The 71123-nt window shown below is 47.2% G+C and overlaps 5 protein-coding genes across 5 annotated transcripts in view; 2 read left to right on the forward strand and 3 right to left on the reverse strand.

Moving 5' to 3' along the window:
• Positions 1-14329: 14329 nt before the first annotated feature.
• On the forward strand, positions 14330-18502 carry LOC119389238 (phosphate-regulating neutral endopeptidase PHEX). Its single transcript, XM_037656441.1, has 2 exons — positions 14330-14590; positions 16505-18502. The coding sequence occupies exons 1-2, from the start codon at positions 14330-14332 to the stop codon at positions 18500-18502; spliced, it is 2259 nt and encodes a 752-aa protein (XP_037512369.1).
• A 1811-nt stretch (positions 18503-20313) lies between these two features.
• On the reverse strand, positions 20314-24965 carry LOC119389566 (nischarin). The gene is made up of 3 exons (XM_037656883.2): positions 24780-24965; positions 22261-22534; positions 20314-20565 (listed from the first exon to the last, which is right to left on the reverse strand). Exons 2-3 carry the CDS (start codon positions 22514-22516, stop codon positions 20402-20404), a joined length of 420 nt encoding a protein of 139 aa, XP_037512811.1. The 5' UTR covers positions 22517-22534; positions 24780-24965; the 3' UTR covers positions 20314-20401.
• A 7919-nt stretch (positions 24966-32884) lies between these two features.
• Positions 32885-40733, reverse strand: LOC119389567 (uncharacterized). The gene is made up of 3 exons (XM_037656884.2): positions 40652-40733; positions 34250-34649; positions 32885-33235 (listed from the first exon to the last, which is right to left on the reverse strand). Exons 2-3 carry the CDS (start codon positions 34614-34616, stop codon positions 33066-33068), a joined length of 537 nt encoding a protein of 178 aa, XP_037512812.1. The 5' UTR covers positions 34617-34649; positions 40652-40733; the 3' UTR covers positions 32885-33065.
• A 6165-nt stretch (positions 40734-46898) lies between these two features.
• On the reverse strand, positions 46899-50934 carry LOC119389568 (uncharacterized). The gene is made up of 3 exons (XM_037656885.2): positions 50825-50934; positions 49033-49402; positions 46899-47208 (listed from the first exon to the last, which is right to left on the reverse strand). Exons 2-3 carry the CDS (start codon positions 49370-49372, stop codon positions 47081-47083), a joined length of 468 nt encoding a protein of 155 aa, XP_037512813.1. The 5' UTR covers positions 49373-49402; positions 50825-50934; the 3' UTR covers positions 46899-47080.
• A 15257-nt stretch (positions 50935-66191) lies between these two features.
• The window catches only part of LOC119389239 (cuticle collagen 34), a 15686-nt gene continuing 10754 nt past the window's right edge, over positions 66192-71123 (forward strand). Inside the window, exons 1-4 of the mRNA XM_049415064.1 lie at positions 66192-66333; positions 68643-69092; positions 69878-69940; positions 70129-70236. Coding sequence (XP_049271021.1) covers positions 68657-69092; positions 69878-69940; positions 70129-70236 — 607 coding nt within the window. The 5' untranslated portion in view covers positions 66192-66333; positions 68643-68656. The remainder of the gene's footprint in view (positions 66334-68642; positions 69093-69877; positions 69941-70128; positions 70237-71123) is intronic.

Genomic DNA, 71123 nt, shown 5'->3' on the forward strand with positions numbered 1-71123 from the left:
ATCGCAGCTAACTTTGGCAGGGAAAGCTTCACCTTAATACTACCGCCAGAGCAGCGCGACCTTTATATTTGCCGCTACAACCCAGGTTTAACCTTTCGGAAAATGCTCCACGCAGTGTTACAGGCCCAGAACAGCTCTAGTATTACAAATTTAACCCTTCACTGCTGATTTGCAACAAACTCCGACTAACACTGGCGTAGCCAGGGAGGGGGGTGGGGATGGAAAGGTTCAACCCCCCGAAATTTTTCAATTTTTGCATGTGTATACAGGGTGTTTTTCTTTTTTTGGTGGGGGGGGGGGGAATTAAGATTTTTTAATAAAAAATTCTATGCTAAAGCACCTATCGTTTTCGCACACGAACTCCAATACTTTGCCGCAACTAAAAGGACGCTGTTGTGACTAATTAACAAAAACTCAACTTTTTAATTATTGACTTGAGGGCAGGTGCATATATTACAAATTTGTAGTGCGTGCTAATTTATGGCATACCCGTTTTTTAGAAATCGCAAAAGTTGCGCGCAAGGCGTGCACGAAGCGCGATCGTTCTACCACGTCAGACTGGAACCACATGTGCTGGAACTATCCGTCACAATAATGGAGTGACGAAATTTGAATGAAAGCGCGCCGCGGCTGTATGTTTGTGTGAAAATCTGCAAGTCATCTCACTCGTGCCCGCGCATCGCCTTACTTTCGCGCGTAGTGTTTGGTGCTTGTACGTTTCTCGAACTGTGCGCAAGAAAACCGCAGTATCAACCTTTTCTTTGTCCGGGAGGAGGAGAAAATAACTTTATTCCGAGTCCTGCGGGAAGCATAAGATTTAGGGGCTGCCACTGCGGCCCTTCTTGTTGCATACAGACGAAATAGTTTTTCGCGCTTCTTTATAGTTTAAGAAAAAGAGATAAGCACCACCCATCGCACGCAAACATTAAGCTGTCTACTTGTGTGTTTCAGAATGCTTGCCGATTTTGCTGACCAGATTCTACCTCGGCGCCCCTTCATTCAAATTTCGTCACTTCACTGTCACCTGTCGTTCCGGTGTTCCGCCGCGCTTTGCGCGCGCCAGGCGCGATGAGTTTCGATTTCGCCCTTGAAATTTGATGATGAATTTCTTGAACTACGCGCAACATTTGTGATTTCAAAAAAAAAAAAAAAAAGATGGGTGTGCCATAAATTACCATGCACTACAACTTCTTAATATAAACAACTGCACTCAAGTCAATAATTAGTTTATTAACGAGTTTTTGTTAATTAGCCACGTCAACGTCATTTTAGCTGCGGGAAGTATTTCTGCCTCGACGTAGAGTTCATATGGGAAAACGACGGGAGCCTGGCTGCCATAAAATTTTTACAAAAAATATGTACTATTGTCTAAAAAGAAAAACGGCCTGTATATACACGCTCACATACAAACGCACGCACGTACATAAAATATGGTTGAACCCTCGCCCCCCCCCCCCCCCCCCCCGTAACAAAATTTTGGCTACGCTACTGCCGATTAATGTAGTCCTCGGGTCGTATTTCTGGGAATAGGAGGAAGGTTTTGCTCGCCAAGTGGTAAAGCAGTGTCGCCTCTATTAACAGCGAAGATGTTGTAGCTCGCGGTAGTTTGCGCGGTGTTGCAAGAAACTCCACAGGGGGGTATGCGCGGACAAACCCCACTACCGAGTACAGCAGGTGCGAGCATTAAAGGGGCCTGCAACACTTTTTGCGCATGGTCAGAAAACGCTGCCGATCGGTAGTCGAGGCTCCTGAGAATACGCGAGCCAAACATAGTGCAGAAGAACGTGCAGCGTGAGGCCTGGAATTTACAATTCTCAATGTCGGCTAGAAATCGCTCCCGCTTCTCTCTACAAATGATACCATATTACGTGCCCAAATTACTGCGCCATATACCCAAGTCCACCGCCGTTGGCTGATTTGAGCATCGTGTGCTGTAAAGTTACCGTGGCCGCCGCGGGATGCCGCCACGTGCCCGCGCGCGCTCTCGCGATCACACTGAAGGTAAGCCGCGCGCTCTAAGAAAATAATTCGGCAGATCCCACGCACCGTGGGAATCGATGTTATGCGAAGCATGCGCGGTATGGTGACTGTGGCGAAACGTTAAGGCCCGAACACACGTACGCGTTGCAGTGCGTCAACGCGTGACTTTTTGACGCGGCGCCGCGCCCTCTCACTATGGGGAGAGAGGGCGCGGCGCCGCGTCAAAACGTCACGCGTTGACGCGCTGCAACGCGTACGTGTGTATGGGCTTTCACGGAATGGCGCTACAGAAATGTGGAAGTGGCATACGCACACTCATATGTTGAAGAGTCGCATATGTATTATATAACCAGTTGTTGCGTAACGTTGCGTAACGATGCCAACAGCAACATGGGTGTTACCATCACCAGACGCGGTAAGCTGGTATGTAATGCTTATATTCTTCAATACATGATAGCGCGAATCCGAACAGCACAAAGAAGAAACACAAATGCACAGCACAGGCGTTTCTCGCAACTAAGCTTCATTCAGCAAAGTTCCCCTGGATACACACAGCCGAGTGGCACACGCAGGCGCACAGCACGTACGTTACAGTCACAGTTGCATTTGTTATAGTTGCGTTACAGTTGTTATGCTTATACTTATCTGTTTTGACGGGAACGCACGCAAGTTTCACGAACCCATGTGTATGTGTAGAAGGGGTTCTTGACAGTTCTCGAACAAGGGCCTCATCACCGTGATGAGTCAGCACCAGCAGCTGGACCGTACTTGTGAATCGGATCCGTTCGTGATCGCGGCTACGAGGGGTCTAAGTGTAGTGAAGTGCGAGGTATAACACAGCTGGTGGAAATCCTGGATGCCTCTTACGATGAAATGATCTATGATGCCTCCCGCCTTGCACGTGGCAGCAATGTCTTTTGATGCCCTGTCCACGTTCAAGCCCTCTTTCACGCAGTATAAAGACCAGGCGTTGCGGGGTCTTGATAAATCAATGTTGCAGTCACCGGTAATGATGAGAGGCCTGGTTCTCTCGGCAGATTTATTGTAGGAAGCATTGACCCCGGTTTTTGCGTAATCCACGTGGTCCACGTTGCGGACCACCTGAACGAGTGCATGGTAGTTGAGCGTCTTCCAGAGATGTTCTGTCTTCAGCTTCCTCACTTTCCTTGTGTCCGCCACGGTAGTGTAGCGGTTACGGTGCTCGGCTGCTGACCCGAAGGTCGCGGGTTCGATCCCGGCCGCGGCGGTCGAATTCTGATGGATTCAAAATGCTAGATGCCCGTGTACTGTGCGATCTCGCTGCACGTTAAAGAATACCAGATAGTCAAAATTAAAGCCCCAATAATTATTATTATTATCACTTTGCTTGCGTGTCAATGTGTGTGTTCGCGTTTACTGTGCTGGTTGAGACTATGTATCACCTGTGGCACATACCCGCAGAACATAAACTCTGGTATGCGGGTATATGCCAAACGTTACTGAGAGAAAGGGTTTCATGACGTACGCGACAGGTATTTTGCGTTATTCATGTTATTACCAGTGACTCGTATTCCCCATACACTGATCCCCTGTTATGCCAATTTCGGTATATTGGAAGTAATGGAGACGACCAGGACAGCGCTCAGACGTAGGCGGCTAGATAGATAGATAGATACGTAGATAGAAACGCCCAAAGTGCCTGAGGTTATCTAAGAAATGCTTCGCATATAAAAAAGAAAGCCAGCTGGTGAAACAGCAAAGGTGGTGGCGTTCCCTTCGCCAGGCTAACGCATTTTTCGGTTTTGAGATATGTTGTATCACTGCTCTTTTTTGAACCCTCTGTGTTGGAACTTGGTATTATAGCTTTATTGCATCTTTACCATACCACTCTTATAAGAGATTTACAAAGAAGTCTTAGCTTAAGATGCTCCGATGTGTTGTATCACTGCTATTTATTGAACACTCTTTGTTAAGCTTTCAGGTGGCAGTATAGCCACCACCTTTTATAACCACAAAGCATCACGTGACAGTGGTGTGACTGTGGTAACGCGCATGCCATTTGTTGGGCGAACTGTTGCCTTCTTCCTTTTTAGTGGAAATCGTTTGTAGTGCGAATTACCCTATTTCTGTGGCACACGCGCGTTTATGCATGGTGATGATAGTTTTCTGATAAGCCTCACAGGCAGGGTTGCCACTGACTTTCGATTAAATGTCGCCAAACGACGAGCAAAAAGTCGCCAAAAGTCGCCATTTTTTTTACAAATTTCGCCAAAAAAGTCGCCATTCTAGATATGTGCGGCATACCTAGTAATAAAAGTTTCCACTCACGTGTGGCCCCGTAGAATACAGTACCATCCAAGACCATGAAATTATATTGACGTTTCTCAATGCCAGTCGTATCGCCCGCTTCACCGTGGGAGTGCATGGTGCTCCTTCTCCGACTAGCCACAAAATGTGCGTGGTGGCGCAAGGGTGAATGAATGAAATGTTCATGATACCCTTCCATCCCTGTCCGCCTGTTTTGAAGGTAAGAGTGTGGTAAACCTTCGGCGAAAACCGTGAAAGCGTTCTTTGCAGACAGCGTACCCTTATATGAATTAAGAGGATTAAAAGGTTTACTGATGATAACACTGCAGAATTCTTACAGGAACCGATCATTAGTGAGTGTTAGACCTTTTCAGTGTGAACCAATATGATATGGGATGCCACCGACCCTTTCTTATAGTCACTTATATCTACACGCGTCAATCCGATGCGTTATTAATGAACAGGTAGATAATGTAAAATGTTATATAGCAATTGTTTTCATTGCACACGCTCACCGAGAACAGTGGAAAACGCCTCAGTAAATATTTTTTATTGCAAAAATAACCGCGTTTCCCCCTCCCATCCCTATTCCAAAACAATCTTTACGGGCTGAATTGGGGGTACTGAAATAGTGAATAAATCGCCAAGCTATTCAGAACAGTTGGAGCTTTGGCGGAACAAATGGTCGGAAGACGCGGCCAACCCGTCGTCTAGCCCTTTCAGAAACGAAACTTTAGAGAAGCTTAAATCCCCTAAAGCCATAAACTTATAGTCAAACAATGCCGCCTCGAGGTATGCAAGGCAGTCCGCTGACTAACATGTTGCCAGAATGTCGCTAGGGGACGCTGCAGTACCTCCTGCATCTAGATGAATTGAGGAGACACACACGAGTTACAGGACGGACATAGTGAATGACCCGTAATGTGCACATTCTACTCGTGGGTCTAAGACCAAGAAAAATACGGAGAATGTTGCCGCTCATTCGTTGGGAAGACACTCAGCTTAGGATGTATAACTCAGTGGAGACCTAAACCGAAAATCGCCAAAAATTCGCCATGTCGCCATTCATTATTTTAGGTCGCCACGGGCCTCTCAAATTCGCCAATTTGGCGAAAAGTAGCCACCATTGGCAACCCTGCTCACAGGTTTCTGTGGCACATACCCGTTTGTTGGGCTAACTGTTGCCTTCGTTTGTGGTGGACCAGTGGTGAGTAGTGGGATTTACCCAGTGTCTGTGGCGCATACCGGTTTACGATGCCCACAAGCGTCACCGCGGATCCCGGACATGAAAAGCTCGACCAAGAACAGCCTCGCTATTAAAGAAGAAAAGAGAGTGCTCGAGGTCATGACGCGCGCTGACGAAGGGACGCACCTTTTTGCCCCCTTGTGACTCCCCTCCCTGCGTAGCTTTCAGCACGCTCGCTGGCACGAAAGGAGAGAGAAAGCGCTTGAAGCGCGAGGCAAATCCATGTGACTCCTTTCGTACTTGACGGGGCCTAAAACTTTTTGCGGCAGTCGATTCGCGAGGCAATAAGCTCTTTCAACGAAGCCATGCGACCATTAGTTGGAAAAGTGTTGCAAGTGCCCTTTAAATGAAAACTCTGCTCGGCGAAGTGGAGCACGTAAAAGAGAAAGAAAGAGAGAACAAGAGAGAAAAAAATAGAGAAACAAGAAAGGCCACCCAGCTGCGCTCTTCAAGCTTGGCACCGCTAGTGCGGTGCCAAGCTTGAAGAGCGCATTGACCGCTAGTGCGGTGCCAAGGCAACGGGGGCACGAGCTGCTAGTGTAAGTATCCGTATAAATTTTGTGGAAGAAAGCCAAATTTGGATACGAACCATGTCTATACGAGTCGTATCCAAATTTGGATACGAACCACGTCTGTAAGTGTCATTGCCTGGGCTCTGTGTAATTTTATGTGAGGAGGGGGTAGATCCTCCTGCCAAGGTAGAACTGCTGCGAAATTTTATGGTACGTGGTTGGCCGATCTCTATTCTCCAACGTCGTGCGAGTAACGTGCTTTTATTCTAACGTACAAACGGTGGAAGTAGAGGCGGGAAAGGGTAACTGGCGAAAAAAGAAGAGAAAGATATGTTGTACTTTGCGTGAGCGGAGTGATACATAAGTTGTTCGACCGATGTATTAATTGTTCCGTTCTCAAGTCAACAACCTACGTTATCGAAAAGTTGGTCGTTCAAATCGAAGGGGAGGGTGGCGGGTCACATTAATCGTCGCGTACCTGCGCCTGTAATAAAGAAAGTACGCGGTGCGCGCGTTTAAAAGCGAACGGGCGTGCGCGTCGTTGCTCAAAAGACTTCACACTTGGTGTCCGGGTTGAGAAACGTGCCCGACGAACACTGGAAGGCCTCCGAAAAGCGGCGCACGTGGCGCAGCACGTGCGAGCACGGGTCTACCTCGACGTTCTCGCCGTCAACGATGCGTTGTTCGCCGCAGCGAAGGAAGCACCACGCGATGAAGAACACCTGCATCTCGCTGTACTGCTCCAAGCTGCCGTGGAGAAGTGTGAAGCCGTTGCTGCCGTTGGTTTGGATGACGTCCGCCAGCGCTTCGAGCGAGGCCAGCTCCGTGAGCACGGTAGCGTCTGCGTGGGCCACGCCCTGCAACGACCGGTTGACGCATCCACGTGCATTCCTGGAAGATAGATCGATATTAAGCAGAAGCCTTACATGCCTCATCAAAGATAGATCGATATTAAGCAGAAGCCTTACAAGCCTCATCAAACGCGAAAAGTGACCGTCGGCGCACGAGTGATGCAAAAGATCATATGACGTCACCCTACGACGTCGCAGGTCGCCAGAATTTGTGGCGTCATATGATGAAGTCATCACAAGACGTCGTCGCTTGGTCAAAGATGGACCGATCACGGATGCAGTGCAAAACCAGGTGAGGTGCACAAAGCTTTCTGAGGGGAGCGGGGGAGGATCAACTCATCGATTGAGAAGAAAATGGTGGCTTCCGCCTTTGAGTTCTCTTGTAGGCGAATGCGTAGGAGCCCTGTGAGTTTTTTCCCAATGCAACTAAGTGACACCTGGAAGAACATCAGGTAAAAGGGGAACGGGTTGGTAAGTGGCGGGAATGCAGGAAAAAAGAAGCAGAGCTATCAAAAGGATGAATTATATCAGATGACGCGATCTAACAATAGACAGATAAAATGGTCGATGGGTGTGTAGGTATGTAGAGCGACACGGATAATTAAGCGTACAAAGCGGCAATCAACATGTGAGGCAATAAACTCCGATAATGAGGTCATTCGATGATTACCTGAAGTCTTGCGGGGCGCCCCACTGAAAATGCGCTCGAACGTTGCACAACAGGACAAGTACAGTGAGCAAGCTTAGAGGATTTCAAAAATTGCGCTCCAGCGGGAGAAAAGACCTATCGGAGTACTCTGTGGGAATATATGACGTCATGGCGTCATATATTCGGAGGCTACCGGACATCAGCGAAAAAAAAAAAAAATGCGCAGCTTGCGCTAGTGGCGCAAGGCTGGAACCATCCGCAGAGCTAGTGTTCGACCTAGCTAAGTGTTGCTATAGTCTTGCCGAGCTTTTGCTGAGAGGCTAAGTTTTTGCTATTAAAACTAAGTATGCCTAGACTTGGCTACACATGTCACGTGACTACCTGTTACGTGATGTGATTTTAGTCACGTGACTACCTGTTAAGCGGCTTTTTGTGGGAACATGTCACGTGGCCAGCTGTTACGTGGTTTATGGCTGGGACATGTCACTTGAATAGCTATTACGCGACGTTGCGTGATTTTAGACGTGTGACAAAATGTTACGTGATTTTTAGTCACGTGAATAGATGTTGCGTAATGTTACGTGATCTTTAGTCACGTGAGTAGTTACATGATGTTACATTATTCTAGTCACGTGGCTAGTTACATACGTGATTTTAGCCACGTGAGTGTGACGTGGTTTTAGTCGCGTGACTGGATATTGCGTGATGTTACATGATTTTTGTCACATGACTAGATGTTACGTGATTTTAGTCACGTGACTAGTTATTACGCGATGCTTCGCACTAATGGTGCCAAGCCTGAAGGGAGTGCAAAGCTGGGCGCCCCTATTTGTTTCTCTTTATTTTTGTATTTCTTTCTTCTTCTCTTCCTTTTTTTTCATATCTCTGTTTATTCTATGTCTTTTTGTCTGTGTTTATTTCTATTTTTTTCTTTCTCCCTCTATGCATTTCTTTGTCTTTCTGGCTCTTTCTTTCTCCTTCTTGCCCTTCTTTCGTTCCTTTCTAAGTTATCGCTTCTTTTTTCGTTCTATCTCTTACTCTCTTTCTCTCTGTCTTTTTCTCTTTCTTTCTCTCTCTCTCTATGCTATGTTTTACTCTTTATCCTCCTCCTTTCTCTCCTTGTTACCCTCACTTCCTTTCCCGCCACCTTAGTATACTATCCTATACAAGTCTATGCTATGCTCTGCTAGCGTGCCTGGATAGCCGAGTGGTTAGGACGCTCGCCTTCGGATCGTGCGTACACGGGTTCGAATCCCACCGCACCAGAATTTTTCTCCGCAATGATTTTCTCTTTCTTTATAGCTTTCTTTCTGTCTCTCTCTCTCTCTCTGTACTCGCTCTCTCCTCTCATCCATCATGGTTATTACAGGCCACGCAGGAGAAATCGGCGCACATGTTTTGGGCGCAAAGTAGAAGTTTAAAAGGACGAGGCGAACGCAGCGCAACAAAAAACCTAAATAGCTCCGCCCTTAAAAAGGCCAATCCGCCTTTTTCACGATGCCACGGCACATGCGCCCTTATCCTAACGGAAAAGTCGCGAAAAGCCTTTTTATCTCTGAGGCTTTCGTTCTGGCGATGCCAGTTTTCCCGGCCCACACCGAAACCCTATCAAAACAGCCGAGGGCAGCACAGGAAAATGTTGAAGGCGGATTGTTAAGGTATTTCAAGAATGCTGCAGAAGAAATCCTGTACACACGCGGCCACCTTGAAAGGCCTACTCACTGAAGGTACGCTTCCGTGTCCGAGTCGTTGTGGGCGTGCCGCTGGTAGTGGTGGAGCAATACGACGGCGGACGCGAGCGCCACTTGACTGCCGAGTCCGCCATATTTGAGCGCCGGCGTGAGCTCCACGTCGTACAGAGGGAAGGTTAACGCGAACGGCGAAAGAACGAAGTCTTCGTTGTCCCAGTCGATGCTGAAGAAGCCGTAGCGGAGGATGTCACTGACATCCAGCTCGCCTTTCAAAAAAGCACGCGAGCGCCACGCCTGAGCCATGTTGCGCCAGTTGGGCACGAAGTGCGTCGCGTTCATGTCGGGAAAACCGGGCGCCGGTTTGTGGTAGTCCATGTAAAGCTTGTGGTCCAGTACACCGAAGACTGGTTCCACGGAGGACCAGCGCGCCGCAATGTCCACGTTCCGCGAGAACGGCTGCCTGTCGGCGATGCGTTTGGTGAATCCGCGGCGCACCGCGTACACGAGTGTCCTGGCGTCTTCGCGGACGCGGGAGAAGGGAAGCGCGTCGGTGAACCCGGCGAAGACCAGGTCTCCCATGCTCTTGTAGCTGAGGACCAGGCACAGCTTTCGAAACTCGAGACCCTGCTCTCTGGTCTGCTTGCCGTAGTTATTGTGCAGCAGCTCAATGTTTGCGGAGAGAGCGGCGTACTGCGCCGCCTGCCACGAGACGCATCGGTGCATCTTTCGCTCCCCAAGACGCCCCCAGAGGGCGAAGAAGTGCGTGACGAAGCGCTTGTTGTCGGTGAGGAACCGCACGTTCGCCGGCACCGTCCGGCCGAACCTCTGCGAGAGCGCGTGCAGCCAATCAGCGGCCCTAGGGAACAAGTCCTCGTTTGTTAACCAGTCGTACGGGCCCTTCTGCAGGAAGTCGCTGAGCGGAGCGACGGCGAAGTCGGCTTCCAGGACTTCCTCGAAGACGATGTTGTCGCTGGTGGATCGGCCGGTGTAGTGCCTGTACAGCGTGTCGAAGTAGGACCTTCGCCCGTCTCCCGTGAGCTGGTTGCTGGCGCGCTGAATGCCGTAGAACGAGTTCGCCACCGTGATGACAACGACTGGGCGGCCCGCGTCGTTCGTCAGTTGGAAGTGCAGAAACGCAGGCCAGTTTAGCTCGACGTCCAGGTAGAGCATAGTGTCGATCACGTTCGGATTCGCGGCCCGCTCGGGCCACAGGACTCCGGCCTCGGCGAGGTACCGTTTGACGACCTCAATCTCGTCCTGCTCGCCCTTTTTGACGCGGTCACAGGTGGCGAGCAGCGCTGCTGCCTGCTGCGGAGCGTTCTGGTGGTTGGCAGGCACCTCCGTGGACTTGGCCGTATGCATCAGCACTTCGAGGGCTTTCTTGTAGTAGAGCGCGCGCACCGACAGGGTACTGCTGAGTTTCCAGCCGTCGCAGACGAAGCGGCCGAAGCTGTCGCACGGATTCACAGAGCTGCAGGGATAAAGCAACCGTTATGTATACTGTATACTCCAACAAGGAAGCATGCGAAATAAATGCTGCGAGTAGACACTTCCGCACAGTTAGGTTACGCAATATGGCCGGCCTCTTGTGCTCACGGCACCATTGAGCCGACGTACATATCTCTATTTCAGCAACTCAATTGAGAGATGTTTCATATTTCGTGCGCATACGTGCAGGTATGTACAGCTCGTGGGTGCGTCTCGGATCACATCACAAAAGTTCGCATCTCATCAACGCATAAAAGATGCTAGGAGCGCGTTAGAGGCAAGTAGAAGTATCTCCTTTTACACATGCACTCGTCTGCGTATTTGTCGATATCAAAAATACAGCTGCACCTGAAACAATATCACCTGTTCATGGAGGACTTGAGGAGCTTGGCAAATGCTATACAAGCGTCGGTCGAGCAGTGAATAGATCTCGAGCGCCACTGGAGGCTGGCGAAATATGCGGCCAGGGTACCGGCACTCCCCAATATCGCCAGCAGCAGCCAAAGGGGGCACTGTCGCAGGTGCGACGACGCCCTCTCTCTCAATGTAGGTCCGGTGGCGGCAGTCAACAAAGGAGGTGACACGTATATGTCCACCTGAAAGACCGCGCATGTGCTGATCGGCGTAAAGGAGAAAAAAAAAACGCCAGGCCTACGCGGAACACGCACCACAGTCACAGCGAAAGCTGGAGAGGGGCCTTTCTAGATCTTGTTGTAAACTCTCTTGGGGCAACTACCGCAAGCACAGTTGCAAAGTGCCCACTACGCCACGCCACAAATTATCAGCTAGCAGGAGAGTACCCACTGTGCCGTTATTCATCATTCTGCGGAGAAGCGAGGTACCCGCTACACAGACGGGCGCCAGCCCGCTCGGAGTGTCAGCTCGCGGCCTGGCGCCCGTATGATTTGAAACCATTTTAGGTTATCTCCGAACGCCCACGTCTTCAGAGGTCTTCTTCGGTTGAAAAGCACCGCCGGGACTTCTCCTGGAGCCGAGCGAGCGCCGCGTTCGCAGGTATCGCCGACAACATGCCGCGGCCGCTTGTGTTGGGGGTCGCCATTTTGTCTCGCGAAAGCGCTGGTCCGCTGCCCACGCTCCGCTGGGCAGAGGATACGAGGAGGCGAGTGGTTCGCTCCGTAAAGACGCTGGCGTCTCCGCTCGTCCGCTGGCCCGCTGAGCCGCTTAGCTATTACTCTGTTTTCGCTAGCGAAGGGCGGGGGGGGGGGGGGGGGAGGCGTGCAGGGGCGGAGTGGGGGGGGGGGGTGTTGAAGCCTCTTGATCCTGAGAAAGTACCGCTATTGGTTGTACACGCCGCCGCGCGGCCTTCTCACCCCCTCCGTGTCCTCGCCGTTTTGAGCCGGTTTTTCTGCATGCACGGCGATTGATCTCCCTGCGGTTTCCTTGGAAACGCGTGGATCTTGCGTTTTGATTGTGTTTTTCATTCACGCCATTTTTAGCCTCGGGATGACGAACGGACGTAACTTCTTCCCTCCCTTGTCACCCCCCCCCCTTCCCCGCGTAGCTATCAGCGCGCTCGCTGGTACGAGAGGAGAGAGAGAGAGCGCTTAACGCATGCGGCAAATCCCTGTAACACCGCTGGTACATTACGGATTCTAAACTTTTTTGCGGTAGTCGATTTGTGAGGCAATAAACTCCTTTAATGAAGTAAAGTGTTGGAAAGCCCCTTTATATTAATCCTATAATTTTCGTTCCATTGCACGCTGTGCACGGGAAATGGGTCCTCACCACGCGACATGCAAATAGTAATTTAACATGCGGCCAGACGGTTGCCAATGGACGCAGCTACTAGCGCGGCTAGCGGGTCACACTTCGCAACGTAAAGAACGAACACACCTTTGCGACGGCTGCTGTCTTTGCCATCAGGCGCGCTTGCGAGAAAGCCGCTGATGCTGCCGATCGAGGTGGTGTAGCTGTAGAGACCCACGTAGCCCTCGGCGATATGAGACAGCGAGCTTTTTTGGAACGCAACCATCGGCTCGGCAAACGAGATCGAGCACAAGTGCATCGCGCGAAGCATGTCGCGCGCATTCTTGCTTCTCAAGGATGGCTCATACCCACTGCGGAGGGGGGGGGGGGTTGAGGTAGGGGGGGGTGGACTGGCTGAAATAAATTAAGGCACCTTCGCACCAGTGGTGTCAAGCCTGAAGGAAGAGCTGAGCTGGGGCGGCCTGCCCTGTTTCTCTTTATTTTTCTCTTTCTTTCTTCATCTCTTTCTTTCCTTTCTTTCTCCCTCTCTCTCTATTGCTCGCTTCCTCTTTCTATCTCTTTCTCTATATCTCTATTCTTTCTCTTTGCCTTGCTCTCTCTTTTTTCAATCTCTTTTTGTGTCTGTCTCTTTCCATGTCTTCCCTGTTTTTCTTTCTCTGCCTTTTTATCTTTTTCAGTCTTTCTTCCCTTTCTTTATGTCTCTTTCTTTCTATCTCTCTCTTTGTCTCGTACTCGTTCTCTCGCCCATCAGAGTTATTGCATCCCACGCCGGACAAATCGGCGCACGTGTGTTGGGAGCGAAGCAGCTCCGCTGTAAAACGCAGATCGTATTACAAGTGTTTTCAATGGGCTCGATGGTGGCCTTACATTTCCTTTCACGCGCGAGAACTTATATCAGCTGTTGTCTTGGTATGGCCTACTACCAGCATTCAATCTAACGTTGATTTAACGATGGCTCATGCTCACTAATAATGGTTAATGTTAACTATAGTGCTGGCTATCGCTGTTATGAGATCAACATGTCGTTCTGTTTCGGTTCAATGACTGAGTTATCTTTCAATCCGATGCCACGGTGCATGCGCCCAGTAGAAAAGTCGCGAAACGACTCTGGGTGTAGGAGGCTTTCGAAGTGGAGATGCCAGTTGTCCCGGCCTCTACCAATGTCCTATACTCAAACGGCAGAAGGCAGCACAAAAAATGAAAAATGCGGATTTTACATACAGTTTCGATCTTCCAGACACGTCTCATAATTCATCGCCCAAATGCTAACCATAATAATTGTTGGGGTTTTACGTCCCAAAACGACGATATTATTATGAGGGACGCCGTAGTGGAGTGGTCTGGAAATTTCGACCACCTGGGCTTCTTTAACGTGCGCTTAAATCTAAGCACAAGGGTCTCAAGAATTTTCGCCCCCACTGAAAATGCGGCCGCCGCGCCGGGATCCCGCGACCTTCGGGTCATCACTCGAGCACCATAACCACTATAGACCACCGTGGAGGGTGCTCAAATGTTAGAGTGAGAAGTTAGGTCCACGCCGAACAAAGACATCAAAGCAAGAATTGTGCATGTCATACTGTCTGTGTATATGCTATTGCATATATACAGGCACAACACTGATTCGTTCAACAAGTAAAGGTGTACATTGTTTAATCTATATACTGCTGTGAACGCGTGCTTCTGCGGACAAGGGTTTGCAACTCTTGGCCGGTCCCCCTGAGCCGGTAGGTGCCAGTCATCCCAGAAGCATCATCATCACGGTCATCACCAATCACTATCATGATTGTCCTCGTCATTATCGTCATCACCGGAAGCTCGCGCCTCTGTTCTTTCGGCATTCAGAAGAAGCCTCAATTTGCGGGCGCAGTAGCCGCACTTCAGTCGTATTGCCGGAGACGATGGACAACGGTGAGAAGATCTCCGATGTGCCCAAGTCGCGCAAAAGCGGCCGCCGCAGAAAGTCGAGCCGCGACTCGCACCACAAGGCCTCCGACGAGGCCGAGCACACCGACACGGAGCATACCCAGGACCAGATCTCTGAGCAGTCCAGGCGCACCTTGGACGGAAGGATGGACAAGTCCAGGCTTTCCCAGGACGTGTCGCACAAGTCCAAACGGACTAAGGAAAAACCACAGGGGGAGGTCAGGCCAGTCCTCCAGGTGGGTACAGTCACGCTTAATACGAGTTGCAACACGGTGGCCATCGTTGAAGGGGCCCCAAGCCTGGACGGTGACACCGGCAAACATATAATTGATTTACAGAACATCAGTAGCCGACACAAAGTCTGTTTCCCTAATTTTTGCTATGTCGGCGTCGCCTAGCACTGTCCGCGTCACTTTAAACATTGTCGACACGTTGCAACTCATATTGGGTGCGACTGCTACTTCGAGATGTAGATTCGGGGACACTTCAGATTTTTTTCTGTCTGCAATCTTGTTGATGTAGTGACAATAATACCTGGGGTTTTACGTGCCAAAACCACGAAATGATTACGAAGCACTCCGTAGTTGGTGGCTCCGAAAATTTTGACCGCTGGTGTTCGTGCAGTCATCGTGCACTGACATCGCACAGTGCACGGGCCTCTACCATTTCGCCTTCATCGAAATGCGGTATTGTACGCTGTCAGTTGTAAGGTAATTAAGGTGTTTGGAGGAGCGCTGTCCCATAACAGCAATACTACTTTTTTTATTGGGCACGATCGAACGAAAAGCAGAATATGTAATCAGTGAAAACACAGTAAAACACAGGGGATCGTAAATGCATGGATTGGTCTATCATACGCGGTGTGTTTGTTATATTTTCGTCAACGAACTTTCGTCTTCAATTTACCGTAGTGTCTGAACACTTCAATAAAAACTTTCCCTACTTTTTATTTGGCTTCATGAACTGTTTCGCTGTGTGGTTCTGTCGCCTGGGAAGACCGCAAGGTTATTGAGAGCAAACTTTAGGAACTGACGTATATAATAATAATATCTGGGGTTTTACGTCCCAAAACCACTATATGATTATGAGAGACGCCGTAGTGGAGGGCTCCGGAAATTTCGACCATCTGGTGTTCTTTAACGTGCACCTAAATCTAAGTACACGGGCCTCTACCATTTCGCCTCCATCGAAATGCGACCGCCGCGGCCGGGATCGAACCCGCGACCTTCGGGTCAGCAGCCGAGCACCGTAACCGCTATACCACCGCGGCGGACTCTGACATATATTCGCAGGAACAAGCGACCGGACTGCAACCAGAGCCAGAAGCGTCAACATCTAAGCCACCCGATGAGGTACCTCTGACAGCAGCTGTGACCGAACCTCCGCCAAAAAACGAGCCGATTATCACCCAAGACGATGCGAACGACGCGTCGAGCAAACCTGTGGTACGAGACACTTATGGATAAAATAATTTTTTGATCTACCAGTTGTTTGATCCGGCGGAAATGTGTTAGCTTGAGTACTTAGCAAGCCGTCAGTTTTCAACAGCTTCTTTAAACGTGGCCTATGGCATGACACTTCACGTCTGATGAACCACATCTTATTTTCGTCGGATCAAGTTATCGGCCAACCATTTTTACTTTTTGGGGCCTTGTTCTCTTTAGATAGCGTCGTGTAGGCCTTCTTTCGGCGTCGTTCGTCAGCAAAACTTTATGTAGTGGACGGTCCACTGTTAAAGGAAACAGTGGCATGTGCACCTTTCATATGCATGGCTGGCCCCATAACTGCAAGTGCACGCGGAAACATTCTTCGTGCACTGCACGAGTCTGTCTAGAGGAGACAAGACTGTCAACCATTAGTAGCATTGTGCAGATGTAAGCCACCTATGCTTTTGCAAGAGAGTGAAATCCGGACATGCCCTGCACGCAAGTGTTCCTTAACAGTGGACCCGCCTGAAGATCTCGTTGACAGCGCTGCATCTATTTTAAACACGCACCTTCAGGAGACCGTGTGCCAAACGCCACAGGCAATGGTGGTTTGATGTGTCTCTCATAACATCGAAAACCGTGATAAACGACACTTGATGCGTAGAAGAGTCCGGATGGAGACACAGTTCTCGAGTCTTGACAAAGGACCGCGCGTTCTTGCAGCCGAACCAGGACGTCGTCGTACAGATGACGCACGCCACCGCCGCCACGGAACCGTCCGATCAGAGAGACCTGTTGTCACTGGTCGCGCTCTTCCTCGCCGTCACCTTCGCCATCGTCGTCGTGTTCGTCGCCGTCCAGTCGAACCTCAAGCGCGAACTGTGCACCACGGCGTCCTGCGCCTCGTTCTCCAAGCTGCTCGACGATTCCGTCAACGCGTCCATGAACCCGTGCGACAGCTTCGGCCGCTTCGTGTGCGACGGCTGGCGCAGCAAGCACATGATCTCGGTGCGCGAGTCGGTGTTCCGCTCGGCGATCAAGGCCACCGTCGAGTCGGTGTCCAGAACCGCCATCCCAGACACGAACCAGAACGCCGTCGAGCAGACGGCGGCTCTCTTCCGGTCCTGCTACCAGTCCCTCGTGAAGGCAGACAACGGACCGGCGATCGACGAAGTCGCCCTCGTCAAGGCGTATCTAGCCGAGGCCGGCGTCGTGTGGCCGTGGGTTCCGTCCCAGCCGGACGTCTTGGAGACGAGCGTGTTCCTCGCTTTCGAGCTGGGCTGGCCGGCGGTCCTCGACTTCAGGGTCAAGGGCACCTCGGCGCATTCGAGCACTGTGATCATCGAGCCGTCTGCTGGCTTCACGCGACTGATGGCTCTGACGGAGCCTCGAACGTCGAGCGAGCTGGAGCGGAAGAGATATTTCGACGCTCTTGTCCGGCATTACGGAGATGGTGATGTCGGAAACGTCACCTACAGCGACGTCCAGGACGCCGAGCTCCTCATGAGGAAACGTCTGAAGGACGCCCTCTTGTTACAAAACTGGACCATGCTGCACTCTAACGAAATGCACCCCGGTGCAAGCGAGTGGGCCGCCGCGCTGGCGAGGCGCAACGTCACCGGAGCGCTCCGGTTCGCCACGAGAAGTCCGTCCTTCATCGGCGCGTTCAACGAGCTCTGGGAAGAATACGGCAACGACAGGATGCACCTGTACGTCTCCTGGTGCGCCGTTCAGTACGTCTCGATATTCACCAGCCGAGACGCCATGCTCGCCGCCGTAGGCGGCACCCGACTCCCGATCTGGACTTCCTCGCCGTCGATCTGTCTCATGTTCACGTACGGAGTGGTGGGAGACGCCGTATTCATGCCGTACAGCGCGCAAGTTCTCAAGTCCGGCGTGCGCTCGGAGGTCGCCAAGCTGGTGTTCTCCGTGCGCAAGGCGTTCACGGAGCGCTTCGAAGCCGACCCGGCTTTCTCCAGTAGCACGACCATGCTCACCGAGTGGGCCTCCGTCAAGGGAGTATTCGAGGCGTTTGACTACCCGGTAGGTCGCGACCTACGCGCCCCGTTTCTGGGCTATCCGGACATGACGTCGTCGTTTGTGCGCAACTGGAGGAACGCGTCCCGGTTGCGCTATCTGGCGGACACGAACGCCGATGTTCTGGGCACGGTCGACGCCATCCTGAACAGCCAACTGTACACGATCAAGAAGGGCGTGCAGGACTTCGTGCTGATGCCCTTCGCGCTGACGTTCCCCGCGTACGATGCGGAGACGTCGGTCGCGATAAAGTACGGCACGCTTGGCGCTATTCTGTCTCGCGCGTCGGCAGAGATCGCCCTCGACTATTACGGCAGGCAGGAGGCGATGAAGGAGCGTCTGGACGAGTCCAGCGAGTGCTTTGCCAAAGACGCCCGCACTATGTCGATCGCTCCTCGGGACAACGTCATGCTGGAGGCGGTCGCCCTCGAGGCCCTGCTGGATGCCGTCCAGGGGGCATTCGACGAAAAGCGTCAGAATCGCGAGGGCCTCGGCGGATACTCGGCGGTAGAGACGTTCTTCCTCTCCTGGTGCCTGATGAAGTGCGCCTCGCCTCCCAGCGAGCGCAGCGCGGACGTGGACCCGTGCTCGGCGCCGCTGCGGCACGTCCGGAGGTTCTCGGAGACGTTCGGTTGTCAGCCGGAGACATCGCTAAATCCCGTGCGCAAGTGCAGGGTTTTTTGACGAATGCATGTCCGTTTATGCTGCGGTCGCGTTGTTCCACTTGCGCGTGAGCGTACTTGGAACATTTCGAAACGCTCGTCTTCTAGAGCCACTAAAAATTAGTAAAACATTGCCGAAGAACAGTGCGAATGGATGTGAACGCGATATGATATAGACACATGCACGCATGTTCGCGGCGCTTGTCGGCGTTGGAATGACACAACGGTTTTGGAAATTTCGCCTCACGATGGCGAGAGTTTTGCGGATGACACTCATGGTTTTTTTTTATCGTACCGTGTTTTGTGTGAACGTACTATGTTTCCGTTTTTTTTTTTAGTTCGCACGGCCTTTCGTTTAATTGCCGTGAAAGTATATACTGCGCGTTCGTATTCGCATATGAAGGCGCAGGGGAAGTGCGATATCGTTGGCGCCTCTAGCAGCGTAACCTTCCAGACTCCTTAATGAACGTCATGTATAACAGCTCAGTGTGAAACGTATGAGGTGGGCGGTAACACGAAGAGCTAGTGGATGGTCATCGAGTACTGAAGCAATTACGCCCTCTGTCTCCATTGTTGTTCAGGCTTTATGTGAAGGACATAGATGCCAGAAAAACACGGAAGTGGGCTGTGTTCTATTGTGTACTCGTAATGGGCAAATTGTGAAACAGAGGCTTCCCTGGGTTGATTTGTGTGGGAGACGTATGTTGTATCTAGTGAATATAGACTTGCGAATACGTGTCGCAAGAAGCCGTATTATCTAGGCCTTTATATTAGCTCGGAGATATCGTGAATGACGATCTTTGCCCGAGAAGGCCAGCAATGGCGTTTTTTTTCTCAACTGCAATAACTATCGATAGTGAAACGTAAATACCCGTGTGTTTGAATAAACGAAGAGATTACGCATTTAAACCCCCGTTAGGGTAACATTAGGATGCAGGGGAAGCGAAATGCAACAATAGGGAAGCGTAGATCACCTTGGGAGGGGGGGTCGCATCACCGTCTACATTAAGTAGACGGTGATGCGAGATATTTGGAAGGTGGTAATCGTGCCAGCGCTAATTGCTATATGGTGCCATATACAGATGGGGGAGGGGCAGAAAAAATGAAGGAAAGACGCAGGGAATGCAAGTGGACAACTGAATGTTCAGTAAAAAAAAAAAGAAAAGCTCACTCTCTATGGTCTATGGCTTCGACCGCTCATCCGCGCAGCGAGTCACAAGAGCATTGCTGTGCTGCTTGAATACAGCTGAGCTCTGCGGCCGTCTTTCATTGCTGGACGAACGCTGCTGTGTGCTTAACTAAAAGAAAGAATAACGAGACAGAGGCAAGATTCTAGGCAACTATTCATGTATGGCTAATACATGCATTGTTGGGGAATACCTCCTTGTAATACCTGATTAGCTCATACAGACTAGGTGACCATTTGTCGCCCCCTGTTTCTAAAAAGACACCGACAAATATGAACAACAACTAGGAATGAATGAATGGAAAAACTTTATTAAGGCCCTTCGGAACGCACTCTAGCACGTAGCGGGCCGCTCCCACATCGGAACAGAAAGACCAAGTCTCTATGCTGCGTCGCGGGCCTGTTGGACTGCCCATAGCTGTCCATCGAGTCCGATGCTAGTAATAGCAGCCTCCCATTTGCACGGCGTGACGCCTTCGCCGCCGCGTAACGCGTGGCACCGACGGGGCATATGATCTAAATTGCGTATATCCGCGCGCGCATAACGAACACACCGTGTCTCCAGATAAATCTTGTGCAATAGTGTGGGGTTACGGAGACTAACCCCGCACTAGGGAGAATCATTAAAACAGTAGCAGTGGCATAACATCTGTATACGTTTATTTACATTCAGCGTAGCGGTTTCTTATTATTGCGTGTGATCAAGAGCACTCGCTGAAGATTGTTGTTCTCTCATCAGCGGCTGCCTCGGCAGAGCCCACTTATTACACAGCAAACGCAGCAGGCGCGGGTGCGGCCGGTGCTGGTGCGGCCGGTGCTGGCGGCCGGTGCTGGGACAGGCGCTGGTGCTTCTGGAGCTGCAGGCTCCGGAGCAGCTTGCGGCTGGGGAGCGGCAGCAGCTGCAGAGAGAAGTCAAAACTATAGCCAATGCCTCAAGCTCTTTGTAACGAAGAAATAAGCTTGTTTCGTTGCCGCAGGTTCGGAATAGATGTAGATACGTAGCGCTCGCCTTTTTTGTCCCGCGGGAACATGTTCTATTGAACTATGCGGCGTCTGCGGTAGAGAAAGCCTAGGTCATTCGACGTACACAGGGGTTGGTGTAAGTCGAGTTTATTGGCACATAGCAACACAAATACTACTTTTGTGTTTGTCTTAATTTTTTCACAGCTTGTCACGTTTTCTCGTGGCTCTACCTGTTCCCCAGGTATATTTACACTAATATAGCATACACATAGGCATGCACATGGTTCTTCATCAGGGGGCGGGGGCAAAGTTTCAGCCCCCCCCCCCCCCCCCTGGTCGAGTCCGATAGACAACACGCTTCACAATGGATAAAATAATGAAAACAAATCGTTAACGTGCTTCTCACAATGGCCTGCCTTTGGTCCATGGCTTTCCGGGTGTAAGGATTGGAAGTAAACAGTTCTTGCAGCGCAAAATCAGGGGCTTCGGTCTGCGGGACCATAACCCTGTTCCTTAAACAATGACGGGACAAGTCCGACTAAGTAAAAGTACGGGGTAGACTTTGCCACCCCCTTCGCCCCTTTAGGTGATTAGGGGAAGGGGGCGGTCGCACCCTCCTCCCCCCGGTGCCCGGCGCGTGCGCACGGTTATGGGTATACAGCTGAAATTTAGAAGCTATAGGCGTATATTCCAGAACTGCATGCTCCTTCTTATTCATCCACCCTTTCTGAGATGACGAAAATTCAAAATGAAAGATTTAGGGGTTACGAGCCCGTATTCATCGTCAGTACGCTCGGAATAAAATTTGTCAGTCTCAGACAGGTTGGCCGACGTTTCGGTGAGTGGACCTAAATTTCTGTCAATGACGACCTTCTCATTCTCGGCTTATTAGCTTTAAACGGTGAGCAGACGAGGTCACGTGGTTTAGCTTTCGGTAGCAGCTTCTTAGCAAAAGAAGAAATTGTTTCCACCTGCTGGCCGCCATATTACAATCGCCAGTTCGCTTCTGGGCTCACATTCACGTCTTCCGCTAGGATGAGTTGCGTGAGAACTCATTAACCGCGCCCAATGGGGGGGGGGGGGGGGGGGGAGCGGGGTTGCAGGCTTTGGCCCACGAGAAGATGGATTGAAGGATAGGGCTAGACTCTTCTCATGCCGTGACATTACCCACTTTCTAGAAAAATCGAGCTGTATATATCCACCTCCTAGTCCAAAATTGGACAGGTCCAAGGCGGTTGCAGCTGAATTATCCCCTGAAGCCAAATGTAATTGTTATTCCATCCTGGAGCATATGCTCTGGGATTGCGAAATAGTTCAGAAGAGTTTTTCAGAAGTTTAGAATTGCAGTCACCCCAGAGGAACTAGAGGCAAGGTCGAGAGCCGCACTGACCAGACCAGATCTCTAGGAGCAACCTTGGGCGATCCAGCAGGCTCGGGAAGCTACCGAGAGACAGAGTCTCTTCTGTACTACTGGCCTAGACCCAGATCATCAATTTGCCGAGTGTATGATGAAGTCGTCTCAATAAAAAATTTTCAGCCACTTGATGATGACGCTGGACATATAAGCAAAGGTCGTCACTCAATGGAACAGAGTGCTTACGAACTGAAAGCTGAGAGACATGGTACTTTACCGGGGTCACATCCGGCGAGAGCTGCGGGCAGGCATTGGCTAGCGGCGGCGCTGAAGTGCTGGCCCTCTGGGCAGTCGAGCTTCAAGCCGAAAAGCTGCAGACACAGCGAGTACTTGGTGCAGTCGTTCGGGTCGGGAACCTTGAGCGTCACGCCGGGCACCGCCTGCGCTGGGCAGTCTGGCGACGAGAAGCTGAAAGACGACACGACTGCGGCACAGAAGGCCTGGACAACCACGAACATCACTACGGCCTTCATGGTTGGCTGTGTGGAACTCTGCGAATCAGAATCGAATTTTATTACGGGAAAGGGGGTAGCCGAGGGGATATAAACCTCAGCCTCTGCACAGCAAGCCAGTTAGAACAGAAGTTGTTGCAAATCAATACACAGGAGGCGGTCCTGGAGTCGGTAGAAATGCCATTTAAGTGTAGCGTCGTAGCGGGGAGGATGGAAGCACTACGGCTTTACATTAAATGTTTGGCAGGGTTCTGTTTGGTGTCGCAGAAGTCTGTCGCCAGACTGAGAAGCGCGAAGCGGCTCGTGGGTCGCGCCCCAGTGACACGTGCACACCACGGACGCTGGCAAAATACTGAGGAGGGCGAAGCGGCTCGTGGGTTACGTGCGCCCCAATGGCACGGGCACACCACGGACGCTGGCAAAATACTGAGAAGGGCGAACCGGCTCGTGGGTGACGTGCGCCCCAGTGACACGGGCATACCACGGACTTCTGCGACACCAAACAGAACCCTGCCAAATGTTTAACGTATCGTGGGGGGGGGGGGGGGGTTGCGTCTATATGTAAAAGAATACTGCATCATGCAAAATGTGGCAGCTTGGTCTAGTTAATGAAGCATCGTTAAGACAAGGGCAACCCCTTTAACTCACAAAATGGTCAAAGAAATGAAGGTGACGCAATAGAGCGCACTTTCACTCAGCTTCGTTTCATCTAATTCTTGCGCACTAAAATGGTCTTTTTTGTCCTAAAATCAGTATTTCGGCTCTTGCAGTCTGCTCCTACTGAGCGTAGCTTCAGTGTTAAGCCGCCCTACAAGTGTTTTACAGCGATCGCTGTTATGGGCTTACGTAGGTCACTGTCGTCACTGGAATCCCAAAATGTTTTGCGAGAAAACTAAAATGAAGGACAAGAACGAAAAGTTCTTATTGTGCCCCGAGAGAGAGAGAGAGAGAGGTTAAAGGGGTGGTGCCACCATGTTTGTGGCTTGCGCGTTCTTTGCTGTAAGCGTTTTCTATAGCTCCAGGAAGCACGATGCATGCACGAAGATTCATGTATTCTCTCTAAATAATTTAATATCGCCTTTTGATGTGGACAACTTTCGGTTTCGGTTTGTGGGCGCCGAGGTTGGGCAGTGACGTAGAAGTGTAGGAGGCTTGGTCACGTGACCACACAAGGCTGTGACGCACTTAACCAGGAAGCGATCGAAACTCGGCGAGTGATGTAGCAATCGATGCTTTGCCGGTACTATAGTGAACTAGAATATATTCTAGCTCACTACAGTCGGTACGTACGTTACGAAGATGGCGGAGGTCCGGAGGTCACTCACGTCAATACAGCAGATCTGGTGTGACGTCACTACAACTTTCGTTGCCTTTCCTATAACGTCAGAGTTGGCGCGCTAGCGATGGGTTTCGATCGGGAGAATGGCCATTTAGGTACACTTTGGAAGTGAATTAAAATATATTCTAAACGTTTGCTGTGTTCGACGCTTCGTGTGAAATGTCCTTGCATACAGAGGAAACCCACAACAGGCTTGTTATAGCCTCGAAATTTGATGGCACCACCCCTTTAAGTGAAAGGCAGGGAGGTTAACCAGAAGTTTTTCGGTTTGCTACCCTGCACTGAGGAAGGTGTAAGGGGGGATAGAAAGGTAAGGAAGGAAAAAAGCCCCGAAGACTATAACAAAGTAGCCGCGCTTAAGTCATATAGCTCAGACCGATCTATGTACCTTTGTGTTACTATGTTCCATTTTCAGAGGGGATAGCTAAGGAAGCCGTAGACCCGGTCCCAACGCCTGAGTGGCCTCACCTGTGACATGAAGCGAGTACCGGACAAAATAAAAGAAGAAAAGAAACATCACCGGAGGTTGTACAAGAAAAGTAAACACAAAACCAGAGGGAGGGAGTAGAAGGGAGAGTCTCGCAATGCTTGGTCCGTTTCCTCCTCACGAATCGTAGAAACCTTGGGACATAATAATTGTTGGGGTTTTAAGTCCCAAAACCATGACATGAATATAAGAGACGTCGTAGTGGGGATGCTCTGGAAATTTTGACCATCTGGGGGTTCTTCAACGTGCACCTAACTCTAAGTACACTGGCCTCTAGCATGTTGCCTCCATCGAAATGCGGCCGCCGCGGCCGGGATCCGATCCCGCGATATTCGGGTCAGCAGTCAAGCACCATAACTACTAGACCAGAGTGGCAACAGGGTAAAGCATGCACTGCACGAATCCACTCGCAAAAAACGAGGTTAGAACGAACTCTATCGCATCTTCACCCTCCTCACCTTGCTCGCTTGTTGGTAGATCTTGGTGTATGCTGCGTTACAACGACTCTAAGTGGCTGCGATCTTTTGCCCGCGAAGCGACGTTCTTATAAACGGACCGAGGTCCGTGTCACGGGGAGTAGGTATTGTAAACAGCCCAGTTTCACGAGACTGCCCTTTCTCCTTCGTTATCTTCATGCGATTGCTGCAATCCACGTCTGCAGTCATTAGACGACCAGACGAGTAACGGAAGTATAAAAGAGAGAGTAAAACAAAAAATGAAATAGCCGCGTGGTGGCCCGGACTCGCGAAATGGTTGCGGCCATGTTTTTTTATGGAGGCACCGCTAGTGCAACGCGAGGAAGAAATGCCTGTGACGTCACTTGTCACTGGACATCCGGCTTCTGCGTGCAGGTGACAGTTCCCCCCCCCCTCCCCCCAACACTTCTTGCTTCTTCCTAATCCCAGTTTATATGGTACGAAAACGTGGCTTTGGCTGTCAAGGTGTGCCGAAAAACCAGTTCGCCGAGTGGCATTGCTCAGGGATGTCGGCGATGAAGGAAAAGGAGGGAGGGAGGGTGTGTTCGTATCTGCGATAGAATGCGAACGAATGTTCATGACGTCATGCCTCACTGCATGACGAAACAGAAGAAAGACAGAAGAAGACATGACGAAACAGAAGAAATAGGCGAAATAACCTTCGCGCAGACTCCTCCACCACTCTTAACACTCCCATACTTTATACTGAGCCTGATTTATACGAGATGAAACGTGTTTATCTCTTCTTTCTTGCGGGTCAGGTAACCACATGCAAAGTACCACATGGGACATGCTGCCTGACATCAATGGTGCTGCGTTCACCCTATCTCTGAGGTTAACCGGCTCTGCAACGTGTACCCGACGGGAATAGGACTAATTTACCGGGACATGCTGGTCATCAATTGGTGCCGTTTTCGAATTATTGTTACGAAAGTTTATACTCCTTTACGAATCAAAATGAATTAGCCGTGAATTCAATACATCAACACACCTGTGCCAAGGAAGCAAAGAAAAAATATGCCGTCGGTAATAAAAACGAAGCAGAAAGGAAACGATGTAGATTTTATCTGGCAACCGTTAATATTGCACATCGGAAATCGATAGCTTACCGACTAATTTCGACGCCACCATGCATAGCTAAATGTAGGCTGCAGTGACGGTAATTGCTACGCGAGGATGCTTCATGAGTAGGGGCACGGCCATCGCTTGAAAAGACGTCGGAAGCGCTTGGTAGAGGATCGGTGTAGGTTGATTTGATTTGATAAGACAACTATATGCCACATATCTTCTCGGTATCCCAAAATACAATTATATAATGACCAGATAAGATAATGGCTGGTAAGAACGAGCTTCGGGAGAAAAAACAACACAATTGATTATGGCCGAGTATTTAGGGTGGTTGGCTAAACCAGAGAGACATGTTCGCTCATGACGTCAGACGTCTCAAGACAAGGCTGATTTCAATGTGATCTTCTGACACGTTTACTTGGTTTGATTCGTGTAGTATTACTGTCCAAAAACAACGCTTCAAGATGCACCCAAATTTTAGTAGAAGAGCGTTTTCGCTCTTGACGTCGACACGGCTGAGGGTCGAACACGCTACTTCGTGATCGACGGCATGACGCCATAGCTATCGAGGCACCGGGAAAGCAGGCTGCTTCTGCGGCTACTGATGATGATAATGCGCAATGATTCAGATAGCGGGGCAAATAATGATGCGTCCTTCTTGCCATTCACCTTCCAGCGACACCTGTTGTTGGGGGGGTTGTTGTCTCACAACGGTGCAATAACGTGCACGCACCGAGCACCTGATGGAAAGATTGTAAGCGTACGGTTCACTCCGCAGCGTCGAGACGAGTTTAGATATAGCCATGTTGTAAGATGCTATCTAAACAATTTGCACAGTGCACAGCGGCCAGACAGAGCTAACAATAGCATGGACGCTTCTTTACACTTCAACTAAACTATGAGTGCTGCTAATGTACATACGGCCGCAGATTTTCTTGTTGTTCTTTTAGCACTGTACCCCAAAGGCCTCGTAGCACCTCGTTTTTATTTCTGCGCAAAGACCTTTGCACTTAGTTAAAACAAGGCTGCAGATTGCAGCGAGAGCTGGCAAGGCTTCACAACGTGCTAGATAAGGTGGCTAGAATTGTACCGTGTGGTTTGCGAGTCCATAAAGGCGGCCACTACGTGGGTTAGTGCTATAGTATGCCCGCTGCGCGTTATAGTATGCACTATAGTATAGTATAGTATAGTATAGTATAGTATAGTATAGTATAGTATAGTATAGTATAGTATAGTATAGTATAGTATAGTATAGTATAGTATAGTATACAGTATAATATAGCATAGTGCAGTATAGTACATACGGCAACAAAGCGCTGCCGTTACCGTACGAGAAGTTTAATTGAACGTCAAGGCTCAAGTTTTAATGAGAATCATTTGAGGATGACAGAGAACGAAGCCATAAAGAATCATAGACGAAGTAAACGTGTTTTTACTCGTGTGTAGATATAATTATGATGGAGGGTTAAATATAAGGTAAACTTAGCATTTGATTAAATGTAATGAGCGATAATATAACAAAAAGGTTGCTGTCATATGGTAACCAGGCAATGATTTCCGCATGCCATGTGTGGTGTTAAAGCGACTGCTTTGGGTGTTTATGTAGATTAAATTATCATAACGACTTGGATATGTTATTTAGAGTCGCTCCAGGCAATGGCTGCGTATGTACAGCGCCCTTCGAGCCACCTTTAAGTTTTTTAACGGTTGCTAAAATGTGATTTTACATTGTGTTTGAATGCGTAGTTTGCGTTGATGGTTTTTTAGGTTTTTCGCACGCTATACTTCCGTACTTTGCGATAAGTGAAATATTTTGCGCTTTTGTTTGAAGTGGCCAATTTGGAGGCGTTAAAAATTAACTAAAACGAGCGGAGTTAAGGGGATTTGTCGCACGCTATAAGCGCTTTTATTGCGATAGCAATTATATGGACAGTCTCGGCTGGATTTTGCCATCGCCGTCGCCGCCGTCATGCACCGTATATTTATAAGCATGTATATGTATATAAAAGCCCCAAATAAAAATAATTCAGAAAAATGTTTCCGAAGCGCGGAACCGAACCAGGGACCTCTTGCTCCGCAGCGAGTGGCGCTAACCACTACGTCACGAAACGCAAAGTCTCCACGTAGCTAACGGCGAGCGTTATATACACACCCTTTACCACTGGACGGATTCAGAGACGGCAGGCGCTTATAAACGTTTCTTCATTACCAGCGAGATGGCGCTAGGAGCGCGACGGGCAGATTTAAAAGTCGTCGGCGAGCTCGCTCGCTTCTTCTTATATTTGCGCAGGGAGAACCTTGCCCTTCCGCTGTCTGTTCGCGCGGTTTTCTCGTGGTGAGGGGAAGAGGGATCTTTCGAGCTTTCACCGTGATGTCCGCGCTCATGTTACGGAGCGTACGAATGTCACTCGAGCTCAAGGGACGCCGTTAAACGAACAAACAGAAGATGAGCGCGAACTATCAAGTGTCACAGCTCGACACTGGAAGCACGATAGTTTCCTTCGCTGCTTCGGCCGCCTTTGCAACAGGAGCGCGGTTCAAACTGAGAGTATCCATTGGCGAGCCTCACTTCGTATTCGCATTCATTGCTTCGCCCTTGCGGCGAAACTGTAACTTTTTTCTCTTCTTTCGTCCAGACAAGCGCACTGGAAGCCGCAAAGGGAGGGATGACAAAGGAGGAACGAAGCTACATTAGCGCGCGTCATGAAACGCCTCAGATCCGACTTTCCATGACGCAATTCTGCCAGGATTGCAAAAACTGTGGGGATATTGGACATTATTTGCTTAAGTGCAGTGGAATTGATAAAGATCGGCAATGCCTCTTTGAAGCACTCCAACGTTTAGGCCTGCCACACGACAGTGTGAATGATATAGTGCTTCTGCGTGGTCACTGGACATTCGGGAAGGAGGTATCGCGACTACTTTTGAAGTTTTAAACGTTACAGGCCTCACATATGACTGGTGATGAGTGGCACTTATATTTAGGTGTGATGTGGTGATATGCGGGCCCAGCACTACACCGTATATGCGGGATAGCTCATATGCCGTCGGTATGTGCAATTGATGCGTCGCGCTGCGCGCGCTTTGTTGGTAGCCTGCCCGCGCTTCACTTTTTTAAAGCGATATTTAGCGCAAATTAACACGAGGACGAGAAGCTAGGACATAACACGTGCGCTAACTTTAAAAAAAACTTTACTAACTTCCACTTTTCAAAAATTGACATTGCTTCAACAGAATCTGAAAGGAGGAAACCGGGCGGGCCAATTGCCTGCAAATCTCGCAAGGCTAGATCCGCCGGCAACCTACAACATCCTCCTCCCTTCTTAAACAAAAAATCCTCCATCAGGCTCAAACAAAAATATTACTCACCCGGACTGACTCAGACTCGGACTCACGGCTCGATGTGAGTCTGAGTGAGTTTGAGTGAGTCGACTCATGAGTGAGTTTGGTATACCTATGGCTGCTGTGTGATCTTGGCACACTACATAGCGCGGCGCCGGAACTGGGAGGCACCCTGTGCCAAGAAACGGATCTGATCCAGAAGTCGCTCATGGTTTATGCCGTAATTTGGCCAATAGCACACTATCTGTTGTGTGACGCCATACAGCAGCCAGCGGCAGCTCCGAAGAGAGTGAGGACGGGCCTCTGTATGAAGAGAGGGCGCTTGAGAAAGTGGCAACTTCGTGCTCTTCTCGTAAGCTTTCCTTGCCGCTGATGGCTGCAAGATTTGGCTAAGGTGTTCACATAAGCTTCTTCTTTCCGCTGTGTGTGTTTTTTCACCAAACAGAAAAGGTGGTTCAGGACCCCTTAAGCGTTCACATAAATCCAAGTACTTTAACTACAGGGTCATAGCACGCATGTATTAATTTGTTGAACTGTTGTAAGCGCGGATAGCCCATATCAGTCAACATTAGCCAACAGCTGCTGGTACAAGCCAACATTAGCCAGCGTTAGCATTGGCTGCATCGCTGCTTGGCAGTGCTAGCGGGCTTGCACATTGCAGGAATGGGAGAGAGAGAGAGAGCGAGAGGGAAAGAAGGAAAGAGATATATACCTGTGGGCAGAGTTGCTGTTGGTGGCTACTTTGCGCCGAATTGACTACTTTAGGACCCTGTCTGGCTATGAAAATTTCAGGTTGGTGCCATGGCTACATTTTCGCTGTAGTGAACTTCAATTTTCTTATTATCTGCAGGTCAAAGAACAAGCAAGCCGAAAGACCACCGGCTCTTTTCAACCTTTTATGTCGCGTCAGCCGATGCGCGCGCATGTCCTCGCCCCAGCAGCAGGCTGGTGCGCATCGAGGCAACCCAACGCAACGCCCGGCGCGCCTGCAAAGACGAATTTGCGCGCATGTTGGCAAACGCATAGCTTGCGCGATGCTCACGCTGCCCAATTTCTATTCTGACGTCAGTAATGCCCGTAGCGCCGCGCGTGTTCTCGTGCGAGCGTGACGAAAAACAAAGAAGCTGTTCTGTTATTGTGGTAATTCTAATATTCAATTTCGGTCTGCGGCTTCAAGGAAAAACTGCTTAAACGTTTAATGTTCCCACTGATTTGTTGACTGGAGTGTTCCAAGATTACTCTGGCAAGAACTCGATCCTGCATAGCTATATACGGGCGCACTGAACTTATACGTGCTAACCAATCCGATATTAGTTGCTGCACCACTTGGTGCAAAATACGGTTTTTGGAACTAAATGTCGGAAAATGTAAGGTTCTTCGTGTCGCCCGAAACACTAACAGTCTGCCTGTTTACCTCTTGAACAGCCTTGCATTAGAATCCGTCACTTGTGAATATTTATATGTTCATATATCACGTGATATGAACAGGAAGGATGTAATACTCTTTCTAACTACAATCACGTAACTAGCGCATAACAGCCACAAAATAAAGACTTTCCCACTCCTTCTCTAACAGCGCGTCGAGGTTTTTGCCGCTTGAACTTAATAATAATATCTGGGGTTTAACGTCCCAAAACCACGATATGATTATGAGAGACGCCGTAGTTGAGGGCTCCGGAAATTTCGACCACCTGGGGTTCTTTAACGTGCACCTAAATCTAAGTACACGGTGCCGCTTGAACTTATGTCGTGGTATATGCCACCGTAACACCCTTCACGACACGTTTATTTTATCGCTGCACTGTATGTCCCATCACTTTCGTTATCGCTTTGAGGTAGGCATTCCACTTTATAGAACCCGAAGCTTTTCTACCACGCGCAGCGAACGAATGAAATCACTTTCCTTACCGATAATGTTTGCGTTCGCGAGGCAGTAACCACAATTGCCCAAGTATTAGTCTGCTGGAAGTCTGTTCATTGTTCTGTTTTTTCTCACTGTATTCTGCGACTTTTTTGCTTGTGTTTTATCCACTCTCTTCTCTAATGCTCTTGGCCCTGCGGTACACAAACAAACAAAGAAACAAAGAAACAAAGGAACAAACAAACAAACAAACATTCTTGCATCTGCGGCTTGAAGACCAGGCAAGAGGAAAAATATTACTCTCTTGTTTTAATGTTTTTGCACATTTGAAATCATGTTTGTTGTGTAATAATAAAAGCACTAGTCATAACACCGCTTATGCTCTATTTGGCTACAAATTTGGCGATAAAGTGAAAAGGGATGGCTACTTTTTAATTTGAAATCTGGCTCTTTTTCAAATCTACCCAACGGCAACCCTGCCTGTGGGATAGAGCCATCATATACTCCGTTGCATACATCAGGCGTAACGCTGTTGAAGCTATGCAAGAAGTTCGGTCAGCAAAATGTGTAAGTCCGGGCGTCTCGCGCTTAGATTTCGTCGTAGAAAACGTGGCCTCCGCGATTGGCTCCGGCTGCGCGCTACCGGAAGGAATCTCGGAGGCCATGATACGAAAACAAAATGACGCTAAGCGAACCAGAACAACCTATTGACAACCGTATATATAACGGGGTTTGCTTACTTCGAAGGCACAGAACATCTTCATTTATTATTCAGTCTAAAAACTAAAAAAAAAAATATCACATTACGGGTGGTAAAACAATTTAACTATATCTTGGTTGCGAAAGAATCTACAGCAAGGGCACTTGGTGGTTTCCATAGCATTGCATCTGATGTATGAAACGGAGTATAGACTGTGGAAATGATCGACAGCGCTGGCAGATGAGGTGCAGGTCTTGCATTCAAGGAGGTCGGCACGTTGCACTTGGGCGGTGTATGCATCAGATGAGACCGATGACGTTCCGTCAGCGTTGCGCGCTGGCTCTCACGAAGAATGTTCTCCAGTAAATCATTAACGTCATAGAAAACGCGCGTTCTTCCAAGCGGCGCATTCTTGAGGGTGTCCTATATTTTGCCTGATTCGGCATGCGCCTGTGGTGTAGTGGTTAGAGTGTCAATGCCGCTGTATCGAATACCCGGAGTTCGAAATTGGCCTTTAGAACACATAGGTTTATTGATGTATTTTATCTCCTTATGTATACATTTATTTCCAATCGCCACTTCACCAATATCAGCGCCCTTTCTGCCCAGCTTCCATAGGTGTGTGCACGCCGCCGCTTCTGCGGCTAGGCACAGACGTATGCTCACTAAAGGGCCGAAGAAAATATGACCTTCTCCTCTCCCAAATCACTTTCTCTCTCTCACTCATTTTCTAATCGGCTTCAGAACGACTGAACGGACGATTTTTTTCAAGTTGACTGTTATAGTCACGACGTTAATAGAAAGGATGTTCATTGAAGAAGTACGACAATACAACGAGTAAATTGAGGGTTCACTTGATAGCTCTAGTCAAGTTCTTTCAAGGTAGCAACCGACGTCTTTAGAACAGCCCTCGATGCCGCTATGTGCTTTCTCATGGACCCGTCCCTTCTCTCTCCTACAATTTTTTGCTGAGGCGGTCACACTAATGACCTCAAGGTACAACAACTACAGTTGAGAATGACTTCCAGCACTCTTACATCACAACTAGTAAAGCATTCATGCTGGCCGCAAAATAAGGACAACAGAAATACAGAAGACATAACTTGCAAAACTTGATTGTCTTTATTTGATGACTGCAAGCTTCTTCGAGGGTTCAAACCAGATGCATCAGACCAGTCTCCAAGGCCTATGCTCGATTATTTTCGCTGAAGCGGTCAATGATCAGGTGTCACGCGATAACGCGCGCCAACTCCCGCGACCGATTCCGGGCCAGAGAGAAGTGCAGAGCTATCTACAGTTAGACTTCGACTGCGACCTCCTGGGCGACTGCTTCAGCATCATCGGCGACTTCTGCGACATCGGCGGCTTGGGCTACCTCAGCGACCTCGGCTTCTGGCTCAGCGTCGACGTTCCCGGCTGCTTCAGTAGCTTCAGCCTCAGCAGCGGCAGCCGGTGCAGCTGTAAAAGCTGCACAAAAAAAAAAAGAAATGATGAGAGCGGCTCTCCGAGCCAATCAACACGGTGCCCTTGTAAAGTCTACGATGTCCGTCCCAGAGTGCATCTTATCCGCGTTTATTTTGCACTGTTTTTAACTATGGATGGACTGACTTTTAAGACAAGCCGCAGTGCAGTGCGTGATAAGCCAGGATTTTATGAGCGCACTTTTAATGCAATCTCTAACTTTGATCATTGTCGAAATGAACCGGATCCTCCAGGGCGTGAGCTCGTCAGGACCTCAATAAAGTTCTTGTCATGTCATGTCATGTCATGTCTAAATGGCGATTGGCGAATAGAAAGAGCTAACTTCATTATCGAATATATTGTCAAATTGAGCACTGATGGTGCAAAAAGTTGTCGCATATTGCAAAATGCCTGTAGAAAGGGTGTTATAAAGAAAAGAAAAGTATGTCCAAATGCGGTACGGTGTCTTCGTGTAGACGTTGAATGCTTCTAAGAATGCAAAATCAAAACGCCTTTTTACTTTTGCGGGAACCTTTTACACTTGGTGTTCTTTTGTACTCTTCTTGCTTTCTTTCGTTTTCCAGCCGGATTTCTGGTAAGCTCCACCCGCCCCGCCCCTTTCCAACGCTTGGGGCACCCTTTCAAACTTTATTGGTTCCAACGTTCGATCAATTGGGATGCTGAGGGCCGGGGTCAAAAAGCCTTTCCACAGGCTTGACTAGGACCACGACCCCGTGCAAATTATATTATACTATACAATACTGTGAATATACTATACTATACTATACTATACTATACTATACTATACTATACTATACTATACTATACTATACTATACTATACTATACTATACTATACTATACTATACTATACTATACAGTTGATAGTCGGCGCTGTGTCATGTCGTTTGTGTAACTTAGCTTTTTCCTCGTTCTTGTCGCGCTCAGAGATAATGAACCAGTACCAACTAGCCCAATTCCCTGTACTCCTACAATTTCTAAAGCTTTCTATTGTACGCACCGGGGTCGCATGCAGCCTGTTCAGGGGCCGTGCACCTGTTGTCAGCCACGCTGAAGTGCTGTCCGGGTGGGCAGGTGAGCTTCAGGCTAAACATTCCCGTGCACACGGAGTACTTGGTGCAGTCGTTCGGGTCGGCTACGAGGGAGGCTCCGCCACCGGCGGCCACCTCGACGTCGACGCAGTCCTCGCTAGGAGGAGGCGGCGTCCCGAAAGAACCGGCAGCGCCCTTGCCGGCCTTGTTGGCCTTCCCGGCCTTGCCGGCTTTGGCGCCCTTACAGTCGACCACGGGGACGACCACGGACACGACGACCATGACGACGACCGCCACCATCACCATCCGGCCAACCACAACCTTTGAGCATCCCATCTTGTTTGTTATCGTGGACTAGGTTGCGAGATCCTGCGTCCATGATACGGAAGAAGAATTGGTAGCTATTCTTAAATAGTTCTTAAGAATCTCGGAAACAGCGCAAATTACGACGCGGACAAGAAGATACAGAAGGACAAAACCACAACGCTGAAATTGAGAGTTGTGGTTTGTCCTTCTATCTTGTCCATGTTGTAATTTGCGCTTTTTGGAAGATGTTTATGACACGGAAGGTTGGTAGGAAGGAGTAGAAGGAAAAACAGTGGATCATTTGGACCCTAAGGAAATAGAGCTGCGTGTTTCGAAGCACAATGAGAACATGAATTTTTTTCTGTTGTTGCTTTCTTGCCGCCTTTGCTAATGCGGGTGACCAAGGCACGCGGAGTCACCGAATGCTCAGTCTTCTCTTTCCCGCTTAACATCTCTGTGGAAGGAGAAAGGGAGAACTAAAACAATCTTATCACTGTGACAAGGTTCACATTTTTATACGAAGGCGTTACAGAAGCGTTACAATCGCAGTAATTGACTTTGTCCATACAGTGTTATAAGCTGTCATCGCCTCATTCATTGCTATCGCATTTCCTTTCACTGCTTGCAATTTCTGAAACGAGGTCCTTGTGCCGCTACATGGTGGCGCGGGGTAGTCCCACGTTTCACCACTGCCAGCCGAGCGGCTTCTTTTACAGCGAAAGCTGTTATGAGATCATTTCACCGGCCGTTTTTGGCGCCGTAGTTGTCCGCCGCCGCCACCGCCGGTGTCCGTAACCAGTATCGCTCGAAATAAGAAAAAAAACCGAAATAAGAAAAAAATTCCAGGATGGAACGAGGTTCGAACCTGGGCCCTCTGCGTGGGAGCCCAGTATTCAACCTCTGAGCCATGCCGGTGCTTGAAACTGCTTTGCAAAAAGGTCCTATACAGGCTTCATGTCGGGAAGGAACCACCACAGCAAATGCAATATAGCGTGGTAGAAGAGTAACATAAGCACCAAGCGTCGCACAACGCGAATTCTGTAACCAGGCGTCACACAATGCGAATTGCGCAACGAGTAGGTTGTTGAATGCTTCCAACCCATTACAAAGGGTTCTGCCATAATTCTTCATCGTTATCAGGCACAGCATCAATAAAGTGCGCATAATGCCTTACATGCGTTTAGCAGGTACCAACGCTCTCCGTAGAATGACGAAAAATGGCACAGTGCTTGCTGCCCTACTTCTCAAAAAATTGGCCGCGTATCTGCGTGCTTCGCTGCAAATGTCGTGTAAAGATGATAGAAGAGGCGCTGTGTGAGATATGGACGCCATCTGGCAATACGTCGGGAAACATGAGTGCTGTGTTGCGTGCTGGTAGTCCCGGCGCAGCAGCAGCAGGCGAAGACCTTTGCAGAGAAACGTCCGCACTCAACGAGTACTCTCCACACACTCTTTTATTTACACGTCGCCTGGGTAAAACAGGAACGCCAGAGCGGCGCCCACAACCGGCAGCCTGAAGGCCGCCCACAACGCTGGTTTTTCATTTTTTAAATATTTTTTTTCACCTTCTTGGCCTTCTCAAAACTAAAGTTTTTCAACACCAACCCATGGCATTCGTACAGTGCAATACAGAACCGAAACCGAAACACAACAATGAGCTCGTGCGAAGGGCACGGAGGAAGGCAAATTTCAGCGCAGTCGCATTTTCAGCTTTGTTGAAACAGCGCTCACTAGAAGACGAGGAAGTAAAAGAAGGCACAGGACAGGCAGCGCCTGTCCTGTGCCTTCTTTTACTTCGTCGTCGTCTAGTGAGCGCTGTTTCAACAAAGATGAACGCTAACCAACTCGCTCAAGCTTCCATTCTTATGCATTTTCAGCGCAGCTTAAGAAACTAGGGTCCTTAAAATTACGTATGTATGCATTTTCTATTAAAGGAACACGCCACCTAATACTTACCTAGTGATGTTGCACCTCAGATATGCATGATATTTACTTTTTGATCGACAACGTTCACAAGTATGAACAGCCGTACCAGTTCAAGACGGCTGGCCCTCGGGCAAGTGGTTCAACTTTGGCCGAGTGGCTGAATCGAGGGACGTGCCGACAAACAGAAAGACAGACAGACAGAAAGACAGACCAACATTTCTGCGTTTAAGTTCCCTAAGAAAGACTATCGTCTTTAAAATTACAATGATTTATAGCGTAGTGGGTTCCTCGCAAGTGCACTTGTATTGGTTGCCAAGGAAGCCCATAAGCGCATGATCCATTTCCTCGGGGTCTCAGTAAAGTTCTACACCCCCCCCCTCCGTCTCTCTCCCACGTCAACGTATGTTATACAGCATGACGGGAGAGGGAAATAGCGACTGGGCGTCACCCAATGCAAATTACATAACTGGTGGGCCGTTTAAAGCTTCCAACCCATTACAAAGAGCTGAGCCATAATTCTTCATCATCATTAGTCGTCTCGTCAACAAAGTTCACATGATGCCTTACAGACGTGTAGCTGGTGCCTCGCTTCTCCGCAGAATGACAAATAATGGCTTAGAAGGTGCTTCCCAACTTCACAAAAATTGTGATTTATGGCGTAGTGGGTACCTTTTTAGTGTACTTGTATTGTAGCCCCAAGAGAGCTTACAACGGGCTCTAGAAACGCCGCTCTTCCAGCTTTCGCTGTGACTGTGCTGCGGTTTCAGCGCAGGCCTGGCGTTTTTTGCTCGTGATGACGTAATCATGCGTGTTTTATTAATGGGCGCCATCCGACCCGCTACGTGCTAGAGCTCGTTCCGAGGGACTTTAATAAAGCTTTGTTTCCATTCATGCATCCATCCGACGCTTGCATTGGGGTTGGTGCTACAGAAAATGATAAATTTGTGATCACGTAAGCGGTCGACAGCTTCACAAGGGCAGAACGCTCAAAATAAATTGTATTTAATTTGTACCAAAAATTTGTGTCTGTCTAATCTTTGTTCGGATCATTTTCATTATTTCGAGCTCTTACATTAGTATTGTATCTTGTGCTTCTATTCAATTTATTGATGCTTTAAGTGTCTCCCTTTGAATTCACTGCTTAAACGCTCTTATTTTCGTTATGCATTGCTCAGAATGGGTCGCCGTGACAGTCCTACATTCAAGGAGCTCTTCCAGAGGACATTCTAGAGGATCCGATGTATAGCGCATCCAGGACGGGACAGATTAAGAGACACATAACACATACACAGCGCTAACTTGCAACAATGCAGTTTATTCGATACAGTGATTCTCGGAACAAACTGCATTGTTGAAAGTTAGCGCTGTGTGTGTGTTATGTGTCTCTTAATCTGTCCCGTCCTGGATGCCCTATACATCGGATGCTATGAATAACCAACAAGCTCACCGGTGCAGCCTTAGTTGAATTCTAGAGAAAATTTAACGTACGTGCATGTAACCTGATCTGGTAAACTTTTTAGTCAATGATTTCAAACATCACAGCAAATTATCATCTCTCGAATCTTCATCAGGTACAGCGGTGATTCAGCGTTTACGGGGAAAAAAAGTCTCCCTCTTCGTAGCAGAGATCCAACGATAAACACGAACGCTCCTGCTGTTCGAAAAACTACTCGGCAAAGCTGCTTATCCCGCATGACGGAGGCTTATACGAGCGCTGTGTACTCCGTTGTTTGCTTTCTTCGCGTCTGGTCTGTCGTAAAACAGTCTCCTTAATTGCATCCTCGTTTATCTACTTTATTACGGGTCCGAGTCCTTGTTCTAATTGGCTGCCTTCACAGCGCATGAAACGACGTTCGGTGTGACAGCCGCTTATTAACGGACGGAGTGGCACCGAAGTGTCGTATGGTCAGATTGACGCTAACCCCTAGATAACCTAAATAACCAGAAGTTATCTGTCTTGGGCAGTTTGAGTGCAGCTACCTTACTTTACGCGCTGGCCTCACAGTCATGATCCTTTTCCTCCTCCTCCTGCTATTTCAATGAAGAGGGGGAGAGTGAGCAAGGTGTACATAAGAACGCCACCTAAGGAAGACATTTGCTCCACTGACGAATATGAGTGTCCTTGTCCAAACGTCGGCGTGCCAGCGACAATTCTTACTATTACGTTGTTCGTAATTAGCCGCCGCGGTGGCATAGTTGTTACGGTGCTCGGCTACTGACCCGAAAGACGCGGGTTCGATCTCAAACGCGGCGGTCGCATTTCGATGGAGGCGGAATGATAGAGGCCCGTGTACTGTGCGATTTCAGTGCACGTTAAATTACGCCACGTGGTTGAAATCATCCGGAGCCCTCCACTACGGTGTCTCTCATAGCCTGAGTAACTTTGGGAAGTTAAACTCCATAAACCAACCAGCTGTTAGAAACTCGACGTCTCAATGTTGTCATGTACAACTCTCTTTTGCTGCTGACCTATGTGCAGTAGTAGGACTATATACCATAGATATAGAAGAAATTATATGTCGGGACGTAGGAGCACGACTAGGTTTACATTCAGGGCAGGGGCGTAGCCAAGGGGGGGGGGGGGTTGGGGGGTTCAACCCCCCCCCCCCCGAAATTTTTCAGTTTTGCTTGCGTATATAGGCATGCACACACACAAACGCACGCACGAACATACATAAAGTATGGTTGAACCCCCCCCGAAAAAAATTTCTGGCTACGCCCCTGATTCAGGGCTTCACGAGGAAACCCCATAACGATAATGTCAGAAGGTATCTAAGTGCAAGCATGACACGATACTGGAAAACAATTATTTCTCGTCGATATCTTGCTATCCGGACGTCGTAGTTGTTTTGAGACTTCTCAGACACTAACTCCTACATGTGGGATTCGTCAGGCAGTAGCGAAATAACGTTGCCTCTATCAAGTTCAGCTTCCTAGAGCCTACGTCGCCCACCTATAGTGATTTGATTTAACATTGCCTCAGTGACCAAGGGACCGCATAAAGCTGACTACGCTGAATCACTTTAGTAAAAACTGTCTCTACGACATCACTACACCAAACTCATCGTGTGTCTTTTAGCACTTAGCGAGCGGTGAAAGCAATGTAATGCTACTCCAGGCATACGCACTAAGTTCTTAAGGGTATCGTTCGGAACATGGTCGATCAAGCGATTTGGGCAATTTCGTTGTGCACAATAACGAACGCAAGCCAATAATCAGCGAAAATAAAGCGAGATGGAACGAAAGTGAGGGAAGGAGTGAAGCGAGAGTGAATGTGCGAACAGCGTTTAGCCTAAAAGTCGTACAAGTGCACGCACTTATTGCCAGTTCCTGCAATGTCGTTGACGAGAATTGTGATTCGAAAAGCTAGCGGACGTAATTCGTTTGTACGAGAACGAACTTGAACAGGCATTGAACCGGTTTAATTGAAACTGAGAGGGGGAGGGGGGTTTGAAGTCAAAGCACATGCGTTAGCAAAGTCTGGTAATAACTTGAAATTAGAACTGAACTTGGCTGCAGCTTGAAAAACGGACACTCTGCTATCAACAGCGCCTCTCGGAATTTCATACAAAACTGAAGAGCCGCGCGTCTTAACAATGGGGCGTTGTTTTTTTAAGAGCGGAGCACTTAGGAGCCCGGGCTGTCGTCTCATGTCGTCGCTTGGCGTCACACTCTAAGTACCAAAAGGACCTATTTTGGTACTCGGAGCGTGACGTCAAAAGAGGACTCCACAAGTCAAGTCAATACCGAAATAGGTCGAGAGAGGGCGCCTCTGCATCACAAATTAAGGTTTCCTTTCCCGCCATGGACGCCGGGCAGGTGGCACGTTCGGAACGCCAGCATCGCCGAAGGGCTAATTCGTCTGTCCGAGCAAGCAAGCGACAGCGAAACGCCAGCGCCGGGAGTTAGACATAGATCTACAGATCTACGGAAGAGAGAAGCGAAGGCGAAACGCCAACGAACGCGAGGTAACTCTGAGCTTCGGAAGACTCAGACGCAAGCCGAGCGCCAACAGAGACAGGCGAATCCTTAGCTCTGATCTGCAGTTTCTACAGTTTTCACGAAATGGAACTGGTTCGATTTTTATGCTCACTTGTATTAACGAAAGTCGCAGAAGGAGCCGGGTGCCCGAAACTTACCTCTTGTCTTGGTATTCTGTGCTCGTTGGCGAATGTAAAAATCCTTATGACTGGAGAAGAGGGGACATCAGCCGGCTTATAAGGGAGTTGCCGCGACGCGCACCTACGAAAGAAAAGAAAAGGATTATCCTTATCACGGCTACGCTAATTGCCCTCAGATAGAAGATCCGCGAAGTAAAAGTCCATTAAAGGTCGTCTCGGGGCGCGACCTTTACGACCGGGCTCTGGAACTCGCTCAGCACTCGCGCTGAGCGCAAAGCGGATGTTCTCTTAACAAGAAAAGGATAACGAAAATCTCCCCCAGATTTGCTGTGTAATTGTACCTGAAACCGTTAAGCAAACTTTTAGGGCAAATGACAATTTTATCTCGATGCAGGTATCAAAGGATTTTTCTTTCTTAGCCCTACTTGTGTAGTCTCCGCACTATGACTTCGTGCCGTTTGTTGCATCGTCTTGAAGCCGAGGCTCGATCCCAAGCGCTAACCGTTGCCTGCGGTGACATCACTAATGCAGTAACTTGCATTCCTCAGCACAGAAGGCTTTGAAAGCATTATTGCATTTCTTGCGGACAACTGGTTTTAGAGACAGACTCTAAGCAGTGTCGTATTCTTCTTTCCTTTTCTTTTTTTCTTTTTCTTGCTCTTCTTTTTTAAATGCAAAGCATTTCTTACGAACTTCTGCGACTTTGAGCGTATCTATCTATCTATCTATCTATCTATCTATCTATCTATCTATCTATCTATCTATCTATCTATCTATCTATCTATCTATCTATCTATCTATCTATCTATCTATCTATCTATCTATCTATCTATCTATCTATCTATCTATCTATCTATCTATCTATCTATCTATCTATCTATCTATCTATCTATCTATCTATCTATCTATCTATCTATCTATCCGCCTACGACCTTGTGTTCTCCTGGCCGTTTCCTTAATGGGACGTATACCAAAATTGGTATGTCATAACATGACTGTATGACGAACATAAATGACAGATCATAACATGAAAATCATGACATGCATGTCATGAACGGCATGATTTACATGCCACGGTCTTGGTGCTCTTGCGGCCGTTTTGTTAACGTGACATATGCCAAATTTATATGGCGTGACAAGATTGTATGACAAACATAAGTGGCAGGTCCTATCGTGCAAATCATGGCACGCTTGTCATGTACAGCATGATTTACATGACATGGTCTCGGGGCGCTCGCAGCCGTTTAATTAGATGGACATACAGTCGAACCCCTTTAAAAGAGACACTGGTGTAACAGACAGTTGGGTATAAGGGACACAAGTGTGCCTACATTGAAATTAGGGTTGATAAGAAAATGCATATGTGGTAGCCTGCTTATAAGAGACACCTTATTTAAAAGACTAGAATTGCTTTCCATGCATGTTTCTTATAAAGGGGTTCAACTGTATACCAAAATTAGTACGACGAAGCCTTTCTGTATGGCTAACATAAATGACAGGTGCTAACATGAAAATCATGGCATACGTGCCCCGCTCAAGGTGCGCTTGCGGCCGTTTCGCTAACTTGACATGTACCAAATTTGGCATTGCGTGACGTGACTGTATGAAGAAGATAAAGCAGAGGTGGTAACACGAAAATAATGATATGCATGTCATACAGGGCATGATTTACATGCCACGCTCATGATCTGCTCGCGGCCGTTTCGCTAGCTTGACAGGTACCAAATTGGGTTTTGCGTTACGTAACTGTATAACGAACATTAATTACAGCTGGTGACATTAATATCATGACGTGCATTGCATGTACAGCATGATTTACATGCCATGCTCATGGTGCGCTTACGGCCGTTTTCCTAGCTTGATATTCACCAAAACTGGCATTGCGTGACGTGACTGTATGACGAACAGAGATGACAGGTGGTAACATGATAATCATGGCATGCATTTCATGTAGAGCATGATTTACATGCCGCGCTCATGGTGCGCTTGCGGCCGGTTCGCTAGCTTGGTATACCCCAAAATTGATGTTTCGTGACGTGACGGCATGGCAAATGTAAATGAGAGGTGATAACATGAAAATCATGACATGCATGTCGTGTAGGGTATGATTTACATGCCACGCTTACATGCTCTGCTTGCTTAAAAACTTCGCGACATGGAGCCAACCATGATGTCTTGTTTTAGAGATAAGCCAGCCGTGCCCTTCCGGACAACCTTCAGCTCCCTAATGAAAATAGTCCTTTTATGTTCGTAATTTGTTTATTTCCCAGATGACACTTTATTTCATACGCTTAGACAAGGTATGTTTGTCATGTATTCAGTTTGGAATGTTATTCAGCATTTTTTTGTGTACACTGATTTTTGAGAACGTCGTACTCGACCTTTATACTCCTGAATTTTACCTACCTGGCGCGTTCACTATACCATCTGCCGGATATCTCATGGTTTTACGGGTCCTTCTACTTTTGTATTAACTTCAGCAGATTCTTACTTCTTGTCTTCCCGTTGCCAAACCATCCTCATATCTCCTCTTACGACCATCAGCTGACACATCAAGTCAGGTCGCTACCCTAAAAAAATAAATAAAAGATTTTGTACGCCGAAACCAACATGAATTTAAGGCGCTCCGAAGTGGAAGACTACGGCATCATTTTGACCACCCGAAATTATTTAACGTGCACTCAGATATATATGCGGGTGTTCTCGCACTTCGTCCACCATCGAAATGCGGCCGCCGTGGATTGGACTCATAACCTAGCCACTGAAGTACAAAACTGCTCCGCGTTGGCAACCACAGACTGAGGATATTACTGCCACAAAGAGAATGTACTCATCAAGGTATTATTGAGCCAATTGGTTAATAAACAGAAGTGCTTTCAATCATCGACGAACTGTATATTCGTTCTCATTGACGGCATAATTTTTGTTGTTATTGTTCAAATTTCAAACCATGCTATATTCCTGAAACGGCAGGCATTGCGTCTGTAACCTGGAATTTCGGGATTCGTTATTCAGAATTTTTTTCTTGATTATGTTTTTGTTTCATTTGGATTCAAGGCGTACGTGTTTCTTACTTATTTCAAAGGGACCCTGAAACGGTTTTGACGATTTTTTACAAACGCCCTGAACCGGTAAAGCAAGTCCTAAGAATCATTTGCGGACTAATTTAAGCTCTCTGCGCCAAGTGTGTACTTTGTTACATGACGTTAAACATGCGATCACTACAGATCGCAAAGCTCAGCCGAACGAGTTTTCAATTTCCTGCTTCCATTCTACGTGAAACTGTTCCATTTACGTCACACCGGCGACCGATCCGATTGGATATCTCCAGTCTACGTCACTGAACCTCCGGTGGGCAACGAGCGTCGTCTGGCTGTGTTACAACGTGCTCCGGGTTGACGTGACCTGCGCGACAGTGTTTATCTCGAGGTTTCTCCTCTAGGACACCATAAATTGCCCTAGCTGTGTTGTGCTGCAAATTTGGGACCTGTAAATCTGCGACATCGTGTAAGGCATGTAAGGCAACTGGCGAACGGAGTCGCTTCAGCTCGTCGGTGCATTGAGCGTCGGGCTCTTGCTATCCGATCAACGCCAGGATCCACGCGTCTGCGGCTGTAATTTCACCCCTGTAGACACAACCATATTGCCCGAATTTACGCTTATCGGTGATCGTTCTCAAATACTTGGCGTTTGCAGAATGTCGGCGTGCTGGAAAACAAAATGCGAATGGCTGGTAGTATTATCGTATTATTGCGGCATCCGGCGGAGCAGATATCAACCACTCCGCGATGCTGTTCGTCTCCGTCGAGCGCGCTGCCGTCGCCAGCGACGGCTGCCCGTTCTACAATTTAAAAAGGAAAGGCAGTGTTGAGAAGAAGGGTCACATATTGCCTGAAGCTTCCTTGATACAAGGTGCGTTGGTTGATTTATGGTGCGAATGATTTCATGATGCTGTAGTCTAAAAGATGACAAAACTAAAAAAAAAACTTTTTCAGGGTGCATTTAAGTTATACTTTTGAACTATATCACTCGCATCCATTTTTTGTTTTTCATTTGTTTTCTGCATTTATTTGGGGAAGTGATTGCTCTGGTTCCCTGGACTGTCATTATTTTAGTTAAGTCGCCAATTTTACAGCTTCAGGCATGCGAACTCCTAGTTAGACTTTCATGCTTTTCTTTTTGCTACATTATCTCAATACAGACTGTCTTGCTTATTTTTTTGTAATGTAACCATAAATTATGCAAATCATGTCCACTGAGTGTACCTTTTGTATTACAACATAAATGTATTTATACGAACTACGGTGTAACTACGACCGCGCACCACAGTTCTTTTTTTTTTTTCGTGCTTCGAAATATCAGTACCAACAAACCTGACGAACAGTTTTCTTTAGAAAAGTTTCTACTGCATAATATTGCATACTGCATACGAGTTGGGATATATTTATGGTTTGCATCGCTCATGTTGTCCCTTGTTGCTTGTCACCGTCCTTTCGTGATGTAAAACACGAGAAAACGCTTATTTGAACGGACGTAAGCCGGCTGCAATATTAACGAAAGTAAAGAGTGTATACCTTGCTTACACCATGTTATTCGCAAATATTTTACGGAATAGCTCACGACACATAAAACCCTCAGTTTCTGGACACAACAGCACAAGCCCTAAAAGTTTAAAAGTTTATTGATGACATGTGGTTAGCTTGTAAATTCGTTACTTCCAGGATGAGCTCACGTGCTGTGGTCAATTCTGCTTTCTAAATGCATCAATTTTTAAAGGCCACAGGATGTTGGATGTTTTCACGTGAGCTTCTTATATCCAGCTCGCCATCAATCTCTCGCGGTCCATGATGTTCTCATTCATTCATTCATTCATTCAATGGCTATTGCGCATCTGTTTCACATCATGTTAGTTATCATGTACCAACCAGCCCAGCAAAATGTTTTACTAGGTTATGACTAATGACATAGCGGTGGCAATCGAAAGTATCGTTAAACTAAACTATAAGTGAAGTTAAATTCGTGTTGAAGTTGACGTTGAATTCTGCAGCGTTAACACTGCATACAACTTATGCACTGATAGGGTGAACTTGTCGGCAAAACATCTTAAACAAGGGGACAGCATAAGGGGAGAGCGCGAAAGACGAAGACTTAAAACTTTCACCCCGCCTCGCCACGGTGGTCTAGTGGTTATGGCGCTCGACTGCTGAGCCGAAGGTCGCGGGGTCGAATCCCGGCCGCGGTGGCTGCATTTTCGATGGAGGCGAAAATGTTTGAGGCCCGTGTACTTAGATTTACGTACACGTCAAAGAGCCCCAGGTGGTCGAAATTTCTGGAGCCCTCCACAACGGCATCCCTCATAATCATATTGTGGTTTCGAGGCGTTAAATCAAACAATAATTATTATATGCTAGCTAACGGTACGTTTGGTTGTTGTGTGCCCCTTCGCTGCGTCCTCGTTTTCCGCGTTGGTGCAGCTTATACACTCGCGCACGCTCTGAACAATATTTTTCCTTTAATTCTGCAGTCACTGGTCTGCTACGATATAAATGTTTTCAACTTGTCGAAGTTTTGAGGAGCACCTCCGATTTCAAGTCTCTACTTTCGAAATATACTCTCGACAGTTCGCAAAAGAAATCACGCAACGCCTAGAATTTAGCAAATCCGGTAACACGGAGCTCTCCAATGGGCGTCTTCCTTTGTTGCTCAATCCCTTGAGGCGCAACGTCCACATATGTGGACTCCACTATTTTTTGCAAGTTCTTTGGACTAGTGACCGAGGAAGAGCAAGATACATTGTGCATAGGATAAATAGAACCTTCCACATGGTCGGTATGTCTTGACTTAACCTCTTTGTGCTGCGTATAACTGTAGCCGATCATTTTGTTGAAAGCTACTACGATGTTCGACGGGTCGTTGGACGTGCCGCATTCCAGGAAGAACGTCAGAAGAATTAGTTTCTTTGCTAGAAATGAATAGAACCAAAAACAAATTACGCACGCATATTTGATTCTTTTTATGTAAAAATGAAACGTGTATATATATATATATATATATATATATATAGTGACTTCAGAATGATGAAATATTTTTAATTACACGCTAATTACGATTAAGCGCTGAAACTCGCTCAAAACAACATATCACTTCGTTTTCTTTCTTAAAATGTGATATGGAGGGCCTTGACATTTTGTCCGAATTTGATAAATTTGCAGACTGTGCGTCATACTTCGCGCCTGACGGGGTTGAAGTAAAGACGATGTTTAGGAAGACACAACACTTTCGCTTTTATTTCTTTTCCGCGGGTATCTCGGAGGCCAAGAAGCCGTGGACATCCTTCTTCCGTGATGTGTGGCCCTGTGTCATGCACGTCTCTCGTTGAGGTGGTCGGCGAGTAGAGGCACCATATCGTGACTTGCGTGCAGGCGCCGTTTGGTCCAGAGCGAGCGTTTATACATCGGCGGCGACAACCTCGGCGGCATCAACATTCACGTCGGCGGCGTCAGCGGCATCGGCAGCAGCGGATTCCACATCGGCGTTGACGGCTTCGTCGTCGGCGGCGTCATCGTCAGCAAAAGCTGCGGAAAAAGAACAGAAAGAGAGAAAATGTAATCCTGACGGATTTCAGAAGGAATGTACATCAAAAGTGGCAGTGTTCCTTTCAAACAGCCTGAGCAATGGTGTACTAGAATATTATTCTAGTACACTATAGTGACTATTCTAGTAGGACTCTCGGAGTATGTAGCTGCTATAGTGTACTAGAATATTATTATAGTACACTATAGCAGCCACATACTCCGAAAGTCTACCTTTTTCATGATGTCACGGCGCATGCGCCCTTCTCCTAGCGGAAAAGTCGCGAAGCGTCTTACAATCTCGGAGGCTTTTGTTCTGGCCCTACCGGTTGTCCCGGCCCCTACCAAAACTGTCCTGAAATGGCAGAGGGCAGCGCAGGAAAATGTAAAAGGTGGATTATAGGTCGTTTCCAAAAATTAGCGACGTCGTCTTAACATTCTCAGACATCCGGCCGTCTGCTTCAAGAATCAGATAGCAGCGTCGCCATGTTTTTTTTTTTTTCATATCAAGTATTTTTGAGGGAGTGTCTTCTTGAAGTTCAGTAGGATGTCCCTAATGTAAATGTATCGGGGCTTTTTCAGCTTCGCTGGATGTCGACCGTATTCATTTTTTCCTGTCATGTTCGGCCATCTCTTCAAGCCTAATAAGGTCGCTGTAACGGGAAGCCGAACTAAAGGTCTTGAGTAGTTTTATCTATCACCTTCGTGACTGTATGTACATCGCAGAGAAAACAAGACGGACATGGAATGTCCTTCCGTTCGTCTTGTCTTCCTTTGGCTCCTGATTCATGTGTAGTAATGAACCAACGACAACTTCAAACATCGCTCAAACATCGCTCATCATCCCGAGTTTGCTTTTTTAGGATGGCATATGATTGAGCGTTCTTTATATTCAAGAGCATTTTGATTGTATGTAATCGTTTCTTGGTGTTATTCGTTGAATGATATTCTAGATAATAACGCTGATTAGTGACGACGTATATACATTTATTCCATGCGTATATAAGAACGTGTTTTCTCAAATACAAGTTTTCTGTTGCTAGTAAGTGCTCATTCCTGTGTTCAATATAATTCAATTTCAATTCAATTCTTTTATTATTCACATGAAGATAGGTACAACCGCCAGCACGCTTAACAAGAACGCTGCGCAGCGTAACCTGAAACGCTTTCATTGACGCCAGCGCCGAGCAGCTTTGGGTTCTGTTGCCGAAATGTTACCAATACATGCCGACATACTACCCAAGCATGCCGACATATGATCTCCGCAACAGCGCTGCGGAGCGTTCGTGTTAAGCGTGCTGACGGCTGTACATCACTTATGTTATAAAGGCAGGGCCCCGTAGCTCCCATAACAGCTGTGAAGGGGACCGCCATGTCATATTCTCTCGTACAAACTAGAGCGCTAGAAAACAGAGCGTAACGGCAGGAATATAGGACATTCTCATCAGACAAGTGACGCGAGTATATAAGGGCGTAGGTTAGGTTTGTGACAGCTAGATAAATGACTGTGCTTCTGTTAGGTCTGTGGGTAGTTTGTTTCAAAGATGTGATGCGGTATGAGCGAATGTAAATGATACATAAATAGTGCGACATTTCGGAATGGTTATGAAAGTTTTTGACGTCACTGATCGTATCGGGTATGGAGTATTTTGGTAAACAATTTTTACCGAAGGACACATGTGTATAATACTGCGCATGATTTTGTATAGCAAAACAAGAACGTGGTAATCAATGCAGCGTTCTAGTGTCATGACGCTTTTGTAATCATGAGGGTTGCTAATATAGTTAGTTTAGCTAAGGACCGGTGTCATAGCTGTTTTGGCTTACCGGGGTCGCACTTGGCCTCCTCCGGGGTCGCGCATCTGTTGTCGGCCGAGCTGAAGTGCTGGCCGGGCGGGCAGGAGAACTTGGAGCTGAACGTGCCCGAGCACACGGAGTACTTGGTGCAGTCATTCGGGTCGGCAACCAGCGCGGCAGCACCCGGGGCGGCCACCACTCCCGCGCAGTCCTCGCTGGGTGGAGGTGGCGCCAAGAACTGCGAGAAGTCTGGGCCGCCGGCCGCCGGTCCCTTAGTGGCCTTCGGCTTTCCCTGGACCACCGGTAGGACTACGGACATGACGACCACGCCGACGACCACGACAACTCCCACGACCTTTGAGTTGACCATCTTGCTTCTCGTCGATTTGGCTGCGAGTACCTGCGTTCACGGCATGCAACTGTTTAGAAACTAGACAATTTATTTACAGGAAGGCCAAGAGGTCGACCTGAACCCGCTAGTCTGTCACTTTTTATACTAAGGAAAAATAACAAAAAATTAGCCATTTCCACGCCGTGAGAACCGTCCGACAGCGAAACTGTTAGCGCGCGAGTGCTTGTGTGGGTATACTAAGACAGCTTAGTCTTATTAGGAGCATCAACATTATTATAATCATAATCATTTCGTTTAACGCATGTATGCTTGGAATTCACATAATACGAGTTTCCGTAATAGAATTAACCATTCCTCTAAACTAATCTGATACAAATAACGACAACCTATAAGTTTGTGTTTTATATTGTCGTGGAAGCTTCGTGCGCCCTTGCGCCCTGCATTTCAACGAAGTCGGCCTGTGTAGAGCCTGCCCAGCGGACAGCGCTTGGTCCTTCTCTGTCATGTTGTCCTGTGGTTCGCGATGTTTCTCGTTTTCTATGGACATGCACCAACCGGCCCAAATAAGCACTCTACTGCGCAGCTGGTTGCGGAATGCTAGCTTCTACAAAATCATCTGTTGGGCGCTGGGCGATCACCGACAGTACTTGGCGATGTTGCCAATATTAGTTGGGTGTCTCCAATGTTCATGAGCGTTCCTAGCGATTACTAGCCAGTATTAAGTCTATTCAGTACTAACTATAGGCAGCCGTGAGAGAACACAGTCACTGTTACGGTTATACAGCTTTAGGTTATATTTTTCTCGACTAAACTTGGGATGTGCTTTAGAGCACGCCCTAAATACTCGCGAGTTCCAACCCATTAATTCAACGAAGTACAAAAAATATGCTGCAACTGGGGCCGCTTTGTAAGTTCTTTATGCCGATACGTTTCAGAGACTTGAAACAAAAGTAGGGCTTATATGTATACGATAAGTATTCGTTATGTTCATATCTAATGTCATGCCGTGCTTCGAGTTTCATTTTATAAAGCTGGACTACAGAACTGACGCAAAAGGACTAGAAGCTTCTTTGCTCAAAAAGCATACTAGCTCTGGGACCACACCGCGATAATTTTTGTGAAAGCGAATTCTTAACGCGGCAGTAATCGCGAATGAGCGCTTGATTAAATGTTGTCCGTGACTACGCCGAAAGAAAGCTGTCAATTTGCAATGTATAATAATAATTGTTAGGATTTTGCATCTCAAAACGACGATATGATTATGAGCGACGCCGTAGTGGAGGGCACTGCAAATTTCGACCACCTGGGGTTCTTTAACGTGCACCTGTAGATCTAAGCACACGGGCCTCTAGAATTTCGCCTCCACCGAAATGCGGCCGCCGCGTCCGGCAATTTGCAATGAGAAAGCCTTTCATGCGTCGATCTTCTACATTCAAACACATTCGCAAAGAAACCACCGGCGAAGCTTACCTCAAACCAGTCTCCTGCGCACGTCGACGGATGAGCTACCTCGGTGACTCGAAAGGGTGGTACCAACTGCTTATAAAGCAGAGGTTGCGTAATGTGACGAAAAAAGAGATTGTCCTTATCGTACCTATGCTAATTGCCCTAAGATACAAGATCTACAAAGCCAAGGTCCGCCAACTAAATCTCCACGTCAACTTTATGACCGGACCTGCGCATTGCAACCAGACCTCGCTTCGAGCCCAGACTTGATCTCATGGGAAGGGAGAAAAAAAAAAACGATGTGAAAATATGAGCTTTATTTCGCGTAATGTTATCTAATCTGCCATATAGCTGAGTCCAGCCTTCTTCAATGACGTTTTGCAATTTTATCGTCCTGCCTACGTTGTGTGATCCTCGTCGTCCTTTTTGGGCAGCGTTTACCGCCATTCCTTCTTATCTGCTGTGTCCTGTTCCAGCCGATGTCACCAAGCACCAATGGATGACTGCTACAGACTTTGAGTTAACGTGCTCACGTCACTATATGAGAACATGCACGAAGCACTCTAAGAAAAAAAAAGAAGCTCATTGGCAAGAGAAAGTTAACGCAAGTTAACTCTCTTTCTGGTCCCACGACTCTCCGACGAGAATATAATGATCTCTAAAGAGAGTTCACATGTCCCTTTAAAGAGAGTCGTATACGCAGCAAGTAAGGACTCACAAAAAATATTCGAAGGACTCCTTCGTTTTCTTGGAGCAAACACGGAAATATTATTTCCCTTTTTTTTTCTTGCTAACTTCGCGTTTCTTAAGCTCTAAGCCACAGTTACCCTTAAGCCTCTTTTTCCCTTTCACATTTTTAAATGCTCATATCCTTGCTCCCCACTGCAATCCTCATAGGCGTAAATTTATTATTCTGATCCCCTTTCCACTTTGTCCTTTTGCAAACGACAAGTACAGACAGCGACACCACGTGACGTGACGTCACCGACTAACCCTTTCAAAACTGACACGCCAAGGATAATGGGTTGCTTTGACGATGATAGATCCACCTATCGAAACGTCGGCCAGCCTGTCTGATGCATATATTCCCGTTTGGACAACCCCTGTGCCTCACATTGTGTTTCGATGCGTCGGTTCCCATGTGTACTTTGGATTGATATAAACACGAACACTCGAGCAGTAATTGATGGAGATTAGCGCCCCCGAGCAAAAGTGGGATCCAAGGTGGTCGAATAAGGGATAGTACACAACACATGTATTGTCTTATTAAGAGCGGACAGCCAATAGTTAGCCAACACTAGCCTGCGTTAGCCAGCCTTTGACTACATAAGCCAACAGTAGATATCACCGACAGTATGCGAATAAATTGGCTAGGCTTCACATCTGTGCTTCTTTCCAAAATTTGTGCTTGCTGTAGTGTAGGTTCTGGGTTCGATTTTATTCTAGTTTGTGTGTTCTACCCTACATCACCTGATTTTTTTTCTTCAATTTTAGCTAGGAGAATGCTGTTGTTTTATGCCGCGATCCCAAAACATTTTCTGAAACCCCACTTTACCTGCTATGGAAAGGAAATGCTTCTGATTAAAATTGCCCTCTGGAGTCAAGGAGTCAAGACACCGGTCGCTATGCTCTATGAGGAGGCAGAATTCTGTGCTCGGTAATCTGTTATGCCCTTGACGTGCGGACTTTAAAGGCCAATCACTGAACACATACCAAACATGAAAAAAAAAAAAGCTTGTTAGGTTAACGCTGTCAGCTATCAGCGAAATAATATATTTCGCTGATACGTTGCTATAGCATGCTGCCATAGCAACGTGTCTCGCACAGTTGACCAAGAAGACCCGAGAAACCACCTGCACGCCTTGTACAGCCTGAATCCCGCTTGTCTAGAGCGGTCGAGCGCGTGGCTGTGGACGCTGGCGCCGTTAACAGCAGCTACCTCGCGTTAGGTACAAGCTTCCGTTCGTACTTGAATCATTGTAAAAGGACCTAGCTAGCGGTATGACCGGTTCAGTGTCATTACGGCATCGGTCTCTGCATAGCTTTGCAGAAACCGATGCAGCGGCTGAAGTAACTGACTAGCTCTAGACAAGTGTGATTCAGACATAATGCGTGAAAATTGCGAGGAAATAAAGATGCGGAAAGCAGTTTCAAAGCACATATTTAACCTATGCAGAATTGAAAGTCACCGTATACGTGCCGCTCATGTAAAACATGAAATTGATCCGCCCTAAATATGAAATTTCCGGAGCTTTCGTCACCTCATGTTGCAATGAGAACTGTCAAGTCGTTTATATAACATCACTAAGAAGAGGCTTAGAATGAGCGTTTATTAATTTAAGTTTAGTCACGGATTAGCCCATAGTTCTCAAAATTTCTCATCTTATTGCCATTATAACATTGCCCACATTTCCACAGAATACAAATTTCATGAGTGGTCTCGCTTTTCACAAATTCAGAACGACGTGCGGTTGGGCCTGTCGGTTACGACTTTTCTTTGATAGATAGCTGCAACGACAAAAATCAGAGAAGTTGCACCAAAGTTAAAGCTTTAGAAATGAAAACTAGAAATAAATAACTACCGCCCAGTGTCGCTTACGAGCTCGTGCTGCAAACTAATGGAACATGTAATTTTCAAGGCCATAATAACTGACTTAGAAACAAACGAACTTCTTTATAAACAACAGCATTGTTTCAGATCAGGCCTCTCAACTGTAACCAGATTAGCTGAATTAACCCACGACGTAGCCAACACAATTAACGATAACGACCAATTAGACGCCATATTTTTAGCCTTTTCTAAGGCGTTCGACGTCGTCCTGCACTAGGATTTAATCACAAAACTATCGGCTTTTGGTATTGACAGCAAAATAGTATCCTGGATTAATAACTTTTTAACCAAACGAAAAAAAAGAGCGTAACAATTGATAATCATCTATCACAACCACTTGATGTTTATTCTTGAACACCTCAGGGATCGGTTATTGCACCGCAGTTGTTTTCAATGTTTATTACCGACATCCACTTTTCCGTTGAAAACTCTGTTCAGATGCGACTGTTTGCCGACGACTGTGTCGTGGGCACATGTCGTACAAAACTCAGACGACCAAATTAAACTTAACATTTCACTGCGGACAATTTATTCCTGGTGTGACAATTGGGGTATGAAATTAAACACATAAAAACTCATTGTATTTCATTCACAAATAGAAAATACTCCTTAACTTTGCATATACGATCGGAAGCACAATTAGCGACAAAAGCAATCAAGTAAAATACCTAGGCATTACACTCACGCCGAACCTTGACTGGGAACCACATATTTTGGCCCGCGTGTCAGAAAGCTGAAAAGAAACTATACTTTTTAGAAGAAAATTGCGCACTGCACCACATCTTAAACGAAATGCCTACAAAACACTAATTAGACCATGTTTATAGTATGCCGATCGCATCTGGATGTCCGCATCAAAAACACTTCATTAGTAAAACTGAACGAATACGAAAATTGACAGTGAGTTCCGTATATTCAGATTTCGCGACGCACTCCAGTACTGCAGGCTTGCTCGCAAGGTCGAACTTGAAACCCCTTTCGTAACGCAGAATAATCTCACGGCTAAAATTCCTCTAACAATTATATCATGGTCACTTCCACATATCCCGTTCTCAATTACCTGCAAGATCCGCCTAAACACTCATTGCGACTAAATCATTCGAAGACAATCCGCCAACCTTTTGGCCGTGTTGACACTCACAAGCATTGCCTTTTTCCGTCGGTTATATCCCACTGGAATACCTTACCTAATGATATTGTTTTTTGTAATGCCATTGACTCATTCATGAACCTTATAAAAATAACGTAAAAGAAAGACGGGGTAACCCGTACCATGGCGGGAAAGGAAACCTTCATTTGGGATGCAGTGGCGCCATCTCCCCTCCTTCTTTCCCTCTCCTACTCTTCCTCCTCCTCCTCACCCTAACTTCCCTTTCCCGCCCCTTGCTATGCTATACTCTACATGGGTATGCTATGCTTTGCATTATCCCATCCTCCTTTGTCTCCTCCTCACCCCCACTTCCCTTTCCCATCCCTTTGCTACACCTTACATGGCTATGCTATGCTTTACCATATCCGCTCCTCCTCACCTTCACATCCCTTTCCTGCCCCCTTGGTATACTATACTATACATTGCTATGCAATGATTTATCGGTTTGTGTAAGTTTGTGTTTTGCCTGAGTGCCGCCAAGCTACGACATTAGACATGAGACGGGGGCCCGGGCCCCTGAAGTGCTCCGCACTTAAAACAGACAGAAATGTGAACGAAACGCTGGAAACGTCCTATTCTCTTCGTTGTCCCCTCTGTTTTGTTGCGCTGTCTATCAAAACATAAGTTCAACACAAAACTGTGAACACCGGCATGTTACGTTTCAGGGGCGAAGCTCCTTAAAGCGGCACCCGTTTGTCCCCGTCGTAGTGCGTAACCAGTCTTAACGCTAGTACCAGATCTTGACCTCCAAAGTGGTGCCGGTGGGAGATTTCTCCTGTGCGTTGTTGAACAATAAAAAATTCGCAGTGTGCGCGTGAACTACAAGCCGAATTCTTCTGTCTCTCATTCCCCATTAGCAGCCATTGGCATGTTCCAGTAGGAAACGTTAGTAGAAGTAGAAGTGTAAGTGTTAGCTAAAAGCCGACTTCTCCTGTGTCTCATTCCCATGTAGTGCCTGGTGAGATTTTTCCTGTGCGTGATTAAACAATAAAAATTTTGTTCAAAACGCCGTTGATTGATGAAATAAAGCAACGAAAAACGCCAGATGTTTTCTAAAAGCAAAACGAAAGAACCCCAGATGTTTCTAAAGCAAAACGAAAAGACGCCAGCTGCTTAACGAAAGACGCCAGATGTTTCTCCTCTCCGAATCACGAACGTTTGCGCACCACAATCGTTTTCCTCGCATTTAAGATGCATTTCGCACATGTCTATCCGTGCCGTTAGATGAACTTATTTGTGTTCATCAGAAAACCACACATCGAGCTTTCTTATGTATCCCAATTTCGTCAGATAATAGTGAACAGTTGATTGACATATGCATAGGCGTGCGCAAGGTTCCCCTTCAGGGGGGGCGAAAGCGCGCGAAGGTTCATCGCAGCGCACCCCTCCCTATTAAGTCAATGTATGGGACACACTTTGCGTCCCCCCCCCCCCTTCTTAGGTGACTGGGGGGGGAGGGGGCTGCGCACGCCTATGGATAGAGATGTTCAATGTTTCTGCAATCATTCGTGTAGTGTAACGACGGCTCGACTCAGTCAATTCCTTTATTCGTTAGTCATCAACCAGGCCGAAACTTTTCCGATACCCTAGTAGAAGAACAAACAAATAAGCAAGCTAGCTGCGCAAGTCCGCGACTTAATTCTGGCGGAGTTGATAAGCGCACAGTTTGCTCAGTCGCTCCATTATCATTTTGACCTGTTGTAAAGGGCATTTTTTCTGTGCACCCTCATTTATCTACCTTATTAGGGGCAGTGCCCGGCTTTGTACCTTAGGATATAAGGGTAAAGCATACGAAGATTGGAGTAGAAGACCGGGGAAGTGTTGAAACGCGCCGGTGATGTTGGCGATGGCGGTGTGAATGATTTCGGTAAAGGCGGTACTAGAATGGGAAACCTGTCCGGCAATTGATCTACCCACACCAACGGTATAAAACTCCTCTCAGCTAGCCGGCTGCAGTCACGAAATTTGGTCTCCGATGGGCCGGAATAGTGAAGAAGGTTAGAGGAAGGGGGGGGGGGGGGTTGACTGGGAAAATATCAGCTATCGTTTGCCATCTGAAAGAAGGCCTTTCCCGTGTCTCATATATGGGCCATTTGTATTTGGCATCAGGTATGGAGAAACATATCGATACCGATCTCCAGGCTGACTGAAATCTGGACGCCGATTCTGAAATATAGAATGTTTGTTGCACCGTTATGTCTAACACATGGTGACCGGATCGGGTGCCTCACGTAAGGAATGTTTCAGGCCAGTCACGTATGTGTAGCTCATGAACTTACTTATTAAGAAAATAAAATATACATATACGGGACGAAGACAGCCATGTGCGGGCCGGGCCACGTGTTTGAGAATCCCTACTATACTATAACTGCCTCATTTCTGTGTCAGGAATATGTTACCGTAAGTCGATCTTCCCCTAAGAGTAGACATCTTTGCACGTGAACGATGCGACCGACGTGTCGACAGAGAACCCTCAATGCGACACTCCGATACAACACTGAATGAGCCCATTCTTTACTCGAAGGGAGTATACGGGTCAGGGGTACATGGCTATCTCAGCAGCAGTACCTGTGCGACACCACAGAGTGTGGGAGCCCAGGTTTCCTCTCTAAGCACTGATGCTTTCGAACCTCCGATCAGACGCTCTACATAGTGTTTAGGTGCACTTAGGTAAGCCGGTCGGGCCGAATCAACCTCTGGCCTCTGGCGCATCTGGCCTGAATCAGTTCAACCTAACGATCACCCCGCGCAACATGCATAGTGCACTCGTTTTTGTCGACTTCACGCGAACTACTTCCACGTGCAGCGGCAAGTTTATACTGTTGCAGTACCCATAGGCGTGCGCAGGGTTCGCCATTAGGGAGGAGCAAAATTCATCCCCCCCCCCCCCCCCGGTGGTCGAGTACAAACCACACATGCTTTGCAATGGATGAAAAAACGAAAATGAAAATTTCGTCCGTGGCTTTTCGGGAGTAAAGATGGGAAGTAAACAGTTCTTGGAATTCAAAATGAGAGGCCTTCAGCCACGATTATCCACAGAAACCTGCGTCGGCATAACCCTGATCTGTAAACAATGAAAGGACCGGTCCGACTGAGTAACGATATGGGCCAGACAACTACGTACGCCACCAAAATTGGCCGCTGTGAACTGATAACAGCTTCCGCTGTACAACCAAGAAAACCGTTCACCTATTTTTTCATTCGCGTCATATATTTATAATAACCCCGCCAGTGGAAGAGTTGAAGATGACCAGGGCAAACACCCGCTTCTGTGCTAACGCAGTTTGTGGATAAGCGGTCGAAATCTTGTTTCCGTTAGCTTTTGCTCGCTGTTCCCTGCGATGCTTTAAAGCACGTGACGTCGGGAGGGGGTAATAAACTATATGACTGCGATAGGAGAAGAGCTTAGCACTGACAACAGGGTCAGGGAACGTGTCTGCACTACAGGTGCGCAGCCGATAAGGACGTCGGCAACCTGTTCTCGGGAAATAACGAACCACTGCAGCGAAGCAGAGCGCATGCTACTGGAGGAATTTTCGAGTTCGTTTTGGAAGTGAAGTATTTAGATCGACCTCATACAATAGGGGTCTCAAACACGCGGCCCGCGAGCCGCATATGGCCCGTGGACCTTTACCTATATAGCGGCCCGACCAGCACATGATTGTCTTCGTCCTACATATTTTTTTCTTAATGAACAAATAAGCTCTACGGTAAAGAATGCCTAATGGACACCTGCGATCGATCATGAGCATTGTCTCTGCACAAGAAATTCGTACGGGCGTTTCTGGTCTCGTCGCAGCTAAGCTTTGTTAGGCATCTAGCCAGCGTTTTTACAATGTTAGCAGTTATCTTGTGCTTCACAAGGATTAAAGGTGGGACTTTGCTAAATGGTACTCGCATTAATTTCTTGCCTGTTGTTTCATAACGCTTTGTTCGGGTAATCTACGCCGACGTGACTGCCTCAAGCATTTTCTTCGCGTGGCACCCCATGGGATCACTATGTGCTATATAACCGTGGAACAAAAGCCCGACATTTCATAACCGGTGTCCAGAGTTTGGCCATTCCGGAGATCACTATCGACATGTATCTCAAATACTGACTCCTAATTCTCTTCCTAAATGACCCTCATATGGGATATAGGAAAGGCCTTTCAATGGCAATGTTAGCTGGCGATTTGATTATAGAATATCGTGCCCTAAAGAAATCCATATGCTCAATTCGCTCGAATGTATGTTTAAACAATGTAGTTTACAAAGGAGCTGTCTAGTAATGGTGCGAAATAAGCGTGATTATTTAAAACACCGCAACAAACTTGACAAAAAGAACAGGCACTTTGTTCGTATGCCTTTGGGCACGGCCTCTGGGACACAAATTTTCATTAGTTTCGCGTTCACTGAACATCAAGCTTCACGACAATGATGTCTGACAAGTTGAGTCGCTTTACGGATTTTATGTTATTGACAATATAACGGGAACTTGCTTAACTATCAGCAATATATATTACGTTAAGTGACCAGCGGTGTCATTTTGTCACACTTGATCTGCGACGACATACGCTATCTCATCTATACAGCGAGTGCCGAGGGCCAAGCAGAGCTTTGCGAGTTCCCGCAAATGGTGCCGACAAACAGAATGCAGTTACGCAAAAAGTTACATCTGATGAGCCGGTTTCTCGCTCCAGATTGGACAGCTAATCCGTTCACTCAGGGGAACGGATAAACAAAAAATGTAAAAAACTACACTATCATTTGTGCATTCGCCTAAGACGACTCGAAAATGACAGCCATCTTTTTTTTCCTTCTTCTCTGTCGATTGTCTTGATCACCCCCCTACCCCCTCAACCCCCCCCCCCCCAAAAAAAAAAGGAAGAAAAGAAAAAAAGCTTTCTGCACCTAACGGGATCTTGCACTGCGTCCGGGATCGGAGGCGATGCATTTTGTCTGCGCCTCACGTGGTTCTGCAATGCCACGTAGTTTTGCAACTTTGACCAAGCGACAAGTTCATGTAATTACGTCATCACGCGACTTCACTTTATGCGATGTCAAGGCAACGTAACAAATTTCTGCGATCTGTGACGTCATCATGACATCACATGATGATAATTTATGGCATCACTTAGTGTTGACGCCGACGGTCATTTTTCGCGTTTGATGAAGCATCTAAGGCTTTCGCCTTGATAATTACTTTATTAACAGCAGAGCTGTTTAAGCCGGCCGTAAAAACTTTGGTGTCCATGGAAAACCACATGTGGGTATGCGCCACATGAATTGGACAAGACCCACTACCGAATACAGCAGGTGCGAGCGTTAAACGAAAACTCTGCTCGGAGAAGTGGAGCACGTGAAACACGTGAAAGAGCGAGAGAGAGAAAGAAAGAGAATATATATAGAGAAAAAGAGTGAGAGAAAGTAAGCCATGGAAAGAAAGAGAAGGAGAATAAATAGAGATAAATAAATGTAAGGAATAAATACATAAATAGATTGAAAGACACAGAAAGGAATAGAAAGAGGTAGAAAGAGAAAGAAAGAAAGAAACGGACACGAAAAAGAGATAGAAAAAAAACAGAGAGCAAGACAAAAAGAGAAAGAAAGAAAAATAAAGAGAAACAAAGAAAAAGAGAAAAAGAAGCAGAGAGAGAGAGGGAGAGAAAGAAAGGGAAGAAAGAAAGAAAAAAAATTAAAGGAAGGCGACCCAGCTGCGCTACTCCTTCAGGCTTGTCACCACTTGTGGGAAGCTGCCATATTTTTTTTTTTTTCGCTTCGTGAGAACAAGTTGAAAATAAGAAAAAAAGAAGAAACAGTTATCAGGTTATAAAGATTGTGTGCGTGAAGACACGAGCAAATCCACTATTCCGAGAAAAGAAACGTCGTATTCTGAAGGTCGTCTACGTATACGAACGTTTTTTTTCTTTCCTATTTTCATCTCAAAGTGCGAAACGAGCAAAAGAAAGAATGATAGCCCCTAATAACAATTAGCGAACGATGTAAATCATTCTGCTCCCTTGTCACCACGTCTTTCCTCCCGTCATTCGTCGCACTTAACGCTCGCTGCTCTTCTGTTCATTTACCGAAATCTAGTGTCGACGGAGGAAAGCTCTAAGACGGTTATTGAGACTCGCACTCAGAGATGGCAGCAGCTGCTTTGAAGAGGCATGGGCGTCGCAGATTTCTTTTTTTTTTTTATCTGGCTGACTGCCATAAAGCCTTGCAGAGTACTGTCGGCAATTGCTCCGCACTACACCGTATCTCAGATGTAGGTATCTGGCCTGTATAAGCTCGAGAAGTTGTGTGCAGCACTGTTTTCCCAGTGCCGAAGGACTCAGTGTGGCACCGAAAGTCAAGAAAGAGCTCGCAGCGTCAGGGAAAGCAGCAAAAGAAGCCAGTAAATATAAATCTTAAAAAAAAAAGAGGTCGCTACAAATGTGGCAGTTTGGGTGATTTGGTACTAACAAGGTGATCCTGTTTTAAGGTGAGCGCAACTAAGGTGTCAATTGTAGCACCCATCCTGTCATCTTTCCTTGCTCTTGTCTTTTTTCTTTCTTGAGTTGTGCTGAAGATCAAATAAGATGAGCACGAAAAGATGTACTGGGTTACCAGTACGGAAGACGTTAAAGTCAACATATTTAATAAGAAGATAGTTGATATGGCTATGGTGTAGAGAGAGAGAGAGAGAGAGAGGGAGAGAAAAGTTTCCGGCTTGCTACTTTTCACGAATGCAGAGAAAACGTGTCGGAAAGACAATAGAAATATGATAAATAACACGTCGAATATATTGTCACGTAGTGGCCGCGGTGAAGAACGCAGCATCCAAACCGGGGAAGATGTAACTCCTTATTGCGAGAACCTGTGCCGAGGGAAACAATGCACCCGTAGTCAAAAGACAGCGAGGAGCATGATCGACGGTCACTGAAGAAACTTACCTGTGGATCAAACGCATCGGTTATTTATACAACAATCACAAACGGTACATTGCAACACACTGCCTGGCGCTCGCGTGCGTTTCAGAATATACTCCACTGTTAGCGCCATGCACTCTAAAAAAAAAAAGAGTATTTGTTACACTTGTTGAATCCTGCGGTCTAAGGAAAAATGGAGTATTTGGGGAGTATTTCTGCCACACAACTATAATCGTCATCTACCTCGCGTACACTCTTTGCGTTATACGCGGTTCCGGCACTCTCCGGTCACTAACGACGTGCGCGCTATCAGCGTGACATAGCATTCTTGGTAGGAAATGGGCGAGAGCCTCGTTTTGAATAAAGGAAACGCGAGCTAGCCAGATGACGATTATAGTTGTGAGCAGAAATACCCCCCAAATACTCGATTTTTTTTTATAGTGTGACTTTGCCACGCATATAACTCTCTCTAAGATACAGGTTAACTCTCTCTTGGAGAGTCGCGCTTCCCACGACTTAAAGTCCCTAGATATTTTTCGGAAAAAATCTAGGCACTTTACCACGACTCTCCAAAGAGAGTATAATGATCTCCAAAAGAGAGCTAAAGTGTGTCTTTAAAGAGAGTTATATCTGTGGCAAGTCAGTTCTCACAAGACGCAAGATACTACCCAAGGACACAATAGAGAATTCAGGACAACATAAACGCCGCGGCGTTCGTGTTCTCCTGTCTTTTCTCTTGTGTCCCTGTTTACGCGCCTACCCTCTCTTATCATGAATCGCTACCAACTAACTCTGCTTTTTGTCATTCTAAGAAAGTTCTATACTGCGTGAGACATAACGGACAATACTAGACGAATGGAAATTAAGGTCTGTGAAGTCGTCAACATGACGTCACCACGATTCGTGGCAGGAGCATCGTCGCTGCATCCCGAGTTAATCAGGTGTGTTATAAAACCACCCGACGTGTCATAACGCCCCTTTATCAGCGAAGGTGTGTTCGCTTAGCATGATAAATGCGCTGTCCAGCAAGGAGGTGTAAATATTTACGGCTTGTCGGCTGCTTGTTGTGGAGCTGCTGTTTAGATAACCGGTGCACTTCAGCCTTTACCCAAACTTAACAAATAGTTCCGAACCGACAATATTGGGGCTGCGACAGAGGATTACCAAGGCGCCATTGCGTTCTTTAAAGGGACACTAAAGAGCAAAACGATTTTTCTCGCATTAGTAAAGTAGTCCTCCACGATACCAAAAACACCACGCTTGCTGCGAGAAGACGCTTAATAAGCGAAAAAACGAGCAAAAAGAAAATACAGATGGCGACGCCACCTTGGAATTCCCGCACCATTTGCCGTGACGTCACATATTTTTTACGGCAGCTGCTTGGGCCTACGTAGTTCCTAGAAGGTTAAATCGAGGTAGATTGTCCTCTGAGGGGGCCAGAGACTTGACATAACGATTCTGTGGAAATTTCGTCGAGCCAGTGGCGCCGAAATACGTTAAATGCTCTTTGAAGTCTTTTACGTCACGAATTACAAAGTTCGGCGCGAAATTTAAAAATGAGACTTTGAACTTGGTTTTCTCCTCTAATAAATAAACCTATGGTGGTGAATTCATTCTTTCTTTTTAGTGTCCCTTTAACTGCGCCAGTTTAGGTGGTAGCGTTTGGCAGTGTGACTAACTTTGGAATGTGTGTTTATGAACTGTTAAATGTCTCTTCTTTAACCAGATGAAATATTCGTGAACACGGGGTGTCGCTGGAGCCAGCGTTTTGACAGGCGGTCTTACCTTCTTCAAGGCTGCAATTACAGCTTTAACTAATGGACTTAAAACGCAAAGGAAAAACTTCGAAGACATACCGGGCATAGACAAGTGCTAAAGAACCAACTTGCGAACTCTCAGGTCTTCTCTCTGCTCTTGCTGTTTTCATCAGGAGTGCCTTCAGTCGGGCAACGGTCTCTAAATATCTTCCGGCAAGATCATTTCTATTACAGCCCCGCACCTCCACCACCTTGTAAGACGAGAGACGACCAGGGGCCGTATTCTCAAAAGGCGACAATAGCAAAAGTATCGCCTTTGGTGCGCGCTGATTGGCTATTGACCAAAACAGGAAAAGTGAGGGCACCATCTAGTATTTCCGTCGACGTGACGGTGCTCTACGGCGCTCCTGCAATGCCTGGAATAAACGAACACACCTTATCACCGTCGGTTGGTGGTGAAGACTAGCATTTCAGTGACGTAGGCGGTAGCTTCTAGTATTCAATCCTCGGTGGATGTACGCATTTTTCGCGCTGAAGCTTTCAAGGAGCATTATCTTGGGGTGTCATAAGTACTCGTTCTTTGCCAGCACCTGTTTTTTCGTGGCTTGAACGTCCCAGGAACATGAACCGTGCGTTGCTCGCGTGGCTTATCGCGAGCCGGCAACATGCTGAGATGTTGAGACGATATGGCTGAGGTGGCACACTACAGCTGAACTCTCCGAGTACGCCGTGTTAAACTCTCAACGAAAATACATTTCACGCAAAGTTGCATTCTTTAAATATTATACTGTGCATTAAACAATCGCACAAAAAAACGTTGAAAGCACTTTCAACACGTCCTATATTTGAAGTAGCCACAGCCAAGCCTGGCCACTGCGTAGAAGCCAGCATACGCTCGAAAACGCCGCACTGGGGTCGCTCTGCGCTCGTACGGTACACTCACTCCTGTGATGTGATACATTCGTAACACCAACGGCCAGTGCAACAGTGACGTCACAGGCAAGTGTTTCTTCATTTATTGAACGCATCAGATTCTACGTCACCAAACGCGATACTGTCGCCTTTTGCGATCGTTTGAGAATACGGGCCCAGGCAAGACAACGCTATAGTAGACCCATTTATTATACAGGCACTACCCAGGCTCACTCATGAAGAATAAGAGCAAAAGGGGTGATGATGGCTATATGCAAATGAGAACGATGGATTACGTTAAAAGTGTTTACAGTATATCTTTCAATCTACGCATATTTTCTCGCCTCCTCGTATTTCATATCGTAATATCGAACAATCCTTACTAACCCCATTATGTTCTTCACGTTGTCCCTCTCTCTGTACCAGTCGTTACAGCATTTAGGGTAAGCAAATGCGACACAACGACAATGGTTGCTCCTGCACCAATTCGACACGCAGCCGACAGATACATGCTTGTGTCAACCGGCTGACCCGAAAGCCAGGAGTAAAAACATGATGTATCTTGTCACCAATGGCATAGCTAGAGGGGTCGTAGTTGGTTCCAATAACCTCGCCCTCAAATTTTTCAGTTTGTATGTGTAGGTATATATACTAACACACACACATGCACACATAAACAAATCACTCCCCCCCCCCCTCCCTTCCCCTTCCGAAATATAGCCTTCGTGCTCGTAATCACTTGTCATTTTGCTTGGCATCCTTCGTGGCGATGCCAACGGCACATGGAAGTTCGATAGTGAGTCATACTTAGTATGACTACCCTTCGTCCTGGCAACTGCGCCAAACAGTGCTCCAGCCATTATCTAACCCTGTAATGCCTAAACTCCGTTTTTACATCAAAGAAAATAACAACTTGTTCAGCCTTAATTCTGGCCATTGAGAGGACGTATGCACAAAAATTCATGATTAAAAGCTTAGCTCTCATTCGAACGAACAAATCCCTTATTGGTTTTGACTGAAGAATGTCAAAAACGAAACTATAGAACTTTCGTTAAGTTTCCGACCGCGTTTAACAAGCACGTTGAGGCACACGAAACTTCGCGTAGCATATATGAAGATTACAGGGTTAAAATTCCAATTCCATAATCTCTTGTCAAAAATAAGTACCTCAGCGTTCAAAATTATTTACAGTCGTAGATGAACAAAACTGTGATCAAGGAAAGGTGGTATACGCACGCCAGTGTAGATTCCATACCCGAAGACATCTCGTGAAGCGACGCAACGCGAAAACGAGTGGGAGAAACCTTGAAGCACGGAATTGAACGGTTCGGCCATGGTGGGCAACAAGGCGACCCCTCATTATTCGCGCAAACGTTTTGCGTAATAGCGGTGCTAAGATCCGCTTGCCAGTTAGAACAGCCCGCAAAGGATTTTCTTAGACACACTCCGAGTCAGCCCATACAGAAAGGGCTGAAGCGCATAACTTTCCGCCATAAAGCTACGACCTGTTGCTCTCCGCCGGAACTCTATTATCACCGGAAAAGTTATATGGAGTACCGTCTCTCCCTGTACGCAGCTTCTCGAGGCGCGCTTTAGAGCGTGATACTGTAAGTGCTCCGCAAATAACACGCATAAGCTTACCCATGAACTTAAAGTTTATGTTAAATTCGCTCGCAGTCGCTTATGTATGAACTTCCTTATCTTTTTGAGTCTCAGTAAAAACATGTAAGGACCGTGAAGTACATTCTTACGACCTGTTTACTTTTTGCTGCGGTTGCACTATGCCTCTCGGCTGTCCATATTTGCTCCAATGTCAACGTCACAGACACGGCAGACCGGGTTTATGGTTTAACGATGTCACCATTGCGTCCCGTTGTCTGCGCACCCCGCAACGAGTGTGTACGTACAGTCTTAAGATGTGCGCAGCAAACGCCTTGGTAAGCCTCATCGACTGGAGGATGGCAAGAGGGCAGTCTCTACCTTATCTCGAACCGGAGCTGGTCATTCATTGGTGGTTGCGGGACCCCACGAAAAACTAGAGACCCCCCGTGGACGCTGGCTTGGTGCCCGATAAAACCGGGGCGCACCTTCTGGAGACCAGTAGAAGGAGAGACGCCGGACTGCCGTTCAGCACATCGCCGTCGCATCCTAGAAGGACTTAGTTGCGTTGTCTCGCTACCGCACGAAGTATCCCTATAGTTGTGCAGGTGAGCACTTGTTCTGCCATTGTTCTGTGGGGTCTTTGAAGGAAATGTAATAGGATGTGAGAATGTCTGGTTTCTGATGAGAAATGTGGGCTGGAGCCGAAGGAGGTGTAATCCCACAGAGCGACCCACCATGAGTCACGTGATTTCAAATGCTTTATTTACTTGCATACTATTAGCATTCGTTCCACCATGGTCGTATAGTGGTTACGGTGCTCCGCTGCCGAACCGAAGGTTGCAAGTTCGAAACCCGGCCGCGGCTGCCGCATTTTCAACGGAGGTGAAATGCCAGAGGCTGGTGCACTTAGATTTAGGAGCACGTTAAGAAACACCAGGCGGTCGCAATTTCCGGAGCCCTGCACTGCGGTTTGCCTCAGAATCATATCATGGTTTTGCTACTTAATACCCCAAGATTCTTTGTTATTATTACACTATAAGTCACGTGATTTCAGGGATCGTATTAGCTTACTATTAGCACTCGTAAGCACCGAACAATGTTGGCTAGTGTGGGTAAATTTCTAATGCCGATGGCTGCTGCCCATCAGTTGTTATAGCACCTACATTGTCTCAATTCAATCTCAGTTCTATGATCGGAATGTCTACTTTTTTGTATTTTATAATAACCATTTTTTGTGGTTTAAATGACTGAAGCACCTCTGTTTCGGCAGCTTTCAGGTCCTTGTTAGGTGGGTCGTCAAAGTGATCTTATAGTGAAAATCAAGACATATAAGTGGTTCCTGTAAAACAAAACAAACAAGACAAAGAAATAGCAGTTCAACAGCCAACACAGTGGCACGTAAGCAAAGAACATAACGAGCCGAAGTAATAATTTTAGTCACTATGCCTATATGTGGGAAGGTAAATAATGGTGCAAAACTTTAAATGAAATACTATGTTGGTACAAAAGAGCACGCGTAGTGTTATGAAACTAACTGCAAGGAAGAAGTCGCCAGTTTGAGAGCCCAACCAACTTACCGCTTATTGAATCTGTATGAACGCGATTTCCTGACGTTTCAAGAATTAAATAAAATTTCAGATTTCAATTCAATTTACAAAGGGAGCAAGTAAATCTTATTCGTACGATACGATAACATATGTTTCCGAGGACTAAGGATAAACGCTTTTGGAAACTTCTTGATTATAGTAGCTTTTACTAAGCAAAGTTTAGCCGCTGTTTTTGTCAAAGCTGCGATGAAATTATATCTCTCTGGCTACGTTACATCCTCTACGCACTCACATGTTGGCACAACCAATACGTGCTCAAGGTTCACAGATTTACTAAGCAAGCATGGATATTGGGACCTCAGTTTAGCGTTGCAGACTTCGCAAAAATTAGGCATCACATAGTAAATCGTATCTCATCAGAAAGCCTACTGAAATGCACAGGTCTCTCAAAACAGAAACGAGCTTCTTCAACAGGCTTAGGAAACATGGCTTTTCCATGTTTCTCTATAAACAGTGAACCAATATAGCTGCGTTTTGAAGAAGGAACTTATTTAACGTGACAGACAAACGCAAGGTCCAGCACTGTGCATTGCGAATAGGCACTGTATCGTATCACTTACCGTTTCAGTACAACCATAAGTCGCGAAATATAATCAAGACCTTCAAGACTCACCATCATCCTTGAACAGGGAATGTCGCTGGAGTGAACGTTTCGACAAATGAACAAGGCAGCTTGCTGCCATGACGAGGACAAGACCACTTCTCGAAACGTTTTTTTCAGCAACATTACTTCGTTATCATCATCACCATTATTATTTAATATACTTAAAGGCCCCTGTTGGTGTATTGCATAAGAGGGGGAGCATACATAAGAAACACGTGGCAAAAAAGCCTGTCGCTCTTTTGCCACAGAAATCCTTATTCAAAGGTTTTTCATCTCTTCAAGCATCCACATTCCCCTGAACTTCTCTATTGTTCTAACTGTTGGGCTAGTCCGTCTCATGTTAATTGCAAAAATAGAAGCAAATAAACTTCTCCTTTCCTCTTCGGAAGAAATAGATGTTTGTCCTAGTCATTTCCGTGTGTCGTTGTCCCATTTTGACAGTTCTTTTTAATTAACATTACCCTGCTATCCTTTTGCTTTGACTGCTGACACGAAGATCACGGGAGAGATTCCCGGCCTCGGCGGCCGCATTTGTATGGAGGCGAGAATGCTTGAGGCCCGTATGCCCACATTTAGGTGCATGTTAAAGAACACCAGATGGTCAAAATTTCCGGAGCCCTCCACCACAGCGTCGTTCGCAGTGATATCGTGGTTTTCGGACGTAAAACCCCAAAGATTATTATTATTATTTTGCTCTTTCTAGGAAAGAAGATCACCATGGTCCCCATTGCCATATTGCTAGGGCTAGTCGTTACCTCAGCCATCGCGGTTCCAGCATCGGCCGCTAGCTTTGGCACAGGCTACGCCATCTCGCCGGTAGCGGCGCCTTTTTCGGGTGGAGCCCCTCCAGGCGGCGCTGCGGGGCCAGCGTTCGGACCTCCCGGAGGCTTTGCATTTGGGCCTCCTGGTGGCTCAGGGTTTCCTGGATTCCCGGGTGCCGGTGGCGCTGCTCCTGGTATGACCATGCCCTCCGAGCCTAGTTGCCCTCCGACCAACGGCATGGTTCCTCTGTACGTGCCTGATCCCGACGACTGCACAAAGTACACGGTGTGCAGCGGCGGCTTCGGCATGCAGCTCGACTGCCCACCAGGACTGCACTTCAACCGCGACACCAACCACTGCGACTATCCGCCGCTTGCAGGCTGTGAAGAAAGTGAGCGTCGAATGGCTTTGTGACTGACCTTGCCACACTTTTACACGATGGTATTTGTTGTTGTGTCTTCTCGAAGCGATACTTTATTTGACCCTTCTCCCGATTTTGATTGGACAGCGTCGTAGTCCACATAACTGGGCCTATGATGGAGGTGCGCACCCCCCCCCCCCCTCCATCCTTTATAGCAGGGCCCCAAGTTTGCTCCACAGTCCCCACCTTCACTGAGTCGGGCCTGTCACGTCATTGTTTAAGGAGCAGGGTTACGGCCACGCAGGAATTTGGCGATCATCATCAGGCCCCTGATGTTGCAATAAGAGAACTTATCACATTTACCTCTGAAAGCCGGCGACCAAAGTCAGGTCGTTTTCAGAAGCACGCCATTGCTTAATTTTCATTTTTGTATCCATTAAAACTTGTTTTCTGTCGTGTTCGACCGAAGGGAGGGGGGCGGTGCTGCGGAGAAACTTGCTCCCCCCCTAATGAAGAAACCTGTGCACGTATATGAATTTAAAGAAAGATGATTCATGCCAGAAACCACCAAAACAAAGGTAGTGATTTGGTAGGCCGGTCCCGCCGGTAGTAGTGCACAATGTGTGCTTCTGCAAGTCATTTAATATGGTTTGTAACGTGGACGGATCGTAGAAATAGTGCAACGGGACAGCATCCACACGTCTCACAGCAACAATAAGTAGATTTAACCAATATATCTTACCTCGGAGCATATTTCAGCATGTTAATCGGGAATCTATGGCTTAACATTGACAATCCCCCCCTTTTTTTTTCAGTCCCACCTGAAGACCCAACAACGCTGACGGGACCTCCAGGGATCAAGAAAGATGCCTATTTCGGTAAGGATAGCCTGTGTAAATTGCGCCAGTACATGCACGCACTGCGCTTTTTTTATCTTCTCAGATATGTATGATTATGTTCAATCAACAGGCTCAGTTAGAGCCTGTTTCAGGAAGCCATTGACCACTACACGACGAAAATATGAGCCCATCGACATTTACTACTGCACGTTGCATGCTTCTTTCAGACATGAGCCTCTTGAGCGGACCTGGCTTCCCGATGATCTTCGGACAGCCTAACCCTGGAATCGGTCAACTGAAGAATCCCCCGGGCAAGCCCAAGGCTCCCGATGCCTAAGAATAGCTACAGTCATGCTTAAATGTGCAATGGCCTGCTGTAACCGCATGAGCATTGAACATGGACAGAAGGCTACAACAGCGGAGGCTACCATAATGCTTTGCCCCTCGAGTATTTCAGGTGTTGCAGTATCCCCGAGCTCTAACAAACAAGCTCGATCCAGTCATCCTCATCGTGGGCTAATGTTGTAAAATAAATTCGTACCACTTTCATTTCGGTTTTGTCACGTCTCTTCTGCGCTATGTTGCATTGAACAGTTCTCTGAACAGTTCAACGTAATTTTTCATTGAATTCAGCTATTTGAATTAAATTTTTTATTGAATTGGTAGCCGCATGCACAGTGAAACAGGGAAGGGTGGCTAGAGCATGAATAGGGCCTAAAGTCACCGTAGCAGGGGTAGGTGTGGCAGGGGCTGCCACACGTGTCCTTTTCCGTGCATCTCTACTCTACAAATGACGCAATCACAGACAGCCACACAAACTCACAAAACATCACAGAAAATCACAAGGGAAACACGGGAGAACCGCAGCTCCGCTGTTTCTGCATATTACACACTGGATGGAGCTGCGGTAAGTTTTTCAACGCCAGCACCTGATAACTATTAAGGAACTTGAAGCCTTAAAAATCTAGAGGCTTTCTTCTGAAGATTCTACTTTCTATGGGTATGCAATAGAAAACGCTCTCGGCTGTCTGCTTATCCCAGTGGCCTTGACAACTGCGGGTGGCAGCTTTGCGTCTTTACGTCCAGGGGTCGTTAGGTGTCAGCGTCACGATCCGTCTCGGCAAATACAGAATGCGTGGGAGAGGCAGTTCAGACTTCAAAAAAAAAAAAAAGGTCAAAGAGGGGCGCTAGCACTCCTAGTTCTCCTTTCGTCGAAAATCCT

The sequence above is a fragment of the Rhipicephalus sanguineus genome, chromosome 4 (genome assembly GCF_013339695.2).
Source record: "Rhipicephalus sanguineus isolate Rsan-2018 chromosome 4, BIME_Rsan_1.4, whole genome shotgun sequence".
Classification (NCBI taxonomy): domain Eukaryota; kingdom Metazoa; phylum Arthropoda; class Arachnida; order Ixodida; family Ixodidae; genus Rhipicephalus; species Rhipicephalus sanguineus.

Coding starts and splice junctions, on each gene's coding strand:
- LOC119389568 (XM_037656885.2), bottom strand. CDS start 49,372: ATGGTCAACTCAAAGGTCGTGGGAGTTGTCGTGGTCGTCGGCGTGGTC. Junction 47,209..49,032: donor GGAGGCCAAGTGCGACCCCG/GTAAGCCAAAAC, acceptor CTTTTTCCGCAG/CTTTTGCTGACGATGACGCC.
- LOC119389567 (XM_037656884.2), bottom strand. CDS start 34,616: ATGGGATGCTCAAAGGTTGTGGTTGGCCGGATGGTGATGGTGGCGGTC. Junction 33,236..34,249: donor ACAGGCTGCATGCGACCCCG/GTGCGTACAATA, acceptor TTTTTTGTGCAG/CTTTTACAGCTGCACCGGCT.
- LOC119389566 (XM_037656883.2), bottom strand. CDS start 22,516: ATGAAGGCCGTAGTGATGTTCGTGGTTGTCCAGGCCTTCTGTGCCGCA. Junction 20,566..22,260: donor TCTCGCCGGATGTGACCCCG/GTAAAGTACCAT, acceptor TTCTCTCTGCAG/CTGCTGCCGCTCCCCAGCCG.
- LOC119389238 (XM_037656441.1), top strand. CDS start 14,330: ATGGACAACGGTGAGAAGATCTCCGATGTGCCCAAGTCGCGCAAAAGC. Junction 14,591..16,504: donor AGGTCAGGCCAGTCCTCCAG/GTGGGTACAGTC, acceptor GCGTTCTTGCAG/CCGAACCAGGACGTCGTCGT.